General features: G+C 45.5%; 2 protein-coding genes and 1 pseudogene across 3 annotated transcripts; 1 reads left to right on the top strand and 2 right to left on the bottom strand.

Moving 5' to 3' along the window:
* Window positions 1-20691: 20691 nt before the first annotated feature.
* On the bottom strand, window positions 20692-33995 carry LOC147185900 (uncharacterized). The gene is made up of 2 exons (XM_086103861.1): window positions 33351-33995; window positions 20692-20697 (listed from the first exon to the last, which is right to left on the bottom strand). Exons 1-2 carry the CDS (start codon window positions 33993-33995, stop codon window positions 20692-20694), a joined length of 651 nt encoding a protein of 216 aa, XP_085959987.1.
* A 5452-nt stretch (window positions 33996-39447) lies between these two features.
* LOC147185899 (uncharacterized) lies at window positions 39448-48924 on the top strand (annotated as a pseudogene). The gene is made up of 2 exons (XR_015099172.1): window positions 39448-39746; window positions 47357-48924. The product of XR_015099172.1 is annotated as an uncharacterized LOC147185899 (transcript).
* Window positions 48925-63089: 14165 nt separating this feature from the next.
* Window positions 63090-67474, bottom strand: LOC147185898 (uncharacterized). Its single transcript, XM_086103860.1, has 4 exons — window positions 67415-67474; window positions 66716-66868; window positions 63817-64223; window positions 63090-63312 (listed from the first exon to the last, which is right to left on the bottom strand). The coding sequence occupies exons 1-4, from the start codon at window positions 67472-67474 to the stop codon at window positions 63090-63092; spliced, it is 843 nt and encodes a 280-aa protein (XP_085959986.1).
* Window positions 67475-72089: the final 4615 nt, after the last annotated feature.

The following is a 72089-nucleotide window of genomic DNA, read 5'->3' as shown; positions in this document are numbered from 1 at the left end:
AAGGCCCGTGGTTTCGGCATGCGAGGCACAGGAATTGCTTCTTTGTTGAGATTACTCTACTCCGAGGTGTCCTGTGACTTGCTGTCATGTTTTGGCCGATAAGATCCTATTAATTGACTGGTGAAAAGGTCTTAGATAACTCCACAAGAGGCCGAAATAGCTCAGTTGGGAGAACGCTGGACTGAAGGTCCCTCGTTCAATCCTGGGTTTCGGCATGTGAGGCACAGGAAACTATGCATTGATTTAGTTAAATTATATATATATCTATATACAGTACATACACAGTGAAACTCCTCTAGAATAAAACCTACATGGGCGAAAATACCCCCTAATGTGAAAACATCTTCATGCATTAACATCATTCCCATTCTACTGCCCCATACGATGAAAAAAAACCCTGTTGCGTTGTATGAAATCATTTCCTCTGCTCCAGCCTCGCAAAGACTTTCACTACAACGAAGCAGCAATCGCCACACTGGTTTACATCGTGAACGATGTTTATTTCGGTCACAGCTGCAAGTGTCCTGAACACAACATACTCATAGCTGCTCTGCCATTGGCTTCCCGAGCATCATCCTGGCCTCCGATTGGCCAAGAGGGACCTCACTGTCTATGTGTGTAGGTACTGAAGCTAGATCCGTAGAGGATAGAGTGGAATACATCCGATTCACTGCTCAGAGTAAATTGCTTATGGCTCGACGGACATTCAAATAAACGAACGTTTCCTCATATTACAAGTAAAGCATTTTCCTCGAAAGTGCTTTACTTGTTATTCTGCTAAAACCTTACGCTAACTAGAGCGCTAATGAGAGAGAAGCGCTCCAGTTAGCGTAAGCATGGACGTTGCATTGCTAAAATGGCTACAAAACGGACTTTTGGATGTCAAGCAGCTAAGACAAGAAGAGCTCTGATGCTGGAAGAGAGGGGTAAAAGTGATCAAAATGAAAGACGGAGGAAGCAAAATAAAATACATTATCCAAGAAATTGATGGAAGTGAAAGTGAATGCTGATCGTAAATTTCGCAATCTCTTTCCTTTTTTCTTTCTACACTGACAATATGAAGTGTCAAATAAGTGTGTGCTCATACTTATGCACTAATGAAATAAAAATAAAGAGTACACATACGTTTGTGTGGGTGTGTTTGTGTGTGTGTGTGTGTTTACATCTGAGATCAAATTTGCTACAGTGAAGAAACCCCTGTTGTGGAAAATTTCTTGCTGCAAACAGGATTTCGTTGTAGAAGAGTTTCACTGTATATATAATCATATAATCATATAATTTGGTTGTAATAGCTAATTTGGCTGATTATATGTCAGAAAGGTTAAAAGAAAATGCCGGAGGACGATTTTGCTTCTTCACAGCAGGTCATAATGATGGTTCCAGCAGACCAGACGGGGTTCTGATTCGAAGCATGAAAAGGAAACATTGTAACTCTCTGAAGTGTTGCTGACCATACCGATTGCCTTGCATTGTAAAATGGTCATCTCGATAGGAACATCCACAGAAGAAGATAAGCGCAAAAGTCCGGTACGCAATGGGTACAGTATTTTAGTTAGTGGAAACATCAAACGGCTGGCGGAAGAAGTTTCAAGACACCAACCTCATTTAGGATGTGTTTCTGTCGACATGCTAGAATATCGAAGGCTTGCATGTCCCCATTTCCTGTTATATGGCCATACTAACATATGGACAACTGCACTGATCTTCTTTTTCTGGTATTTTTGTTCACTTTTAGCACATGAGAAAGGGAATGTATTTTTGAATGATAGTCTACACTTTGCTCACTGATCTGGGCCAAGGGTGTCAGGCAGATTTTTGTTGCGGGCCGCTTTGGGGCTACATCTTTCCTTCGATGGCCCGGTACAACCGTGAAACTGATTAAATACAATTGTAAACAGCACTGCGATTTATCCATTTTGTATTTATATTGCACTTAATTGAACGGTGTTTGTTTGTTTTTTCTTCTTTCTTCTTTCTTCTTTCTATCCACATTCTTGCTGCTGTAGGCTGTAAATTTCCCCAGTGTGGGACAAATAAAGGACATCTTAAATGTTTATATAATATTACTTGTACACAACTAATTGATGGAATACCAGTTTTGAAACCAGTCAACTATGATAGTTTGTTCAATTGTTGTTTGAGTGATTTTTAATAGGGTAACAAAATTATCACAAAAATCTCAACATTATTTATTATACATAACAATTTGACATTTTGGTGCACGTTTTAGCAAGGATCATGGAAGTTGACACACATGATTTGCTTTCGCGGGCCACATAAAATGATGTGGTCGGCCGGATCTGGGCCCCGGGCCTTGACTTTGACACCAGTGATCTCGACGATCTTGAGTGTAAAAAAAAAAAAAAAAAAAAAGCACAAAATGTTTTATTCATTTTCGTTTTGGAGGGCGAAGTGTTTTATGTATTGTGCTCCTGAGTTAATGTCGCTGAACTGAATTTGAATGCATTATTGTGTATTGATTTATTTATTTTAGTTTTCCAAACGGTGGAAGAGTTCAAAAAATGAGACAAGGATTTATTTATTTATCTATTTATTTTACTTAATTTTTGTTTGGTGTTGTGTTGATGTGTTTCGGTTCTTTTCTGTTGCAGTCAAAAAAACCACTGGTAATATAATTATTCTTCGCGATGAGTTGGAGTGTATTTCTTTCTTTTGGTCTTTAATGTTAGTCAGGTTTCGATGTAATGCGGAAGTGTACTACAATTTTATAGGCAAATGACGATTATCGCGGCAGAGAGTTTTTCTTGTTCTTTTTTTAAAATGTTTTTTAAAGGGGGAGTTATGGAGTTATAGTGTAAGGAAAAATAATTGAGAAGCTCTGCTTTCAGGGATGCCACAGGTGTTTGCTCATTGGTGCCACTGCTTTTTTCCAATGACTATGTTTCCGTTCACAGCAGAGGATACACATGGGGCTACGCTATTGTCGATGACGGAGAAAGGCCTTCTCCTGTACCGACGTGGCGCCTCCGAGAGGGTTTGAGATTCCACTGACATTGGTGCAGTTGGAGTTCCTCGTGGCGTACCAGATGAGTATAAACAATAATAAAAATAATAATACATTTCATTTGCAAGCGCCTTTCACAACACTCAAGGACACTTTACAACCAATAGCAAATAATAAAACCACAGATAAAATTATAAACAAAGAAGAGAAAGATTTAAGATGGCTATGCGAGTCTGAATAGGTGGGTTTTGAGCTGGGTTTTGAATATGGAAAGAGAGTCAATATTACGAATATTGAGTGGAAGTGAGTTGCAGAGTTTGGGGGCAGAGCGGCTGAAGGCTCTGCACCCCATTGTACTGAGACGGGCAGAGGGGAGAGAAAGGTGGAGGGAGGATGAGCACCTGAGTGAGTGAGAGGGAATGGAAATTTGAAGATCTGACAGATAGGGGGGGGGCAAGGATATGGATGGCTTTGAATGTATAGAGAAGTAATTGGAAATAAATTCTAAATTTGACAGGGAGCCAGTGGAGCTGTCGGAGGATGGGGGTGATATGATTGAAGGAGGGGGTTCTTGTGATGATCCGGACTGCTGAATTCTGAACAAGTTGATGTTTATGGAGGAATTTGTGATTGACACAGAAGAGAAGTGAATTGCAGTAGTTGATACGGGAGGTGACGAGACTGTGAACAATGATAGCAGTGGTGTGAGGAGTGAGTGAGGGACGGAGACGGTTGATATTACGAAGGTGGAAACGAGCGGACCGGGTAATGTTATTGATGTAGGAGTGAAAGGATAGTGAGCTGTCAAGGATGACACCCAGGCTCTTCACCTGGGGGGAAGGAGATACAGTGGAATTATCAATTTTGAGGGAAAAACTGTCGGCTTTGTGTAGAGTAGATTTGGTACAGACGAGGAGGAGTTCTGTTTTATTGCTCTTAAGCTTGAGGAAATTATGGGTGAACCAAGATTTGATTTCTGAGAGACAGTGAGAGAGGAATGAGGGTGGGAGGGAGGCGTCGGGTTTGCTGGAGAGGTAGAGCTGGGTGTCATCCGCGAAGCAGTGAAAGTGTATGCCAAAATTGCGAAAAATATTGCCAAGGGGAAGAAGGTAGATGATGAAAAGGAGGGGACCCAGGACAGAACCCTGGGGAAAATTGGTTCACCAGGTTGCTGCACGGTGGGGATCCACGAATAAATGTGTTGACAGGATCAACTACCTCCACTGCAGTGTCCAGAAGCTTGCAAATTATACTGAGGAAGCCTTTTTGGCTATCAGAAGCAAAACAATTGACAGCCACCTCTCTGATGGTGTTACGGGACCGCATAGCGGTCAATGTGCTCTTGGCTGAGGCCAGTGGAGCGTGTGCAATGTTTGGTGAGCAGTGCTGTTCAAATGCACCCTGAGGGTTACGCACGCTGAACCGGATCAATCTGGTGTGAACACGCCCTTGCCATCAGAGTAGTGGGGTAAGACCTTTGTCACGTTAAAGAATTGGTGTGTTATGTCTTAATCTCGCTGACAATTTTTTTTCAGCTATCATGACATTGTGTGGATGTTGCTGTGTTTCCTGTATGGCAGCTCCGCTTATCCAATTTATCACTACGGCTGGTGCGCCCACGACATCTCAAGTGAATGGAGTGTACCCTCTGCTGTTACTTTTGGATGGCAGTGATTCCAATGTAGAAAACGGCTCAGCTAATCGAGACATGATTTCACTTCAATATCAAAATGTCGTAGATGATTTTTAACCATCTTTTCCGATATTCTTTTCCTGAGTAATTTTTAATCTGATGATAACCTCCTTCTTTCCAGCCCCTGAGTATAACAACGTTTACACAAACAACATGACTCCATTTGAATAAAATCTGACAGGAAGGTTCTATGTGACGATTTGAGCAAATGTAGGATAAACAAGCCTCACCATGACATTCCCGCTCAGACTTCTAACACTTTCGTGGATTACTCCATGATCCCGTCCCAGCGGACATCTGACACAACATGGACAGGGACAACCCTTAATGATCAACATGTGGTCATTGTTGCGTGCTTTTGTTTCTTGTTCTATTAATAAGATGATAACGTCCAATCTTTTCACACAACCCTTGCTTGATGTTGCGCCAGCTGCCTGCAACAATGATGCCGCTGATACCTTCATTTAAATCATTTCAGGTGTCGGACTCTTTCGAGTCCGAGAGGGGGAATGAAGTGTGTATTCTGGCCATGTTTAGTCATTCTGTATAACTTTCCCATGCCTGCAGTGTAGCTTGGCATTCGTGAAGCAATCATCACTTAAAATTGGAACATTCCCTTCTGGAGACCTTGTAGAGACGCACAGACATAGTAAGGCACCAGTTGATAAAAGCTAAAAATCGGTTTAAGAGAAATGAAAGTCCTGATGCCTCACCATGAGTTTTGGTACCTCCTTTCTGATGATATAAATATGTTGTGAATCGCTTGCTTCTTTGCACTCGTGACCACCGCACCCGTTGTCTGTAAAAAATTCTATTCAATTTTAAAAATATTTTCATCAGTCGTGAAACATACTTTTATCATAATTTACCCACAAAATGAAGAGATTTGTTCATATCCCCATTTTCCAGCACCCTGCAGCCAGTAACCAAAGAAATATTTTTCCACCAGATGGCAGAAGAATCTAGTGACTTACGTGTCGACCCATTGCCACTCAGAAAAACTAAAAGTTCGATTTTCCTGAGAGTTGACCAAGCTGAGCTTTCTGTTGCAATAAAAAGGGCCAACTTCCACACTGAGTAAGAAAATGTGTGCATTCATGCAGACATCATCATTGTTTCAGCCTCCATACTTTATTATTTTTTTCTTCATTGGCATTCTATGAGGTTTTTCTAATGGAAAATGACTTGGACTCGAGAAAGAATTGAAACACAGAAATAAATGTTTGAACATTTAAAAAGATGGGGAAGGGAAATATATTTTTTGTCGTAGTGTGATTTCTGTAAGAGGACAACTTTGCAACAAACATTCTTAACGTTTTCCAATGCTGTAAAAATGTGTAGAATAAATAAATAAATAAATAAATAACATTTGAACATTTCTGGATTTGCATCATAGCCACACGTTTCCATCAGCAGGACGGGATGTCAGTCAGTTGGCTGTTGTAAAAAACAGTGTTTCGTGTACACAGGGATGAGAGTGGCTCATGATGAAAAAATCTGAAAATCAGCCGGGGGTCTGGGGGCTGCAGACCTCCAGCGGGGTCCAGGGGCAACACCCTGGATGAGGGTCCAGGGGGCGAAGCCCCCAGAGGCTAATGGGTTTTAGAGATTTTAAAGCCTTAAAACCATTCATTTTATCAACAAAATTTTACAATTTTTGTTGAAATACCATTCCCTATTTGCCTACAAAATTGGCACTTTATACTCAAGATTATGCGAAAGATGAAGTGTCTTCAATGTACACACTACTTGAAACTTTCACAGAAAAAAAAAATCCCAAGATTGTTCACTCTTTGGCATTTGACTCAGCATGACTCAGATTTGTTCTTGGTTTTGCTGTTCGGTGCTTTCTACCATCTTTGTTACCGATTTGTTGCTTTACTGTTGAATATGTTAGTTGTTCCATGTACTGCAGTTTGTATGCAGCGATGGCTGTTTGAAAGTGCTCAATAAATACAGTTGAGTTGAGTTGAGACAATTCTTTCAAGTGAAAATTTGACATCGGCCTTTGTGCAATTTTGCTTATGCATTCCTGGTGAACACCAACATGTAACTTCAAATTTGCTGCTCCAAATCAAAACTAAAAAAGGAAACGCCATTCCCTGCCATATTCAAGATTTGTTCATTACTTGTATTCATAAAATGTTGTGTAAGTGTGATAAAAAGCTGTTGATTCTTACTTCATACAGCGATAGTGAAGTCCCAAACTGTTTACTATATATGGGTTATGAATGCATTTTCCGGATAGAATGACATCGTCACACACTGTACACAGAGCTATACCAGCGACATTGAGCTTTTTTCACGAAATCCGAAACAAGCACAGACAATCGTTCCTCTTTACTGGTTCCTATTGGGAACACAGTCAGCTTTCTATCCAACCAGTCCCATCGAAACTTGTTTTTCAGATCCGCATGTATCTGACGCACTTTAGCTTCGTCACGAGTCTCGATAACATTTGGCATGTTGTTTAATACAGATTACATACACAAGTAATTTCAATACATTACATCCCTCGTGCAAAACCATTCCGAGTTCGTGGGAAAGGGGTTTAGGAAGGCGAACATTGGTTGTGATTCTGCATTTGCCGATATAGCGACCAATCACAACAATTAAGACATTGGTTTTAGCCCAAACACGAAGTAACGACAAACTAGAGCGAGAAAAAAACGGTATTCCAAATGTATGCTTGCAAACTTTATTTGTAAATATTACGAGTCCCGAGTCTGCTGAAGACAAGTAAGTCCGGCAGCCCAGAAATAACACCAGGCCCTGCCCCCCACCCCCAAAAAAAATATTCTCGACGGATTTGGAACAAGATAAAAAAGGTCCACTTTGACTGGAAAAAAGTGGAAAAATCTCATCCCTGTGTGATTATTCTTGAAGAAATGATGGTCCGCGCCAAAATTGTTCTCAGGGTCGCATGGCTTGTGGTCAGCATAATCAAAGGTTTGGAAGTCCATATTTTTGGTATGTGGATTTCCTATTTCAGTCGAGTCTGAGAGTTTTTTGTCAGGTGGGGAACTGTTGTGTTGGAGTACTAGTGCGGGGGTAGACTACAAAGTAGGCAATTTCCCCTCTGTCACGTGCAGCTTTTAATTTTGGGAGGAGTTCATTTCTTTTTTTTTGATGCACAGCATCTGTAAAGTCTTTGTTAATGTAGGTTTTGGAGCCTTTTAAGTATTTTGTTCTCTCGGTGTGTAGGGGGGGGGGGCAAAACCAGCCAATCTTGATTGAGTATGAAAAAGGCAAAATCCTAATATGGGAGTATGTTGCATATGAGGCAAACAAACATGGCAAACCAAAACACCTTGATGTATTGTGTGAAAAGTGCAAACAGTGCTTCAAAACGGTGGCGGCCAAGTGAAGCGACACAACGATTTTGGCAAAACACCTCAAGGACCAGCACCCTGGCCTTCATTACGAATTCCAGCAGGCAAGCATCGCTCTCGTTCATCCTTGGCCTTATTGTATTCAACCAATTCATGATGTGAGTCTGACCGATTGGCGATTGGCTTTATGCTGAGTCGATGTTGTTTGTTTTGTTATTAGCTGTGGGCCCGTGATTAGCTTTATGCTCAGTGAATGTTATTAGCCATGAGGCATTGGCCCGTGGCGAGGAGCCTTGAGATTGCTAAGGCGACTCAAACGTATTTTGTCTCAAAGATGCAGGCTGAAGCAGAGAGAAGTCGACCTGACACTAAACCGAAAAAAAAGAAGCCACAACCTGCTTTTCCACTGCTATAATTTTTTTTTTTAAAAAAGACCCAAAGTCAGGTGAAGCTGCCCAACTGTAGAGCTCTTTCATGGCTGTCACCCAACTGTACATCTTGTTATGGAATCCTGGGACATGCACAGTTGGTGGTTGGGCTGCGTTAGTTTGTATTCAGCGCACACAGGGGTACACTGTGAGAGAAGCTGAAACCATTTTAGCAGCATTTCACATGCATCCCAGACTCCTGTGGGGAGTTTGCATATTCTCCCCGTGCTCACGGGGGTTTTCTCCGGGTACTCCGGTTTCCTCCCACATTCCAAAAACATGCATGGGAAGGTGGATAAACACTCAAAATTGGGGGGGGGGGGGGGGGGGGGGAACTACGGCCCGCGGGCTGGATCTGGCCCGTTGGTCTTTTTAATCCGGCCCGCCGAAGATTGGTGCACAATTAAGGTTTGATTGCATTCATTTTGTTTGGACTTGTAATGGCAGGTATTTCAACGCCAGGGGGCGCAGTTACTTCAATTTGCAGAGCACAGGGAGGGAGGGGAAGACGAAGAAAGAGGGAGAGAGTAATGACCATGGAAGGGAAAGTGATATGTATCTGATTAAACGAAGTGGGTAACAAAGTACGAAACATTCAGGAGACGCCTGGAGTCGGAAAGACTCAAATCTACGAGACTTTGAAAAACAAGGAAGCGATTCTTACTCAGTCCGATTCTGGTAATTTCCATGCTCAGAGTGAATTGCTTGTGGCTCGAGTAAATGAACATTTCCTAGAATGGTTTTTAATTGTTATCATGTTAAAAACTTTCTGCAAACTGGACCGCTAATAAGAGTCGGAGAGCACTCAAATGTGTAGAGCGTGAACAACAGGGGGCTTAGTACACATCCTTGAGGAGAACCGGTGCTGAGTGTGATGGTGGAGGAGAATGTTACATTATTACTGGCATACAAAGACATTGTGCTATCTTCTTTATTTTCTATTTCTATTTCTAACTTTTGGCCCGGCCCTCCACAGTATTTTCTGCTTCTCATTTGGCCCCCCCGGGAAAATAATTGCCCACCCCTGCTCTAAATTGTCCCGAGGTGTGAGTGTGACCGCGGACGGTTGTTCGTCTACTGTATGTGTGCCCTGTGATTGGCCGGCGACAAGTTCAGGGTGTACCCCGCCTACTGCCTGAAGACTGCTGGGATACGCTCTAGCACCCTCCTTGACTCTTGTGAGGATAAAGTGGACAAGAAATTGGATGGATATATTTTCTTCAGTCCACCCTGCTTTTTCCACCTCCTTGCTTTTTGGGGTCATCGACTCTCACGTCAAATTTTTCGTTTTGTCATGACAAAACGAAAAATAAAAGCAAGAGTAAATCACAGTGATGAGGAACTACTTGAAACAGTATACAACATTCTTTCTTTTAAGAGTCAGAGCAGACCCAACAACAAAGGAGGGAGTAAATAACAGTAAGGGATAAATTCCTCTACAGATTCTACAGTGAAATAGTTTTGAATCATGGTCCAAACATTTTTGAAAAAATGTTTTATGGATTCCTCTATTCAAAACACAGGTCCATGAAATGTTCTTGTCTTCTACCATTGATAGACAAGGGCTGACATGGCACGAAATAAATATTGTGGTCGAGATGTGAAAACAGTGAATATGAAAGGGAGAAATCAACATACACAGCTTGAAGATCCTCCCCCCCCCCCCCCAAATTAGGTTTCGCCAATAGATGACGCTCTTGGCCGATGAACCTCTCGAAAATCTCGGCATAGTTATTACATATAAAACAACTTTGTCTCAGAACATTCAATTTAATTTTCATAGCGGAATAAATAAGCAGGTCACAACTTTTCCACAACAGGGGTTTGGGTTGTTTTTGGCGAGCTTGTATAACACAATCGCCACTCGCATTTCTTTAGGTAAAGCAGGGCTTTTTTTCGGCTTGGTGGGAGGCCTATACTGAGGCCAAGAGTCTTACGACATGTATTTGGAAATAAATCGAACTATTGACTGAATTTCTGATTATCCCATCACTGAAGTGCATGTAAACGCATCATCTAAACATGGCTGTGGTTATTGTGGTCCTCTCAACATAACAAACAAACAATTATTTCAAACATTGACTAACCTAGAAGTGACGGGTGAGCGTCACTCGCTGTTTTTTTTCTTTTGTCTTTTCCGCCCCCAACTCTTGATGCCTTTTTGACGGCATGTCCAGATATCCAAAAATAAACTTTTGCCAAATTTGCGATTGAAGCATAATGGAACAAAATAATCGTGAATGAAAAAGAGAGGGGTGGCAGGACACTAAAGGTAGACCAACTAAAGCTCCACTCAGGAGATGAATATTTTTTCGTGCAGTCTACATTAATTTTGTATGACATATATTTGTTAACATACTTTACAAGCTTTTCTGATATATATGATATATGATAATTATTATCCTTTTTTACAAGCTTGATTTTTTTTTTTGGTTGTTGGTGCCCGACGCTCAGTGTGTGATGAGCGCCTTGCCTTGTCCATCCATGAGCCATAGCTGCGGTCCACCAGGACTGCTGCACCCTCCGTGGTATGGATGTCCCTTTCCGGCTGGTGCGCCATCTGGCCGCTGATTCTTGTCAGAAAAAGGCAACAAAAGCGATCAGATATCAGTGGAAAGTGGCAGTGACCTCACACGTTGATTTCGGATGACCTTACCAAGGCTTGGTATCAACAACCACCATTTTACATGAATAAATACATTGACACCTCAACTTAACTGTATTTATAGAGCACCTTCAAACAGCCATGGCTGCATGCAAAGTGCTGTACATGGAGCAATTTAACATATACAATAAACAGTAAAACAAATCGATACGTTCCGGTGTGTTGGGGGCATACAAAGCACGTGGAAAAACACAAATGATCTCCCCTCTAAAGAACAGATAACACAGTTCATATAATTTCACAGTCCAAAAAAAAACAGATTTACATCTTGTAACGTTGCGAACACTTACGCTGTACAGCTGTTCACACGACTCACTAGTGGTAGATTTCAAACTCCAAACCATGATATTGTGCTCTACAAATACCATTGAACTAATTAATCATCTGTCCAAAATTAACATCTAACATGCGTCATGGTAAACTAGTTACCAATTACCTGAATATCGCCAGGGTTACAACGACGATCATGGGTGTATCAAGTTGGGACAAGCAGTAGGCACAGTTCAGCGACTACCCTCCTTCACGTGCATGTCACCCTCACTTCACTTCCTGGTCTGATTCTCACGTGCTCTATATGTTCCCGCGTGTTTTGATCGAGCGTGGCTCTTAAAGTGACAGTGCTACATTTGTTAAACAAGACAGCCTTCACGACCAAAGTCAAAGTAAGGTTCACCTGGTTACATTGTCCCCTGCTACAAGTCAACGTCCTCGGTGACTTATCACTCTACCCCCCATCTGGTGAAGTTCGAGGTATCGCGGACCACCCCTGCTAAAATCTGAGAGAATACATCCGGACTTAACGAGATGGCATTGCATGCTGACACGGGGAGACTGCACGGATTCTTGTGTTTCCCTGCAGTTTTCCTCTGACTTTTGCGTAGGGCAGAACTGGGTACACCTACACTAACAGTCACTTCTCTTTCTCCCCTCGGTGCAGGCACAGGTCTTGGGCTCTCCTCGGTGATGCTAACATCTGATGTGGCCTCAAGGTCTTGTCGCGACTCTGTTTCCAAATGTTCTTCCTCCTCGGAACCAGTGTCAGAAACATTATCATCTGCCTCTTGGGAAACTTCCTCTTCAGCAAGTGGTTGATTGAATTCTTCAACCAATACAAACTCAATATCATCTGCCTTGTCTTCTGATGGTGGAGCTGGGATAGGTTCCTTAACAGGCGCTTGGCGAGGACTTCTCTGTTCCGGCGCTGGTCCCACACATGGACGGAGGTTGGACCTATGCACCCTCTTTGTCAGTCCTCCATCTAGGGTCTCTACTGTGTCGGTGGTTCCTTGTACCTCCACAACCTTGTACATGGTCGAGGCCCATGCATCCTGTATCTTATTTCTTCCGAGAGGCCTGAAACGTAGGTACACAAGTTCACCCACATCAAAAGGTGGACAGTAGACGTTCTCCTGTTGCTGGGCCATTCTCTCAGCCGCTTGGCTTTCAGTCACCTCTCTTGCCCTGGCATGTGCATCTCTGAGTCGTTCCTGGTGTACCGCAAGCCAGTCGACTGTATCATCTTTGACTTGTTGCTTGTGGCCAAGCAAGGCATCCACTGGAAGGTGAGGATGGATGCCAAACAACAAGTAATGGGGTGAATGTCCCGTGGTTGAGTGTGGAGTCACATTATATGCATAGACCAACTCGGACAGGTATTCCGGCCTACGGCGTTTCTTTTCAGGGGGAAGCGTACGTAGAAGATGATGTAGGGTTCAGTTGAACCTTTCACACTGCGGATTGCCTTGGGGGTGATGGGATGTGGTTCGGGTCTTCTTAACTCCATAGAGCTTCCACAACTCAGCCACGACAGCACTTTCAAAATTCCAGCCTTGTCAGAGTGTAGGCGTTCTGGCACACCATACTTGAGAAGCCACTCTCTCAGGATGACTTTCGCAGTAGTATCGGCCTTTTGATCTCGATGCCTGCAGCTGCCTGATCATACAGAGTTCAACTCCTGCCAAAGCTAACTCTGGGTCTAAAACCTGGAAGACAACATACTCTTGCTGCCTTAAAGATGCATTTAGAAAAATAAAAACTGATCTGAGATTTACGTACTCAAATGAAGATCCAAATCTTTGCGAGGAAGCATTTCTCTCGTCACTTTTCACTTCACTGTATGACAAATGTTGTCCATCGAGAAGAATAACCAGGAAGTATCAAAGCTTGAACAAGACATGGAGGACACTGTGCATTGAGAATGCATGTAAGAAGGAAAACTTGCCATTCAAACGTTTTGTAAAGAACAAAAGCTGCTGAACCTAATGATGAGAGATTAAAAAAATAACTAGTAAATAGGATCAAGCAAAAGACAACATTAGCATACACTGTAAGAACACCACAGGAGTCAGAACGCACAAGAAATTTGAAATTCTAGACAAAAATGATGCCTTGAAGAAAAATAAAAGATCCAGAATATTTTAGAGAATAAAAAATAATTTTCACTGATAAAATACCTCAAAATCATGAATGAATACAATGAAGTTTTTATTGAAATTCCAGAGTCAAGGATTAACTATGAAAAAGATAAATACATACAGTAGTCCAACTTTTTTTGGTCTGTGACTGGCCAGCAACCACTTCAGGGTGTCCCGAATGTGCTGCCCCAACACAGCTGGGATAAAATCCAGCATGCCTGCGGCCCTTCTGAGGGTAAAATGGATTGTAATTTGAATGGATGGATTATGTTTTTCCGTTCACAGACCTCGCAGCTCAAATGGCAATCAAAAATTCAATTCTGACCATATTTGAGACATGTTATAATTGGTTTGGTTTGGTGTGTTTATTGAACATAAAACATATACAGTAATAATTTGACAGAAAGTAAGGTAGATAAAATAGTAAAAAGAAAGAAATCAGTCTTCATTCAACACAGTTATTATGTTCAAGGGAGTAGGAAGAAGTAAAAAACGTATCTAGTCCTACCCCGTTATGTGTTTATATCTAATAAATCATTTTTATATCAATCAGAAAAGAAAAAAGTAAGAAGAAAGAAGTCTCCATTAAGGCTCATACTTTACCCTTAACCGTGATATTTTTACAATTTTTGGTTTGTATCGGCATTATATACATCCACACCCTGGCACTCTTGTGTCAATTTTCTCTTGTATTCGTAATGGATATTTCAATACCTTTCTCTAATTATCAACTTAGTTCTGATTTATCATTATATTTAATGTTTAGAATTGATCATTTTAACTCTGATTGATGTAGGTTGTTTGTACTATTTTTTTGAATTTGTTTTTGAACTCAGCAAGCGATTTACTCATTTTCAGGTCCGTTTCGAAATTATTCCACAGATTTACACCTTTGATAGATACACTTCTTTGCTTGATGTTTGTTCTTGTTTTGAGTTTTTTGAATAAGTTGGTACCTCTTAAATCATAGCTGCTTTCTCGAATTTCGAAAAACCTCTGAATGTTTTGGCAGAGCAGGTTATTGTGTGCTTTGTACATTAATTGGGCGATTTTAAAGTCAACCAGGTCATAAAATTTCATCGTATTTAATTTGAGAAATAGTGGATTTGTGGGTTCCGTATATTTTGATCTATTAATAATTCGAATTGCTTTTTTTTGTAGGTTGAGAATAGGGAGTGTGTTTGTTTTGCAGGCATTTCCCCATATTTCCACACAGTAGGTCATATATGGTAATAATAATGAAGTGTATAATGTGTACAAAGATCTCTTATTTAGCACTTCCTTGGTTTTGTAGAGGATCCCTACGGTTTTGGCTATTTTTCTTTTTACGTTATCGATATGAGGCTTCCAACATAGTTTTGAGTCTATTACTAATCCGAGAAACTTGGTTTCATACGCTCTTTCTATCTCAATTGAGTTTACCATAATTTTAGCTTGGTGTTTGATTGGTCTTGTGCCAAAAACAATTAACTTCGATTTTTTCAGGTTAAGTGACAATTTATTTCTGTCGAACCAGTTTTTTAATTTGTTTAATTCGTTTTCTACGGTTGTCAGGAGCTGTTTCAGATTTATTCCAGAACAGTAGAAAGTTGTATCATCAGCAAATAGGACACATTTAAATTGTTTTGAGACCTTGCAGATATCATTTATATATAAGATGAATAGTTTTGGACCAAGCACTGACCCCTGAGGAACTCCGTGAGTGATTTTCAGTTGATTCGTTTTTTTATTGTTGAGCTGCACGTACTGATATCTGTTTTCTAAATAACTTTTTATCCATTTATAAGCTACACCTCTAATGCCATATCTTTCTAGTTTTTTCAATAATATACTGTGATCTATTGTGTCAAAAGCTTTTTTTAGATCTAGGAAAACCCCAACAGTAAATTCTTTGTTGTCTATATTAGTGGCTATTGCTTCCACAAACTCCATAACTGCCATTGAGGTGGTCCGTTTTTCCCTGAAGCCATATTGATTCTCACTTAACAGCGCATGCTTTTGTATAAAGCTATCAAGTCTGCGAGAAAATAGTTTTTCTAATATTTTTGAAAATTGTGGTAGTAGTGATATTGGTCTATAATTTGTAAACCGATGTCTTTCTCCACTTTTATAGATTGGAATAACTTTAGCAATTTTCATTTTTGATGGAAAGAGGTTGCATATGTGCGTGAAAGGTCGCACTACATATTCTATAATCTGCTTTATTATTGTCATATTAATATTAAAGCAATCAGTTGACTTTTTATTTTTAAAAGTTTTTATAATATTTGATACTTCTTGTTTTACAGCAGTAAGGAACGTCGTGGAGGAGTTTTTTTCTACGTATCTATCTATTTCAAACAAGTTTGTTGGATCAGGAATTTGTTTTGCTAGGTTACTGCCGATGTTGACAAAATACTCATTAAATTCAGTTGCTATTTCTCCAGTTTTTTCCAAAATAGTATTTTTGCCATTGATAAAATTCTCTGGATAATCCATTTTTTAGGACTATTTCTGATTACTTGGTTAAGTATCTTCCATATTTCTTGTGTGTTACTTTTATTCTGCTCTAATAGTGCATGATAATGATCTCTTTTCCTGGTTCTTATAATATTTAGTAGTTTATTTTTATAGGTCTTATATTTTCTTTCTGCTTCTTCAGTTCTCAATTTTAAAAACAATTTATATAAATTGTTTTTCTTTTTACATGTGTTTTCTATGCCTTTCATTATCCATGGCTTACTTGGGTCTTTATGCTTTTTGGAGACTTTAGTTAATGGAAAATGTTTATCATATAAGGAGATTATGGTAGACTGAAATACTTCAAACGCTGTATTTGGGTCTTCGTTTGAGTAGACCTCGGTCCAGTTTTGTTTTTCTAGGTCTTGCTTAAAGGCATCGATGGAGCGTTGGGTTCTTAGTCTTATTTCTGTTATGTGAGTTGTTGACTTAGCTTTTCTATCAAAATAATTATGAAAAACTGCAAAAACAGGTAGGTGGTCACTTATGTCATTAATGAGAAGTCCACTTTCCATTTTATGATCAATCTTATTTATAAATATGTTATCTATTAATGTGGCCGTGTCAACTGTTATTCTGCTAGGTTTCAGGATTACTGGGAAAAAGCTGTTGCTGTACATAGTATTTATGAAGTCGGTTGTTTTTTTGTGTCCATTTGGGTTTAATAAGTCAATGTTAAAGTCACCACATATTATTCGTGTTTTCTTATCGTCTGCAGGTCTAATTAGACCATCGCGATCACCGTTAGGTGCGGGTTTCTTCTTTGTGGAGAAAAAGGACAAGTCGTTGCGACCGTGTGTAGACTATCGTGGGCTAAATGACATCACCATCAAAAATAAGTATCCGCTGCCTTTGTTGGACTCCGCCTTCGCTCCTTTGCAATCAGCCACCATTTTTACAAAATTAGATTTACGCAGTGCTTACCATTTGGTCCGCATTCATGAAGGAGACGAATGGAAGACTGCTTTTAAGACCCCATTAGGTCATTTTGAATATTTAGTCATGCCTTTCGGGCTGACTAATGCTCCGCCGTGTTCCAAAGCCTGATCAACGACGTGTTAAGGGACATGCTGAATATCTTCTGTTTCGTCTATCTCGATGATATCTTAATTTTCTCCCGGTCGTTGCAAGAGCATAAACAGCACGTCAGACTTGTTTTACAGTGTTTATTGGAGAATAGGCTCTTAGTAAAGGCAGAAAAATGCGAGTTTCATGTTCCAACCATCTCTTTCCTGGGTTTTATCATTGAGCAGGGCAAGCTGAGAGCCGACCCCATCAAGACCAAGGTGGTGGTGGATTGGCCAACACCGTCTAACCGTAAGGAGCTACAGCGCTTCTTGGGGTTTGCAAATTTCTATAGGCGATTCATTCGCGGCTATAGCCAAAAGGCACTCCCATTAACCCGACTGACGTCCATTAATATCCCATTCAGATGGGACTCGGATGCGGACTCGGCATTCTCGAATTTAAAGACAGCATTCACTAATCCCCCCGTGCTGCAACATCCTAACCCTGACCTCCCTTTCATCGTAGAAGTGGACGCATCGGATTCCGGAGTGGGGGCGGTTTTGTCCCAGCATTCCCCGGTCGACCAGAAGTTGCACCCCTGCGCCTTTTTCTCTCGTCGACTCAGTGTCGCCGAATCGAACTACGACGTGGGCAATCGAGAACTGCTAGCTGTGGTCGCAGCTCTACAAGAATGGCGACACTGGCTCGAGGGGGCCAAAGAACCATTCACTGTATACACGGACCATAAGAACCTGGAATATATCCGCTCCGCCAAGAGACTAAACTCCCGTCAGGCCCGGTGGGCCCTACTATTGACCCGGTTCAATTTCACCCTCACATACTGTCCGGGATCCAAGAACACCAAGCCCGATGCCCTTTCCCGTCTCCACGACCCCGCGGAAAGGGACCGGACGCCGGAGACCATTCTCCCGGACCATTGCATCCTGGGGGCGTTGAGGTGGGAGATTGAGCGGAAGATACAGGAAGCTCAAGATGGTGTCCAAGTTCCGGCTGAATGTCCCGCGGGGAAGCTGTTTGTGCCCCCACCGCTGCGTTCGGAGGTGTTGCAGTGGGGGCACGGGTCCAAGGTGGCTTGCCATCCTGGGGTGAACCGGACTGTGCATCTCATCGCCCAGCGGTTCTGGTGGCCGGAGCTTCGGAAGGATGTGGTGGAGTACATCAATGCCTGCTCCTCCTGCGCCTGTGGCAAGGCCTCGCATCGGCCTCCGGCGGGATTGCTCCAGCCTTTACCCATTCCTCCCCGACCTTGGTCCCACATCGCCCTGGACTTTGTCACGGGCCTTCCTCCATCCCGTGGGCAGTCCGTCGTTCTCACTATTGTGGACCGATTCTCGAAAGCTGCCCACTTTATTCCCCTGTCCAAGTTGCCGTCAGCGTTGGAGACCGCCGACCTCCTCATCAAACACGTTTTCCGTCTCCATGGCATACCTTTGGACATAGTGTCGGACCGGGGGCCCCAGTTCGTGTCCCGAGTGTGGAAGCGGTTCTGCCGGTCCCTCGGGGCCACGGCCAGTCTGACCTCGGGATACCTTCCTCAATCCAATGGACAAGCGGAGCGCGCCAACCAGGATCTGGGGGCAGCCCTCCGCTGTGTGTGTCTCCACTGTCCCTCCTCCTGGGCTGACCACTTACCTTGGGTGGAGTATGCACACAACACCCTCGTCTCTTCAGCCACTGGAAGGTCCCCCTTCATGACGGCCTACGGATATCAACCACTGCTGTTCCCGTCCCAGGAGGGTCAAATAGAGGTTCCTTCTGTGCAGTGCCACCTCAAGCTGGCCCATCACGTGTGGAGGGAGGCCAGAGCCGCACTGTCCCGCACGGCGACCCGGAACCGGCAGATCGCGGACCGTCGGCGGCGCCCGGCACCAACCTACGAAGTGGGGCAGGAGGTGTGGCTGGCGACGAGGGACCTGCGCCTGGCCGGCACGTCCGCGAAATTGGGGCCCCGATTCACCGGGCCGTTCGTGGTAGAGTCCGTCGTCAGCCCCGTCGCGTTCAAGCTCCGGCTGCCGGCCACCATGAAGGTTCACCCCGTGTTCCACGTCTCCCTGCTCAAACCGGTGGCGACCAGTCCCTTGGCTCCTTCTCCCACTCCGCCCCCTCCTCCGCGGGTCATCGATGGTGACCCGGTGTACACGGTACGGGCCATCCTGGACTCTCGGCGCAGGGGAAAAGGGTTCCAGTATCTGGTCGACTGGGAGGGCTACAGGCCGGAGGATCGGCAATGGGTCCCCAGCTCCTGGATCCTTGATGCGTCCCTTCTTCGTGACTTCCACGCATCTCACCCGTCCAAACCGGGTAGGCCGCCGGGAGGCGTCCGTTGAGGAGGGGGTACTGTCACGCTCCATATTTGACAGCAGGGGGCAGGCATTCTTGCTTGCCGCCTGCACACCTGCCACCCATTTGTTGACGATTGCACCTGCTATATCTAGGCGCTCCGACAGTCAACTCACTGCCGGAGTATTCCACGCCGTGTCATTTGCTATCGTCTATTCCTTCTCGGTTAAAACTCTGACTTACATGACTATTTACTATTATGGCGTGCCTTGATATTCCTCTCGTGTTTGATTAGTATTTTACTTAAGAACTTTCTCCTTGCCGTTTTTGTTTCGCAAGCGTTTTCTGTTATTTCCTGGTCCTCTTTTTGACCAGCGTTTTCTGTTGCTTCGTTATTATTTCCTGGCCCTCTTTTGACCAGCGTTTTCTGTTGTCCGTTTAGACGGGGATTTTGTGTTATAATAAATTTCATTTTTTATGACAAAATTCCTTTTCTGTGTCTGCTGTTTCTGTTACCCAGCGTTTTCCTTTCTGAATTCTGACTGTAATTTCCCCATTGCGGGACAAATAAAGGGATATCTTATCTTATGAAAACAAGCTATGTTTTGCATGCTTGAGAACAGGTCACAATTCTAAGGAATGTAGAAATAGAGCCACGTGTGGAGTATGTCAAAAGAGTCATCCAACCGCATTACATGAAGATCGTTCTCCAACGGAGACACCCTCAGCACAAAACACCACGGAAGAAAGTACATGCTCACTATCTTGTTGTGTCAATGGAAGTGATGGTAGGAGTACCCGTCTGGATCTCAGCACCTAATGCAACTGATACGGAGGTCCTAGCATATGCGCTCTTGGACACACAAAGCAACCACACGTTTGTCGATCAAGAATAATGTGCAAAGCTTAAGGTAGACATGGACCCAGTTAAACCGAAACTCTCCATGATGATGGAAAAAGACTCAGTGATAAAGAGCGAAAGAGTTTGTGGACTTAAAGTAAGAGGGTTTTCCTCAAAAATTTCCATTGACCTACCTCCAGCCTACACAAGAGACTTCATTCCCTTTGACCGCAAACATATTCCTACCCGCAAAACAGCCACTTCATGGAAACATCTGGTTGATATAACCCAAGAGATACACCCACCAATGGATTGTAGTGTTGGACTATTGATCGGTTATGACTGCTCCAGAGCCTTGATTCCAAGAGAGGTCATTACTGGAGGTGACTATGAGCCTTATGCTGTCAGAACTGATCTCGGCTGGAGTATTGTAGGAAGAGCAGTACAATGTGTAACTGCAGGAGATGTGACAAGTCTTTGTCTTCGAGTATCTGTCAAAGAGTTACCACCCAAAACACCATCAGCCATCATTGAAGTTCTGAAGTCTAATCCTGCAGACACAAAGCAGGGAAAAAGGGATATCTCAAGACGACATTCTCTTTCAGCAAGTCTTAAAAGGAGGCCTCCAACAAAATGAGCGCGGCCATTGTGAAATGCCTGTTCCTTTCAAAGCACAACCTCACCTCCCAGACAACAAAGTGCTGGCTTTGACACGACAGAAACGATTTAAAAGAAAGCTGGACAGAGAGGACAAGTTCAGAAGTGACTGTCTGAAGTTTATGAAGAGTGCTTTGAAAGATGATGATGCAGAGAACGTAGACTCCAACTCGAAATTCGTAGAATACCGGAAGGAGGTGCACTTATTTGGAGTGTCATCTTCCCTTAGCTGTGCCAACGATGCCATGGAATAAGATAAGATATCCTTTATTTGTCCCGCAATGGGGAAATTTACAGTCAGAGTTCAGAAAGGAAAACACTGGGCAGGGAGAGGGAAAAAAACCCACGCTCGAACTATCCTCTTCTGAGGATAATTTAAGTCCAGGATAAAAAAAGACCCAACCACATAAATAAGCATATGACAGTTACAACAAGTCACAAGACATAACATGTAATGAGAGGGCGGATGGATGGGAAGGGGGGGGGGGGGGGGCGACCGCGACGCAGCTTAACTGACCAGCTGCATGGTCACCGAGCGCTCTGCTGATAATACTACGTCACGGGGGGAAAAGAATCGGAGCGATAAAGACGGTGATAATAAGGATGTGTATGCGCGTGTGATTGTCCAGTTGTGTATGTGTATGCGTGTACAGGTCATAGCTGCTTGGTCGAGGTCTGCTCATCATGAAGACAGTCCCGGTTTATCAGTCCATGGCCGAGAAGGAGGGGGGTGATGGTGGGGGGGCACTAGCTTCCATGCAAACTTCCATCCAGGGGAAAGGGTCCAGATAGTGTTGTTTGTTTTGGAGGGACGGCCGCCAACAATTTCAGACAGCCTTGAGTCCGTGGCCTGTATCTCTTCACTGGCACCGATCAGCCAAATCCGCAATCTCTTTCCGCAGCGCGGATTCCAACTTCTCCATGTTGTTGTCGATCGTACGTAGTCTCTCCAAAACCGCATCTATATTGCAGTTGAGCTCAGTCACCGCTTGAGTCTGAGTGTTGGACATTCGCGCCAAACCATACAGAATGACCGGCAGCTTCTTCACTTCCAATAAAGCCGCTCCCGTCGGTTGAATTTTGCGATAAAACAGGAAGCTGCTAACACCAAACAGCAGCATACCTGCTATCAGAAGGCCGATAATGTAGATGTCCTCCACATCCTCAACGGACAGTATTGACAGGCACACCATTCTCCACTTTCTCCATGGATCAAGGGCGTATCCGGCAGCAAATGTCCCCGAGGGGCAAGCAGGCTCCCCACTGCCTGCTCTTTTCGTCGAAAAAATTTTGTCGATTGCATCGAGAGACCAGCCAACTAATTCCATGGTTAGTTCTTCGGATGAAAATACGGTAGGAGGCTAGGAAAAGTTAGACAAAGACAGCACAAAGACTAAGTGGCGAGCAAGGAGAGGGTGGGGGTTGAGGGGCATGAGCTCAGCAAAAAGCGTCCGCCTTCGTCGAGAGCCAAGGATATGTCTTGCCATCCATAATGAGAAACAGTTCCCCAATGCAGCTAGTTTCATGAATAAGAATTTCTGTGTTGATGACAGACTCATAAGCGTGGAGTCAGTTGCGGAGGTGAAAGATCTTATGAAAGAAGCCCAACCTCCGTGTGCAAGAGGAGACATAAACTTCCACAAATTCCTTTCCAACAATCTAGAAATGCTCAATTCAATCGATGTAGTAGAATGTGCTGAGGACGCAAAGAATGATGATTTCAGGCCTGATGAATTAACAGTGCAAAGAGCGCATGAAAAAAGTTGGAAGATCAAAGGTGACAGTTTCTCCTTCAAGAACAAAAGACCCCCGACACAAAGAGAGACTCTTGCCGTTGTAGCTTCTTCGTACGACCCTCTTGGTTTTCTAGCCCCATTCATCTTTGATGGAAAGTGGATACGACAAGAGATGCGTGAGGGTGGTACAGGATGGGACAATCCACTACCTATGGACTTGAAGTTAAGGTGGGAGACTTGGCTAGAGGATTTGGAGAACCTTGATAAAAGTGAGAGTCCAAGATGTTTTATACCAGACACGATTGGCAAAGCGAGGGTGGTTCTGGAGTATATTAAAAATGAAGCCAAGCGATTCCATGTTTTCGTCGCAAGTCGGGCCCAGAGAATCCAAGAAAATAGTGATGCAAATCAGTGGCACTACATTGACACAGAAAACGAAACAAAACAAAATCAACTGAGTCTGCAAGCAAATTTGAAATTCAAGACTCTCCGTTATTGCCCTGCGATTGGCTGGCGACTGATTCAGGGTGTCCCCCGCCTACTGCCCGAAGACGGCTGGGATAGGCTCCAGCACCCCCCGCGACCCTAGTGAGGATCAAGCGGTTCGGAAAATGGATGGATGGATGGACTCTCCGTTATGACTGTCAACATGAAGACGGACAAGTGAGAAAAGTAACTTTACATAGGAGAACGAAAATTAGGAAGAAAGGGAGAAGTTAGGAAGAAGGTAGAGAGCCTCAATAAGCCTTCCGTCGTTCAAAGAGCTGTCCAGAAGTTAGTGGTTCTAGTTAAGGTAACTAGGGAGAAAGCATCAGATGCTGATGAAACATATTTCTAAGTTAAGGTGTCAAATATTCAATCTAGAATAGGCCAATTTTTTTAGAATATGTAAATTCCATTGTTTGTTTGAATGACATTAAATTTGTCTCGTTTATTAAGGACACATCAGAACAAGGGTGAAATTACTGTTGATTATTTTCAAGAGTGTAAAGTAATTTTTCATTTACAAATGTTACACCAACAGTAATTTGGTGGGAGTATAACTGGCGCCATGACTGAGTTGTTGGCGCCATGACAACGAAAATACAATTTATTTTAGGCTTGTTGTTTTGCAAAAGTATTTTATATTTCTATGTGAATTTTTATATTTGTTTTTTCTTTAAATCCTCTGAATATGTTATTTGGAATGTGTTAAGAATCACTTCCGGGTCACGTGCCGTGGCTAGCGAGGAATGAGAGAAAGATCGAGAAGACAACTTGAGAGAGAGACAGAGACAGAGCTTCAATTTTTATTTATTTATTTATTCAATTTAATCTGATCTACTTTCGGTTTACCAAGGTGCACGCGGTATGTCATTTTGTGTTTATTTATTTTAATGTCTTGTTAAAGATATTGTAATTTTGATGTTGTTTGAAATGTGTTTTAGTTTTCACAGTGTTCCACGATTAAACGTTTTTGGACATCAGTACGAGGCGTCATCCTTGACCGGGGTATCTACCCCGGTCAAGGATGCTTTGAATGACAGGTTGCATATGTATGTAAAAGGTCGCACTATGAATTCTATAATCTGTTTTGCTATTGTCATATCAATATTAAAGCAATCAGTTGACGTTTTACTTTTAAATGTTTTTACAATGTTTAATATTTCATTATGATTCACAGCAGTAAGAAACATTGTGGAAGAGTTTTTTTCTATGTATTTATCTATTTCGAAAGAATTTATTGGATCAGGAATTTGTTTTGCTAAGTTACTGCCGATATTAACAAAATACTCTTTAAATTCCTTTGCTATTTCTGCAGTTTCCTCAATAATGGTATTTTTCGCTTTCATAAAGTACTCCGGATAATCTGCTTTTTTAGAGATATTTCTAATTACATGATGTAATATTTTCCATATTTCTTGAGTGTTGCTTTTATTTTGCTCTAATAATGCATGAAAATGGTCTCTCTTCCTAGTTCTTATAATATTTACTCATTTGTTTTTATAGGTCTTATATTTTGTTTCAGCTTCTTTGGTTCTGAATTTTAGAAACAATTTGTATAAATTGTTTTTCTTTTTACATGCATTTTCTATGGCTTTTGTTATCCATGGCTTACTTTGGTCTTTGTACTTTTTGGAGACCTTAATTACTGGGAAAAACCAATTAATTAATTCCTGGGTTAATTGGTTCTGGAAGATTTTTTTTTTTTGTATCTTGAAATGTTTTTTTGCGTACACAAGCAAAGAAAAAAACTGATTGCAGCGACTACAAAAGTAAAGTCCTAAAATACAAATAAATTTGTAATGATTTTTTAAAATAAGAACATTTTAGTTGTTACCAAATACCCATATTAATAAAAATAAATCATAAAAAAATCATAATAATTAATGCCACAACAATGAACAAATAAACATGGTTGATCATCTGAAACTATACACTTGGCCTGAAGTTCCTCATACATATTGAAGCATTGATCCTGTATTCAGAAATACAAGACAAAATATCCAGGGATTCTACAGTGAAATAAAAATTTGAACCAGGGTACAAACATTTTCTAAATTATGTTATTATGTATGCCTGCCTATATTTACAGGTACTGTACATGAAATTTTCATGATTAATATTGCACGAAAATTATTGTATGATCTGAAAATTGTGGTGGAGTTTTTAGCAGTTAGGCAAGGCAATAAAACAGTATGAAAAAGAAATTGTTTTTTGGTCTCTTCTCAGTGAAGGTGGTTTTGCTCTGGTTTCACAGAGAATCTTCAGTGAAAGATTCTTTGCTGAAAAGCAGGTGGCCACAATAAACAACAAAAACATTATGCTGGTGTATGCTAATATATTATTTTCCATTACATGATGTATTGTCTTGAACAAAATATAAAGCTCAGAAAAATATTTTTGTTCAGGTCAGTATCTGTATCTGGACTGTGCTTGGATAGCCCAGGTGGTGGTGTGTGCCCGAGTTCTGGTCTCGCTCCGGGATTGCGTGTGCGTGCGCGTGGGCGCGTGTAAATTGAGGGGTTTGTTGTTTTTCATGGATGGGTCTACTTTATGAACGGCAAAAGGAGAGATGGATTCTGTCGTAATGTGGGTAAATAAGATGCAGTCGGTTTCAAGCAAGCAATAGTTTATTCTCGACTTGGCTCGAGCAGTCGTTGCACACACGTCTTCCTTGGTTTCCTAAGCTAACGACATTTTTCCCCGGCATCCATACTGTTAGGGCTTTCAAAGTAGAGCATAACAGCTATTACCACATCTCCCTTTCAAGAACACTGAACAGACAAACAGTATCTGTGGAAGCAAATATTGTTAACCAAATTCTGGATATTCAACAAACATACTTTTCCACAACTTTGGATATTCAACAATCCGTCTGTTTCACCTTTTTTTTTTCACAACCCCCCCCCCCCCCCCCCACAGTTCACAAGTCCAGTCTGTGAGGTTCTCGCACCACTCTGCCACACCTCGTGGTATGACCCTGTGTGTGTGTAAGGACAGGTGTGTGACGGATGGTTGTGTGGCCCTCGGGCGGTGCTGGACGTGATGTGGGGCGTTCTGGAGAACCCACTGTAGGCTCATTTGGTTGTGGTGCAGTGCTGGGTGTCAGTGTGTTAGGTGTGTGTCGAACAGTCTCTGGAAAAGGGACAAGATGGTGTCTATTCCTCCTGAGGGTGCCTGAAGGGCTCTCCACGACGTATGAACGTGGGGTTGAGTGGGAGGAAACCACTGTGCCTTGAGACTTTGCATCAGTGATCTACACTGGTTGTCCTGGAGTGAGTTGACTCAGACCGCTCACACGGTGTCTGTCGTTGAAACTTGCAGTGTCTTTACCTCTCTTCTCCCTTTCTTTCGCTGCAACGACATTGCCGTCCGGAAGCTCTGGGTCGAGAAGAGAAGGATTACGGGGCATTGGGGTGTGCAGTCTTCTGCCCATGAGGAGTTGTGCAGGACAGGACCTGTTTGCGATCGGTGTAGCTCTATACGCCAAAAGAGCCAGATACGGATCCTGAGCCTTCTTTAGCAGCTTTTTCACAGTCTGCACGTGACGCTCCGCCTCCCCGTTACTCTGAGCAAACCCAGGGCTGCTAGTAGTGTGGGTGAACCTGTAGGCTGCAGCAAAGTCCTTGAACTCTCGACTGGAGTATTGAGGGGCATTGTCTGAAACAAAGATTTCAGGCACTCCGTGACTAGCAAATATCGATTTGAGATGCACAATAATATTCTGAGATCGAGTGGGAGTTAGTTTGGCAATCTCTACAAACCTAGAATAATAGTCCACTACTAGCAGGTAGGTCTCGTGGTCGAGTGAGAATAGAGCAGAACCTACTTTTTGCCAAGGTCTCTGTGGGAGTTCACCGGCTATCAACGGCTCCACAGGGTTGGCACGCTCTTTGATGCATGTGGTGCAATTTCTCACCAGCTCGTTTAGTTGGCTGCTCAATCCTGGCCACCATACCGCCTCTCTGGCCCGCTCCCAGCACTTGGTCACCCCCTGGTGTCCCTCATGTATTGCGTCGAGGACAGAATTGCGCATTGCTGTGGGAATAACTAGTCTGGAGCCTCTGAGCAGTAGCCCATCGTGTACTGTAAGCAAGGCTCTATCAGGCCAGTAAGCCTTAACTGGAGCTGTCAGCTTGCTGCTGTCAGGCCATTTGTGGCCATCAGGCCATGGTCATGAGACCGATGACCGTGGTGTCGTCTGCAAACGTTATGAGTTTGACAGCTGGATCTGTTGAGGTGCAATCGTTTGTGTAGAGAGAGAAGAGCAGTGGAGAGAGGACACATCCCTGTGGGGCTCCAGTGCTGGTGGTGCGTATTGTTGATGTTGTTGCTCCCAGTCTCACCTGTTGTGTCCGTCCCGTCAGGAAGCTGAGGATCCACTGGCAGATCGTAGGGGACACACCGAGGTGGAGAAGTTTGGGGGTGAGGAGTTCCGGGATGATGGTGTTGAACGCAGAGCTGAAATCCACAAACAGAATCCTTGCGTAGGTCCCTGTGCTGTCGAGGTGCTCGAGGATGTAGTGCAGACCTATGTTGACTGCGTCTTCCACAGACCTGTTTGCCCGGTAGGCAAACTGGAGAGGGTCCAGCAGGGGTCCAGTGACGTTCTTTAGGTGGTTCAGCACAAGGCGTTCAAAGGACTTCATGACCACAGACGTCAGGGCGACAGGCCTATAGTCGTTCAGTTCCGATGTTGCCGATTTCTTGGGAACTGGGATGATGGTAGACTGTTTGAAGCAGGATGGGACCTCACACATCTCCAGGGATCTGTTGAAGATTTGTGTGAAGACCGGAGCCAGCTGGTCAGCGCAGACTTTCAGGCAGGAGGGGGACTCTTTGTCGGGCCCCGCAGCTTTCTTGATCTTCTGCTGCTTGAAGAGCCGTCTCACGTCCTGTTCGTGGATCTGTAGTGGAGAAAAAAAGGATGGGGGGGGGGGGGGGGGTAGGTAGAGTGGTTTCTGGGAGAGGTGGGTGTGTGTGGGAAATGGGGGTGTCCTTTTCAAATCGGCAGAAAAACATGTTTAGTTCATTAGCAAGACCCTTATTGTTCACTGTTTGGGGGGGTGGCATTCTATAGTTAGTGATTGCTTTCAGGCCATTCCATACAGATGCAGAGTCGTTAGCAGAGAACTGCTTTTTCAGCCTCTCTGCATAGCTTCTCTTAGCGATGTTAATTTCCTTTGTCAATTGGTTTCGGGCGTGTTTGTACAGTGCCCGATCTCCACTTCTAAATGCAGCCTCTTTCTCTTTCCTGAGTTGCCTGAGTTTGGGAGTAAACCATGGCTTGTTATTGTTGAAGGAGCGGAAGGACTTCGTTGGTACACACATGTCCTCACAGAAACTGATGTATGATGTTACAGTGTCTGTGTATTCATCCAGTGTGCCCGTTGAAGTTTCAAAGACGCCCCAATCAGTGCAGTCTAAGCATTCTTGTAGAGCTAGCTTTGCTTCATCTGTCCATTTTTTTACAGTCTTAACAACTGGTTTAACACATTTGAGTTTCTATCTGTATGTAGGTATTAAGTGGATTAAATTGTGGTCAGAAAGACCCAAAGCTGCACGGGCGACCGATCGGTATGAATTTTTGATTGTTGTATAGCAGTGGTCTAGAATGTTGCCTTCTCTGGTGAAACAGTCGATGTGCTGCTTATATCTGGGAAGTTCACGGTTAAGATGTGCTCGATTAAAATCGCCCAAAATGATCAGGGGTGACTCTGGGTATTTTAGTTCGAGTTTGTTGACTTGTTCGGCTAGCGTTTGTATCGCCGTGTTAGCTTGTGGCGCAATGTAAACACCGACTAGTAAAAAGGAGGTGATCATGGACATGCGTCGCTGAAAATGTTCTGGGGCTGACGCAATGCCGAAGGGCAATCTGATAAAGCGGAAGCGGCCAAAGGGAGTTATGAATGTGGTGTATAATGACAATTCAGAGGACAACGGGATTTGCCAGAATCCTCTATTGGCATCCAATTTGCTGAAGACCTTAGCTCCTGCCAGGGAGCCGATAGTCTGCTCCACAGACGGCAGTATGTATCTCTCTCTGCTTCGTTGAGGCGTGTGAGGTCGACGCAGATGCACACTGAGCCGTTCTTTGTGGGCACAGGAACTATGTCGGAACACCAGTCCGTTGGCTCTTCCACTCTGGATATGACACCAATATCTTCCATTCGCTTGAGCTCCTCTTTCACTTTTCCAAGTAAAGGGATAGGGACTCGTCTTGGTGTGGTCAAGGAGTAGGGAATGGCGTCTGGCCTGAGCTTGATAGTGTATGGCTGCTGCATCATTCCTAAACCCTGACACACTTTTGGGTAGGCGTCTTCCATTTCAGACTTGTCTATGGTGTCTGATCTGTAGACTAGTTTAAGCTTAACGCTTGCTGGTCTGCTTAACAAGGCTACACTTAAGTAATTGACAACATAAATCTCTTCTTGTATCACTCGCTCCCCCTTGCATAGTTGCTCACTGTATCTGCCTAACACAGATAGGGGCATTCGACCTGGGCCAAATAGTGGTCTGTCGGTTCCGACTAACTGAGAGGCGCCCTCTGTAATGGCATGGTCGATATGGGCCGGAATAACTGAGACGTCAGCTCCTGTGGTAATCTTAAATTTTACTTTGTGGTTTCTAATAGTCCTCTCCGTGAGCCGTCACCTTACCGTGGTAGAGGGGTTTGTGTGTCCCAATGATCCTAGGAGCTAAGTTGTCTGGGGCTTTATGCCCCTGGCAGGGTCACCCATGGCAAACAGGTTCTAGGTGAGGGACCAGACAAAGCACGGCTCCAAGACCCCTTATGATAAAAAAAATTAAAGGATCTCAGTTTCCCTTGCCCGGACGCGGGTCACCGGGGCCCCCCTCTGGAGCCAGGCCTGGAGGTGGGGCTCGTTGGCGAGCGCCTGGTGGCCGGGCCTACACCCATGGGGCCCGGCCGGGCTCAGCCCGAAGAGGCAACGTGGGTCCCCCTTCTCATGGTCTCACCACCCGTGGGAGGGGTCAAAGGGGTCGGGTGCAATGCGAGCTGGGCGGCAGCCAAAGGCGGGGACCCTGGCGGTCCGATCCTCGGCTGCAGAAGCTAGCTCTTGGGACATGGAATGTCATCTCTCTGGCAGGGAAGGAGCCCGAGCTGGTGTGTGAGGTAGAGAAGTTCCGACTGGATATAGTCGGACTTGCCTCCACACACAGCCTGGGTTCTGGTACTAGTTCTCTCGAGAGGGGTTGGACTCTCTTCCACTCTGGAGTTACTCATGGTGAGAGGCGCAGAGCAGGTGTGGGCATACTCATTGCCCCCCGGCTCAGTGCCTGTACATTGGGGTTCACACCGGTAGACGAGAGGGTTGCTTCCCTCCGCCTTCGGGTGGGGGGACGGGTCCTGACTGTTGTTTGTGCATATGCACCAAACGGCAGCTCAGCATACCCACCCTTTTTGGAGTCCTTGGAGGGTGTGCTGGAGAGTACTCCTGCTGGGGACTCCCTTGTTCTGCTGGGGGACTTCAATGCTCACGTGGGCAATGGCAGTGAGACCTGGAGGGGCGTGATTGGGAGGAACGGCCCCCCCGATCAGAACTCGAGTGGTGTTTTGTTATTGGACTTCTGTGCTCGCCACGGATTGTCCATAACGAACACCTTGTTCAAACATAAGGGTGTCCATATGTGCACTTGGCACCAGGACACCCTAGGCCGTAGTTCGATGATCGACCTTGTGGTTGTATCATCGGATTTGCGGCCGCATGTTTTGGACACTCGGGTGAAGAGAGGGGCGGAGCTGTCAACTGATCACCACCTGGTGGTGAGTAGGCTCCGATGGTGGGGGAAGATGCCGGTCCGTCCTGGCAGACCCAAACGTATTGTGAGGGTTTGTTGGGAGCGTCTGGCAGAATCCCCTGTCAGAAGGAGTTTCAACTCCCACCTCCGACAGAGCTTTTCCCATGTTCCGGGGGAGACGGGGGACATTGAGTCCGAGTGGACCATGTTCCGTGCCTCTATTGTTGAGGCGGCCAATCTGAGTTGTGGCCGTAAGGTGGTTGGTGCCTGTCGTGGCGGCAACCCTCGTACTCGCTGGTGGACACCAGCAGTAAGGGATGATGCCGTCAAGCTGAAGAAGGAGTCCTATCGAGCCTTTATGGCCTGTGGGACCCCAGAGGCAGCTGACGGGTATCGACTGGCCAAGCGGAACGCAGCTTCGGTGGTCGCCGAGGCAAAAACCCGAGCGTGGGAAGAGTTCGGTGAGGCCATGGAAGCCGACTTCCGGACGGCTTCGAGGAAATTCTGGTCCACCATCCGACGTCTCAGGAGGGGGAAGCAGTGCACCACTAACACTGTGTACAGTGGGGATGGGGCACTGCTGACTTCGACTCGGGACGTTGTGAACCGGTGGGCAGAGTACTTCGAAGACCTCCTCAACTCCACCAACACGTCTTCCTTGGAGGAAGCAGAGTCTGAGGACCCTGAGGTGGGCTCTCCTATCTCTGTGGTTGAAGTCACCGATGTGGTTAAAAAGCTCCTCGGTGGCAGGGCCCCAGGGGTGGATGAGATCCGCCCGGAGTTCCTCAAGGCTCTGGATGTTGTGGGGCTGTCCTGGTTGACACGCCTCTGCAACATCGCGTGGTCAACGGGGAGAGTGCCTCTGGATTGGCAGACCGGGGTGGTAGTCCCTCTTTTTAAAAGGGGGGACCGGAGGGTGTGTTCCAACTACAGAGGGATCACACTCCTCAGCCTCCCTGGTAAGGTCTATTCAGGGGTGCTGGAGAGGAGGGTCCGTCAGGAAGTCGAGCCTCAGATTGAGGAGGAGCAGTGTGGTTTTCGTCCCGGCCGTGGAACAGTGGACCAGCTCTACACCCTTAGCAGGGTCCTCGAGGGTATGTGGGAATTCGCCCAACCAGTCTACATGTGTTTTGTGGACTTGGAGAAGGCGTTTGACCGTGTCCCTCGGGGAGTTCTGTGGGGGGTGCTTCGTGGGTATGGGGTACCGAACCCCCTGATACGGGCTATTCGGTCACTATACCACCGATGTCAGAGTTTGGTTCGCATTGCCGGCAGTAAGTCGGAATCGTTTCCAGTGAGGGTAGGACTCCGCCAAGGCTGCCCTTTGTCGCCGATTCTGTTCATAATCTTTATGGACAGAATTTCTAGGCGCAGCCGAAGCGTTGAGGGCGTCCGTTTTGGTGGCCTCAGTATTGCATCCCTGCTTTTTGCAGATGATGTGGTGCTGTTGGCTCCTTCAAACGGGGCTCTCCAACTCTCACTGGAGCGTTTCGCAGCTGAGTGTGAAGCGGTTGGGATGAAAATCAGCACCTCCAAATCTGAAACCATGGTCCTCAGTCGGAAAAGGGTGGAGTGCCCCCTCCGGGTCGGGGGAGAGATCTTGCCCCAAGTGGAGGAGTTTAAGTATCTTGGGGTCTTGTTCACGAGTGAGGGCAGGAGGGAGCGAGAGATCGACAGGCGGATCGGTGCAGCGTCTGCTGTGATGCGGACGTTGTATCGGTCTGTCGTGGTGAAGAAGGAGCTGAGCCAAAGGGCGAAGCTCTCAATTTACCGGTCGATCTACGTTCCAACCCTCATCTATGGTCACGAGCTATGGGTCGTGACCGAAAGAACGAGATCCCGGATACAAGCGGCCGAAATGAGTTTTCTCCGCAGGGTGTCCGGGCTCTCCCTTAGAGATAAGGTGAGAAGCTCGGTCATCCGGGAGGGGCTCAGAGTCGAGCCGCTTCTCCTCCACATCGAGAGGAGCCAGATGAGGTGGCTTGGGCATCTGATTCGGATGCCTCCTGAACGCCTCCCTGGTGAGGTGTTCCGGGCATGTCCCACCGGGAGGAGACCCCGAGGAAGACCCAGGACACGCTGGAGTGACTATGTCACCCAGCTGGCCTGGGAACGCCTCGGGATCCCCCGGGGAGAGCTGGAAGAAGTAGCTAGGGAGAGGGAAGATTGGGCTTCCCTGCTAAAGCTGTTGCCCCCGCGACCCGGCCCCGGATAAGCGGTAGAAGATGGATGGATGGATGGATGGATGGTTTCTAATAGTCAAATCTGCAAACCATGGGTCTAATCCTGCATCTACCGAGGAATAAGGGAGTGTCCTCATTGCAGTCTGTCTCTACAACATGTACTGTTTTGGTAGACTAACAAACTTTGCTGTAATGGCCTCGCTTTCCACATGCGTGACATGTGACATCTCTAGCTGGGCATTGTGCTTTGGCATGACCGGATGACTCTCCACATCTGTAGCATGCCTGACCATCCGATGATGATGGCTGTGGCTTTGCTGATGAGTGCTTTGGGTGTTCAGGGGTCTTGTGTATTCATGGTTTTTGTTTTCTTCCTTTTGTTACTGCATCAATGTCCATCATGCCTCCTCCTCTGAGGTCGTTTTGCTGCTTTTTAATTATTTCTGACTGTCTTGCCATGTTGACTGCTTTTTCCAGCGTCAAATCTGCGTCTAGTTGCATCCTCTCAGATAAACTGGTGTCTTTCAGCCCCACCACGATGCGGTCCCTTATCAACTCGTCGCGGAGTGCTCCGTATTTGCAGTTTTCTGCCAGAGTATACAGTGTAGTAATGAATACGTCAACAGCCTCGCCTGGTTGCTGCACTCTCTGATTGAATTTAGCTCTCTCATATATCACATTCCTTCTGGGTACAAAGTACGTTTCGAGGTTCTTTACCGAGGTGTATTGCTGTCTCTGTGCGTCGGTTAAATCTTGCCCTCGCAGGATGTCGTCTGCTTCATCCCCCATGCAGTAAATTAGCGTGTTCACCTGGTTAGCATCTGTGCTAAGATGAAGGTTGCTGGCCAGTCTGAATCTCTCGAACCTGCGTATCCACCATTCCCAATTTTGAGGCTTTGAGAAGTCAAATGCTTCCGGTGGTTGTATGGAGAACGTAGCGCTCGGAGGAAAGTTGGCATTCGTCCGGATCTGAGGAGTTTGTTGCTGCCGCGGCGCTGCTGCGGCCTCGTTGTTGCCGTCTTCGGACATCGTTTTTATTTAATTTTTTTTCAGCTCCAAAAGTTGCTCTTCGTGCTCTTCTTACCGCTGTCCGACTTCTGACACCATGTCGTAATGTGGGTAAATAAAATGCAGTCGGTTTCAAGCAAACAATAGTTTATTCTCGACTTGGCTCTAGCAGTCGTCGCACACACGTCTTCCTAGGCTTCCTAAGCTAACAACATTTTTCCCGGGCATCCATACTGTTGGGCTTTCAAAGTAAAAGCATAACAGCTATTACCACAGATTCCATTTGAACGCAGTTTTATTGAAGGGAGAAAAACAACAACAACGTCTGCACTGCAGCACGATCGAAACACGCACAACTAAAACACTTCCTGCTTTTCTTTTCTCCAGCCAATCAGACGCTATCAACAAAAAACATGTCGAAGCAATTATTAAACAACAGAATATAATTTAGGTATGCTTGACATGAAATAATATGATGCTCCAACATAAAATGATAGTAATTAATATTATAACATATCATAACTTACATTACATATGTTCACGCTTTGCAATACGTGTGTTAAAAAACAAACAAAAAATGAATTTAATGCTCAGGCTATTACCGATAGTTTCCTGTGCAACTGCAGAACTTTACCTTTTATCGACATCTCGTGGTGTTTTGTGTTGAACTACTGTGCTTAAACTCACCTCTCCTGCTTCCGATGTACAGTCAAACTTAGGTTTTTGAACGTCTCTGTTCTCGACCAAATCGGCTTTCGACGAAAAATAACGAATTTTTGAATAACCTTATAAATGGAGATCTCATACTAGCAGACAGAGGATTTGACATTCAGGAAGTGGTAGCACTTGTGGGAGCAGAAGTTAAATATCCAGCTTTCGTGAAAGGGAAAACACAGCTGAGTGCGACTGAAGTTGAATCGACAAGGAAAATAGCCAATGTCAGGATTCATGTGGAGCGTCTAATAGGAACTGTGCGACAGAAATTCACGATCCTTGGTGCTACTTGTCCAATAGATTACCTGACTTCAAAACCTGGTGATGAGTGTACAATTCTGGACAGGATTGTCTTTGTGTGTTGTGCCTTGACTAACGTGTCCATCTGTTGTACCTTTTGATTGAAGCAGGCATAAACATGATTCTATTTGATATGTAATATGTAACTATCAGTGGTATTGTGATACATGTACTGTGGCAAAGGACTTCTTGCTTGGCTCTCGACAAAGGCGGACGCTTTTGCTTTCTGCGCTGTCCCCCACCCTTCCCTGCTCGCCACTCAGTCCTTGTGCTGTCTTTTGTCTGACTTTTCCTAGCCTCCTGTCGTATTTTCATCCTAAAAACAAACATGGAATTGGTTGGCTGGTCTCTCAATGCCATCGACAACATTTTCTCGATGAGAAGAGCAGGCAGTGGGGAGCCTACTTGCCCCTCTGGGACTTTTGCTGCTGGGTACACCCTAGATCCTTGGAGGAAGCAGAGAATGGTGTGCCTGTCAACACTGTCCGTTGAGGATTTGGACGACATCTACATTTTCGGCCTTCCGATAACAGGTATGCTGCTGTTTGGTGTGAGCAGTTTCTCGATCTATCGAAAATTCAACCGACGGGAGCGGCTCTATTGGACGAGGCTGCCGGTCTAAGGATGGCATAACGCGGATGTCCAACACTCAGACTCAGACTGTGCTCAACCACAAACTGTTGCGGGTTTGGAGCGTCACAGCAGGATGGACAACAACTTGGAGAAAACTGGAATCCGTGTTCAATTCCTGACTGAAATCATGGATTTGGCTGATCGACGCCACTAAAGAGACATAAGCCACGGACTCAAGGCTGTCTTAAATTCTTGGGCAGCCTGCTACCAAAACAACATCTGCTATCTCGACCTTCCCCTGATGAAAATATGCACGGAAGCTAGTACCCCACCATCACCCACTCCCTCATACATTCCCTTGTTTCACCGTCTTCATTGTTTATGTCTTGTGACCTGTTGTAACTGTCATATGCTTGTGCAGGATTTTTTTTTGCCTCACTCAAATTATCCTCAAAATGAGGGTAGTTCGAGCGTGTTTTTTTTCTCCCTCTCTCCCTCCCCTGTGGTTTCTTTCTGACCTTCGGGTTGAGTGAACGCTGACGCGTTTTGGCTGCCGCTGCTCAACCCGTATTGTTTTGTGTTTTTTGTTATTGTAAAGTGTCCTTGGGTGTCTGAAAGGCGCTTATAAATAAAATGTATTATTATTATTATTATTATTATTATAAAGTATATTTTACAAATAACATTACAGATATGTTTTTGCTATTTATTCTGGAAGAAATAATTTTGTACGAATGGAAATAAAACTAAATCTCATATTCAAGTTATTACTTTTTACGTGTGCATTCACAAATCACCAAATTAGTCAGGAAACAACTCTTTCGTGTCGAAGTCTGCCTCGTAAAAAATGCTTGCGCGATCAGCGCGAGCCCTCCGACAGGGCGCGCCGCACGGAATTGTGGGATACTGTTACGATTTTTAGCAAAAAGGACAGAACCCTCTGGGAATGCCTATTGCTTGCAACTGACCGATTTGGTGTTTGGAGCCACACTGGATTGTTTTACCAAGGCAGCAAGGAAACATCAGAGCACGGCTGGGCACATGCAAGCTACGGTGCGTTTAAAAACGTTTGGGGACACTCGATCTGCAGCTCAGTGAACCGGCACTACATTGGTGAGGAAATGAATTAGATTTTACATTTCTTCTTGTCATTTTATTTCGTTAGGATTAAATTAATGGTAATGAAATAAAATGACAAAGATGCAAAAATGTATCAAATAAATCTGCTCACCTGCAATTTATAATGGCGCATTGTAGTCAGCTTCGTGCACGAAAGTTCATTCTGTGATAATAGCTGTTATGCTTTTTATTTCATGTCAAGCATACCTAAATTATATTCTGTTGTTTAATAATTGATGGGCGGCCCGGTAGTCCAGTGGTTAGCACGTCGGCTTCACAGTGCAGAGGTACCGGGTTCGATTCCAGCTCCGGCCTCCCTGTGTGGAGTGTGCATGTTCTCCCCGGGCCTGCGTGGGTTTTCTCCGGGTGCTCCGGTTTCCTCCCACATTCCAAAAACATGCATGGCAGGCTGATTGGATGCTCTAAATTGTCCCTAGGTGTGAGTGTGGGCGTGGATGGATGTTCGTCTCTGTGTGCCCTGCGATTGGCTGGCAACTGATTCAGGGTGTCCCCCGCCTACTGCCCGTAGACGGCTGGGATAGGCTCCAGCACCCCCCGCGACCCTAGTGAGGATCAAGCGGTTCGGAAAATGGATGGATGGATGGATGTTTAATAATTGCTTCGACATGTTTTTTGTTGATAGCGTCTGATTGGCTGGAGAAAAGAAAAGCAGGAAGTGTTTTAGTTGTGCGTGTTTCGACCGTGCTGCAGTGCAGACGTTGTTGTTGTTTTTCTCCCTTCAATAAAACTGCGTTCAAATGGAATCTGTGGTAATAGCTGTTATGCTTTTACTTTGAAAGCCCGAACAGTATGGATGCCGTGGGAAATGTCGTTAGCTTAGGAAGCCTCGGAGAACGTGTATGCGACGACTGCTCGAGCCAAGTCGAGAATAAACTATTGCTTGCTTGAAACCGACTGCATCTTATTTACCCACATGACGACAGTTCAATCTCAGCTGCTCAACATTTTCAGTTATTTGCTGTTGTAACGCCGATTTTTAAAATGCAAATGATCTGTTTACTTTATTTTTAAAGAATAGTTTGTTTTGTTATTGTTTGGTTGGTGTCTTATATGAAACTGCGACATTGTGCAATTTATTGGACAGACTTGTTTGAGATCACACAGCGTAATTTGGGTGACATTTTATTTAGTATTTTTAAATCATCTTTTTATTTTTGACAATATCTGTAAATTTAGTTTCCTGCTCTTAATTGTGAATGCATACTTGATGGTTTAAATGCTCCTGAAATTACGGTAAGTGCTGCTTGACGAGCCTATACTGTCTTGCAGTCTTCCTCAACTGGCGGACCGCGATCCACGACCGGACCGCCGACCTCCTCTGTCCGGACCTCCTCTGTCCGGACCCTCCGCAAATTGTATAAAATAATAAATTATAAAGTGATTTTTACGTTATACATTTTATATTTCTAGACTATCATCTGCGCATTACCGCGATCGCTTGTTAAAATTATCCGTTGTATTCTTTGCGTGCACTTACAGATATAATGCAGAGGACCGCAGCAGCGCGACTTTGTGTGTATAATGTTTCACTAACTGGAGACCCTGGCTGAGCAGGGCATGTCGGCGATAACGATGCGCTGATTGGCTCCTCTGAACTTAAGGTGTGCCCATACATAAGCGTCAGCACGCGTCTATCCCAACACACACGCATTCAAAATGGATGATTGTGTCAGGAAACAGACGCATGCGCGACGCCACAGTGTGCTCACAGCTTCAGCTCAGGAGAGCCGCACACAGACAATTAGACAAGACGAATCGCGGGAGGTTTCGATTGTGTGCAGTTTTGCTCCCGTCTACCCGGGGATCTTTGCAGCTGTTTAACAGCAGAACACCGCAACATGGTAAATGAACATCACAATGGCGTCCTCAAATAATATTTGCATGCCTCAGACATTGCATTCACCTTCAGTGGAAGAACCGCACTGCACATTCCTGTGCTCCCTTGTGTCAGTATTTAAAATGGTTCTTAACTCCTCTTCTGATATATTTTTCAGTGATTTCAGAGGGGATGTGAAAAGGGGAATTGTACAAATGAAAAGGATATTTTTGTTTTCATGTTTAGTATTTATTTTGGTAAAATGAGTATTTTGTTTTGTTTTGTTTTTGTTAAATTAAGGGAAAAAAGACAACTACTGTTTAACAAAGTTAAAGTAAAAATGACTTATTTCCCTAAAATGGCTATTGCTATTATTAAGCAGGCACAACTTAACAAAATTTCAACAGGAGTTCCTGTGCCTCAACACAATACCTCTCATTATTTGCTGTGTACTGGCAAAGTGAATAATTGTTATTTTCATGCACCCCATTATTGGTTGGTTGTGAGGAGTGTTGAATTCTATAAGTTTGGCTTGACCATACTAAATGGGCATATAGCCCTGCTCCCCGTGACCGCCGTGCATGGGACTGGACCTTGGTCTTATTAAAAAAAAAAAAGTGGACCGACAGCATTTCTAGTTGAGGACAACTGCTGTATTGTGTATGTATGTGACGTCACTGAAGGCCTTCGGTTGAAATGTACGGCCCGCCACTGTTTAAAATCCAAACCAGGAACAGGCGTGCATTATTTGGAGAGCTTTTATTTTGAAGGTGGCCATCGCCGTTACCGGAATGCAGAGTATTCACAATCGCTGACTTGATGGCTGTAAAGTCTGGCCACGAGGCGGTTAAAAGACACCTTTTACAAAATTCTCCTGAATTTTGCAGTCAACGTGGTCAAACCTCCACTCGGGGCGTCCACCATCACTTCTGTGGACTAAAACATATTTCGTTGAAATTTTGTGTTCGATTAAAGTCGTCTCGGTGTACGTTGGTGTTTCTCGGCCTAGCTTAGCTTCGCTTGCTCGCCGCTAACAGGGAGGCGCTCGTGCTCAACACATTCGAGAGAGATCGTAAGTGTAAAGTGTTGTAATTTTCGTGTGAAAATGTGCGCAAGAAGGACCGAAGAATACAAGGAGGAACTTTGTGGAGAAAAAGAGGACCACAAGGGACAACGTCAACTATTGGACGCCATTGGCAGGATGCAGCCAAGAATTGTTCACAGAGCAGGTTGGATCACACTGTTACTCTCACGTGTTTAGTACTCTTGTGATCAGCTTTCATTTACTGTCTCTCTTGTAAACACACGCAAACAACCGCAAGTGTTTGGGTGTGCGTGTGTGTACAAGGTGTGTGTGTGTGGCCGGCGCTCGCCATTTTGTTGCCCAAGCATAAATCAGGGGTCCCCAAACTTTTTCCAGTGAGGGCCACATAACTTTTCGCTTCTCTGGTCAGTTTGTAACAGAAAAAGTGTGACTGTAATTTGAATTGAATACAACTTTATTGTCAAATGTGCGTACCATACAGCACAGATGAAAGAGGATCTAAACGTAAAACATTATTTTTTCCAGAAACACCCACAAAATCTAAAAACCTTTTCTGGATTTTTCACAGAACAAAAGTCAGGAAATAAATAAATAACACTATTAATGAAATAAATACCGTATTTTTCGCACTAACAGGCGCACTGGATTATCAGGTGCACCTTCAAATAATGGCCTATTTCTCCATTGCGACACAAATAAAGGTTTTCTTATCTTATATTTTAATTCTTTTCATATATTGCACGCACTGCACTATAAGTAACAATCTACAATGCATCCACTAGATGGAGCTACAGGTACGTCTTTGTCCATCTCCGTGCCTTCTCTTCTTCCGTTTGACTCGAGAGGCGTTCATGACTGCCTCCAAAAAACATAAATTGACGATTACTTCAATGAAACTACGAAAATTGAAAATGCAGTAATGCATCAAAACAGAAAATCACAAAATAAATTCGAGAGCCTCATAGCTAAAACAGAACGTTCAGATGTCAGTAAATTTGATCTTAGTTTTACTGTTTGGTGCCGACTACAGTCTTTGTTACTGATTAGTGCCTGATTGTTAAATATATGTTAGTTGCTCCATGTAGAGCACTTTGTATGCAGAAATGGCTGTTTGAAAGTGCTCTATAAATACAGTTGAGTTGAGTTAAATTGGAGGAGACTGGACTGTCTCAAAAGTGTTTTTTTTAATTCTTTTGTTGTGTACTGTATTCACAAACGCGGACATCACAAAAAAAATTCTGTAGTGGGGCGATAGAATTTATTTTGTGATTTCCTCGCTTGATTTTCTGTTTCAATGCATTACTTTCAATTTTCGTAGTTTCATTGAAAGGAATAGTTAATTTACGTTTTTCCAAGGCGGTCATGAACGCCTCTCGAGTGGAATGGAAGAAGAGAAGGCACGGAGACAGACAGAGACGTACCTGTATTTGTTGAGACTGTGAAAACCATTAATAAAGTGTGTGTTTAAAAAAAAACACCACCGCTCTCCTTTTTTCGGAGCTGCAACAAAAACTTATTTGATAAAGCAGCAACACAGTTCACTGAACCAACAGCAAGTTATAAAATTGTAAGCATGTCTCCAGCAAGGAGCCATCTTGGGTTCGACGTATTACCGTAATGACCATACACAAAGCGCACCGGATTTTAAGGCGCTCTGTAAGATTTTAAGAAAATGGAAGACTTTTTGTTTTTTTTAAATAACCCTCCCTGGGTTCTTCACTGAAAAAAAGCCAGGAAATTAAACTACACCATTTATGAAATAATCAACTTTGCTCTCATGAAGTTTATGCATGACACCACAACCTTCATGACAGAATGCCGAGGCAATACTTTGCAGCACAGTGATTGCTGTTGAATTAGGTAGTGAATTTGAAACCCCGTTCTTCCATCTCCTGGTTCATACATCGGATTAAACCCCCCGAGATACGCCCACCGTACTCGGAGCCCCGTCAGTTGTGTTGCTGGCCAGCTTTGACCAGTCCAGGTCTAACTCTTCTATAGTTTGGTGTGCTTTGCCCAAAATATCCTGCCCCGTCGTAGTCCCTTTGAGACTTTAGAGGGCTGCCAGCTCCTCGCACATCTTAAAGTTTGTGTTAACTGCACAAATAAAAATTAGCAGTTGCGCTGTGTCCTGCACATCTGTGATCTCATCCACTGCTCATGAACATCATTAAAATACTTTCATCTTCTGTTGCAGCTGGGCTCATACATTACCCGCGATTTCTTGGATACGTCTGGTGATTATAAAGGCGTTTTTCTTCTCGGGACACACCTCCACCGCGACAGCATTCATGCATTTCTTGACAAACTCTCCATCAGTAAAAGCTTTACCGCTGCTTGCTATCAGTTGAGCAACCCGAAAGCTCGCCAAAACAGATGACTGGTTCAGCTGATCTTGGTGAACAAATATATTTTGTCTAGCTGACATTCCACTTTTTAGCTTTGACAGTTTATCTGCTCCCTTTTGGCCATGCAAGCTATCGTACTTGACTTTGTGACGGGATTCATAGTGTCTGCGCAGATTGGATTCTTTGAATACCGCCACCGGAATAAATGCTTTGTGGTGCCCCCTCATCCCAAAACAGAACTTTACATTATCCATGCATTATTCAGTTTTGCTTTATTTTAGAAAATAACTTGTCAACTTTCATTTTTCAAAAACTGTCACAAAAATAAGAGATAAATAATAATTTTAAAATCTGACATAAAACACAGAAAATGGCACCAAATACGCAAATAAATCAAAATAAATACTTAAAAAATGGCACTACTGTTAAGAAATAAATGTCACCCTACATTTAAAATTTGGGTACATGAAAATTTCAATATGCTACCTTTATAGACAAGGACTGATAGGGCACTCTATCAATATTCTGGACATAATGTGACGGCATTGCATTGGGGACCGGGGGGTAGAATAGGTCCCCTCGGGTGGTGTCCGTCCCTCATTCAGCTCGGGTCCTCTACCAGAGGCCAGGAAGCTTGAGGGTTCTGTTCAATATCCTTGCTGTTCCCAGCACTGCACATTTCTGGACTGAGATGTCCGATGTTGTTCCCGGGATCTGTTGCAACCACTCATCTAGTTTGGGGGTCACTGCCCCGAGTGCTGCGACCACCACAGGCACGACTGTCACCTTTACCTTCCAGGCTCTCTCCAGCTCCTCTCTGAGCCCTTGGTATTTCTCGAGTTTCTCGTGTTCCTTCTTTCTGATGTTTCCATCACTTGGGACCGCTACATCCACTACAACGGCTTTCCTCTGCCCTTTATCTATGATCAACCTGTGGGGGCCCGGGGGGTAGAATAGGTCCCTAGCACCCCCTTGCTGTTCGTAAGAGGCGACAAATCGGGCGAGTCGTTTGCCGCGTTTGCTGCGTGTTGCGACCCGTGGGGTGGGAGGAGCTCCTTAGCCTTGTTCGGCAATCTTCCTTCGGGAGTAAACCCAGAGGCCAAATCCGGAGTTGGAGTCCCTAAGGCGGTGCGTTGTGAAACTCTCTCAGCGTCCCGGCAACTCCTGCGACGACGTCGATGCCAAGCTGCTTGGGCCCCGCCCTTCCCTTGGACAACATCAATGGCGTGGAGAGGGGGTATCTAGCGCATGGGCAACGCCAGGTCCTCCATACACACCTGCCCAGGCTTGTGCCCTGGAGAGGACACTCGAGCGTCATCGTGTGACGACACAACACGAGGAGTGGCAGATACCAGTGATAAGTCAGTGCTTAATTGGCGTAGAGCTAGGCGCTAGGGGTCACTCCTGACAGTGGGAGGGGGCCTCGTACCCCCATTGGGTAGCTACCGCCCGCTTCAAGCCGGGCAGCCCCCGGGCAGTAAGGTGCTACCCCGCCACAGTTCACTTTCCTTACTGGGTGCGTAGGGATTAGGACCAGGAATAGTTAGAAAGGTGGCCTGTAAATCCGATGCACCAGGAAACAACAAAAGAAACACAACAAGGAGCAAGCCCATGTTAAAACTTGCAACGTGGAATGTCAGGACAATGACAAACGGTCTGACGTCAGACCTAATGGACATCAGCGATGCCCGCAAGACAGCAGTGATCAACAACGAGCTGCTGAGACTCAGCAATGACATTGCTGCACTGCAAGAAACCCGCCTCGCCGAAACTGGATCCTTCTACTGGTGTGGGAAAGCTGCAGACGAGACCAGAGAGCACGGCGTTGGTTTCGCCGTCAAGAACTCCCTGCTGAGCATGATAGAGCCTGGTGGAGAAGGGACTGAGAGGATTCTCACCTTGCGACGTCACACTACAGTCGGCACTGTCACCCTGTTCAGCATCTACGCCCCTACTCTATACTCCACGCAGGAGGCGAAAAACAAGTTTTATGACCAGCTGTTGGCAGCCATCCAGAAAGTTCCAACCACTGACCAACTTGTTCTTCTTGGGGACTTCAACGCCCGCGTTGGATCCGACCACATATCATGGCCCAGTTGCCTCGGCCCTTGGGGAGTGGGTTGCATGAACAACAATGGACAACGTCTCCTGGAACTGTGCACACTTAAAGACCTGTGCATCACCAACAGCTTCTTCCAGAGCAAACTGCAGCACAAGGTGTCGTGGCGCCACCCCCGCTCCAAGCGGTGGCACCAACTGGATCTCATCTTGACCCGCCGCAAGCAGTTAAGCAGCATTCTCACCACACGCTCCTACCACAGCGCTGACTGCGACACAGACCACTCCTTGGCCTGCTGCAAGATCCGACTCCAGCCCAAGAAGCTGCACCGAGCCAAGCCACCAAGCACGCCCCGCATCGACACAGCCAAGGCAAACCATGTGGGCATGGTGGAGGCACTCGCCCGGCACCTGAAAGATGCCCTGGAGAAGAAACCACCAGAAGGAAACACGGAACAGAGGTGGGACCTCCTCCGCAACAACATCCACGACATTGCCTATTCCATCTTCGGCAGGAGAACAAGGAAAAGCCACGACTGGTTTGAGGCAAACATGACGGAACTCAGTGCCGTAATGGAAGCGAAGCGCACAGCACTGCTGAAACATCACCAGCATCCCTCCCAGTCCACACTGCAGGCTCTCCGAGCTACCAGATGTCAAGTCCAGGCTACAGCGAACCGCTGCGCCAACAAGTACTGGATGGATCTCTGTGATGGCATCCAACGAGCCGCAAACACCGGCAACATCAGAGGCGTCTGTGACGGGATCAAGAAAGCCATAGGTCCTTCACACAGCAAGACAGCCCCCTGCAAGATGAAGACAGGCGAGACTATCACAGACAAGAGCAAGCAGATGGAGCGATGGGTAGAGCACTACTCAGACCTCTACAGCAAAGAAACCACCATCTCCGATGTCACCCTAGAGTCTGTTGAGCGCCTGCCCGTCATGGAGGAGCTAGACGAGTTACCAAGCCTTGAGGAGCTCAGCAAAGCCATCGACAGCCTGCCCGCCGGGAAAGCTCCTGGCCTTGACGGTATCCCAGCAGAGGTGATCAAGACCGGCAAAGAACCTCTGCTGCACCACCTACACAACCTACTCTGCCAGTGCTGGGAAGACGGTGAGGTACCTCAAGACATGCGTGACTGTAACATCATCACCCTCTACAAGAACAAAGGTGACCGCAGTGACTGCAACAACTACAGAGGCATCTCCTTACTGAGCATCGTGGGGAAACTCTTCGCCCAAGTCGTCCTGAACAGACTCCAGAAGCTCGCTGACAGGGTGTACCCCGAATCACAGTGTGGCTTCAGGTCGGAACGATCCACCATCGACATGATTTTCTCGCTCCGTCAGCTCCAGGAGAAATGCAGAGAGCAGAACCAGTCATTGTATGTTGCCTTCATTGACCTGACCAACTTGTGAGCCGCGACGGCCTCTTCAAAGTCCTTGACAGGATTGGTTGCCCTGGTGAGGCTGCTGAGCATCATTCGTTCCTTCCACTCCGGAATGAAGGGTGTCGTCCAGTTTGACAGCGTAACATCTTCCTCTTTCGAAGTGAAAAGCCGTGTTAAGCAGGGATGTGTACTTGCTCCGACCCTCTTCGGCATCTACTTCGCTGTCATGCTCAAGCACGCTTTCGGGAACTCCACTGACGGTGTCTACCTCCATACTCGCTCTGACGGCGGCCTCTACAACATGGCGAGGCTGAGGGCCAAGACCAAGATCCGCAAAGTCCTGATCAGAGACATGCTGTTTGCGGACGATGCTGCTGTCACTGCCCACAAGGAAGAACATCTTCATCATCTCATGGATCGTTTCTCGAGGGCATGCAGCGACTTTCAGCTAACCATCAGTCTCAAGAAGACCAACATATTGAGTCAGGACACGGAGAGCCAACCCACCACCTCCATTAACAACTACCAGCTGGATGTGGTCAAGGAGTTTACTTACCTTGGCTCCACGGTGACAGACTCGCTTGACTTGGACTCTGAACTGAACAGAAGTATCGGCCGAGCCACCACAACTCTTGCCCGGCTCACCAAACGCGTGTGGGAGAACAGCAAGCTGACGACCAAGACCAGGATGGCAGTCTACAGGGCCTGTGTTCTCAGCACCCTACTGTATGGCAGCGAGTCCTGGACCCTGTATGCACGCCAAGAAAAGAGGCTCAACACCTTCCACATGTGAAACCTCAGGCGAATCCTTGGTATCAAGTGGTCCGACTTCACCACCAACAAAAACGCCTTGGAACGTGCCAACATCCCCAGCATGTACACCCTCCTCCGTCAGCGTCGCCTTCGGTGGCTCGGCCACGTCCGCAGGATGGAGGACGGTAGGATCCCCAAAGATCTGCTCTATGGAGAACTCGCAGTTGGAAAGAGAACACAGGGCCGCCCACAGCTTCGTTTCAAAGACGTTTGCAAGAGGGACTTGAAGGCTGTTGAGTTAGATGTGAAGGGATGGGAGTCACTGGCCCAGAACCGCCCAAACTGGAAACAAGAACTGGCACGTGGTCTGTGCCGAGGGGAGGAGAAGATGAGAGCATCGGCAGAAGACAAGAGAGCCAGGAGAAAGAACAGCCAGGACAAACAAGCGCCCCCCTCCAACTATGTGTTCAGGTGCATACACTACAAGAGGGACTGTCACTCCCGGATCGGCCTCTTTAGCCATACCAGACGGTGCTCCGAGTCAGGCACAAACAGATAATCACACTGTGATTGAAATGCCAATGAATGATGAATGAATGTGACGGCAGTGAATTGGAACTGTAACGGATTTACATGGAACAGGAGAGGTGACCCGATCTCTTTTTTTCATCAATGGACCGCTACGGCTTCTTGTTTGACGTCTGATCCATTGGTGAAAGGACACTTTGTTACCTTGACAGCAGCTCTTATAATTTTTGTTCTTCTACTTTCTTCCTTTCATAACTTTGCAGCTATAAATTGGGAATTTCTCCATTGTGAGACAAATAAAGGTTATATTATCGTATGAAAGGGAAGAAATCTACTCAGCTTTAAGATCTTTTTTTTTCCCCAAATTACATTTTCACCAATAGATGTTGCTCTTGGTCTATGAACCTCTCGAAAATGTCGGCATAGTCGTTGCATATAAAACAACGTTGTCTCTGAACATTTTGCATTGCTTTTGGCGAGCTTGTATATAAAAAGTCAAACTGTCTTCTCACAAATAACCAAGGATAAATAAAATAATTAAAAGATAACCACGGTTAAAAATAATCTAAGAAAGAAAAATCCACCACAAATATGTGATGCTGGTCATGTCACATATTGAGTTGTAATCTGAACTCATCGAGCTCTCCAAGTAACCTTCATTGTAATTATAAACCATAATTCCATGGATGTTTTTGTCTTCTTGTGCCTTGCAGACATCAGTGAAGATGTTTGTCCTGAGCGGCTGGTTGCAGAGCCCTCTCACTTTAAAGAGGAAGAGGAGAGCAGAGAGGTCTTCCACTTTAGGGAGGAAGAGGATGAGCAGGCCCATTACATTAAAAAAGAGGAGGAGCCAGAGCACCCTTGCACGAAAGATGGTGTCAACACATCATCAAATGTTGATGATGATGAGGATGTAGAGTCTGATGGTGATCTGACATGTCACACTGACAACAAACCCTGGAAATGTTTGGCAAGACATGTTTGGCAAGAAGAGTGTGGCAAGACGTTTACTTGTCCGAGTCATTTGAAAAGACACACGAGAACTCACAGTGGTGAGAAACCTTTTGCCTGCTCAGTTTGTTACCAAAGATTCTCTCGGAAGGGACACTTAAATGATCACAAAAGAACACACACTGGTGAGAAACCTTTTGCCTGCTTAGTTTGTGACCAAAGATTCTCTCGGCAGGGACACTTAAATGTTCACAAAAGAATACACACTGGTGAGAAACCTTTTTCCTGCTCAGTTTGTGGCCAAAGATTCTCTCAGAAGGGACACTTAATTGATCACAAAAGAACACACACTGGTGAGAAACCTTTTTCCTGCTCAGTTTGTGGCCAAAGATTCTCTCAGAGGGGACACTTACATGATCACAAAAGAACACACACTGGTGAGAAACCTTTTGCCTGCTTAGTTTGTGACCAAAGATTCTCTCGGGAGGGACACTTAAATGAGCACAAAAGAACACACACTGGTGAGAAACCTTTTGCCTGCTCAGTTTGTTACCAAAGATTCTCTCGGAAGGGACACTTAAATGTTCACAAAAGAACACACACTGGTGAGAAACCTTTTGCTTGTTCAGATTGTGGCCAAAGATTCTCTCAGAAGAAAACCTTAAAAACACACACCGGAACACACTCTGGTGAGAAACCTCTTGCCTGCTTCGGTTGTGATAACAAATTCTCTTGTAACACTAACTTAAAAAGGCACATTCGAGCCCACACTGGTGAAAAAACATTTGCCTCTTCAGATTGTGGCCAAAGATTCTCTCAGCAGGGAAGCCTAAAAAAAGCACACGAAAATACACACTGCTGAGAAACCGTTTGCCTGTTCAGATTGTGGCCAAAGATTCTCTCGGGACGGAAGTGTAAATAATCATGAAAAAACGCACACTGGTAAGAAATATTTTTCCTGCTCAATTTGTGTCCAAAGATTCTCTCAGAAAGGACACTTAATTCAGTGCGTAAGAACGCACACTCGTGAGAAACCTTTTTCCTGTTCAGTTTGTGGCCAAAGATTCTCGTGGATGTCTCAGATTAAGAATCACAAATTTGATGATGAGATTAACAGTGATCAATGAAATTTTCACATCTTGACTGAGCAGGATTCATCAGGCTGATTGTATTTTATTTACCTTCTTACTGGGATGCTGACATTTCTTTTCCTTCAGTGCAGTGAAAAGTTTTTTTGACATTTTTGGTTGTAGTAATAAATAAGAAAATCTAGCATTGTTATCAGTGTTATAATACTTTTGAATTCTTTATTACAGTTAGTTTTTTATTTGTAACGTTTGAATGTAGTTTGTTCTCATTAGTTCTCATAGAGGTTTGGTCATTTGAATTCATTCTTATCGTTTTTGTTTTGTTTAGTTTTTTTTCAAGTTTTATCCTTTTCTGGATAGCACACCACGCATCAAGTGATGTGTTGCATTGCCTTTTATTGGATGCGATCCTGAATAAAATGGACATCTTCCATTTTGTCATGAAATGTGTGATGGAGCTATATGAATTGTTGTTTGATACTGTGTGTTGCTCGCTGGCCAATAAAGTTCTCTTTGCTTCAAAATCTTGGATCAGCAGATTCTTCTTCAAATCCCTACCTCAACATCGGTGAGATTCATGATTGGTTTCCCAGCAGTGAGATATAAAACTAGGAACCCTAAAACAGAAGGTTTTCCTGTATTTCAATGTTTACCTTCATTAGAACCCACCACCAGAGACCAACCAGCCAAACGCCAGCGAGCGTGAGGGAGCCGACAAACCCACTTGCCACGTTAGAAACACCCAAAAGCAAGCCCACTGTACACGTCACAAAATAGCATACAACTGGCTAGCAACGAGACCCGGCAAAATGCCACCCAAACAGAAGCAAGACACAAAGCAGGATGAGGACTTCCTGACCGTCACTCAAGTAAACAAATTACTCCAGCAACAAAAAGAGCTTTTTACGGCGCTCTTGTAACAACAACAGGCAAATTTCAAAGGATTTGTCAATATGATACTAGACTCAACAAACTCACGACTTGACACTTTTACCAGGCAAGTCCAAGAAATAAAAACCAGCATCAACTTTAGCCAAAAAGAGGTAGACGACATAAAAAAAAAAAATCTAATCTGTCAAACTGGCCATTCCAAAGACATGCAAACAGAATTCTACAAAATATGTGCCGGCATGCTCGTATTAACAGACAAGATGGACTACTTGGAAGGACAGTCAAGAAGAAACAACTTGGTAATTGATGGAATTGAGGAAAACCCGGGAGAAATGTGGACTGAAACAGAGGAAAAAGTTCAAAAAATCCTCAAGGAGAAGCTGCTGATACAGGGGCAAATTGAGGTGGAGAGAGCTCACCGCACAGGAAGACAAGAACCTGGAAGACCTCAATCGACCGAGGCCAGTTGTGGTGAAATTTCTAAAATACAAGGACAGATCAAGGATCCTACAAAAAGCCAAATACTTAAAAGGCTCCAACATCTACAGTACATCAACGAAGACTTTACAGATGCCGTACAACAAAAAAGAAAAGAGTTCCTCCCAAAATTAAAAGCTGCACGTGACAAAGGGGAAACTGCCTACTTAAGACATGACAAACTTATCGTCCACCCCCGCACCAGTACTCCAACACAACAGGCTCGAGTTCAACACCATCAAGCAGCATATTGAGAATTGTTCACCACCCGACGACAAAAACTCTGACCCTACTGAAGCAGGATATTCACATACCAAAAAACATGGACGTCGAACCCTTTGATGACCCTTCCAACCCTTTGATGACTTCCAACCCTACTGACCACAAGACATTTGACCCCGAGAACAACTTGGACCCGGACAATAACTTTTTCTTGACCGACCGACCGCGTGGGAGCCAGCGACGACCGACCGTGAGGGAGCCAGTGACGACCGCGAGGAAGCCAGCGACGACTGCAGGATAGCCAGCGACCGCGAGGAAGCCGGGAGACAACCAGCCAGTGACCACCGCGAGGGAGCCAGCGACGACCGAGAGGAAACCAGTGACGACTGCAGGGGAGCCAGCGACCGCGAGAGAACTGGGAGACAGCCAGCGAGCCTGAGGGGGCCGGGAGACAACCAGTCAGCGCGCGTGAGGGAGTCGGCGATGACCGCAAGGGAGGCAGCGACCACGAGGGACCCAGGAGACGTCCAGCCAGCAACCGCGAGGGAGCCAGCGGCAACAGCGAGGGAGCCAGCGATGACGGCGAGAGAGCGAGCGACGACAGCGAGGGAACCAACGACGACCGCAAGGGAGCCAGCGACGACCGCGTGGGAGCGGGAAATTCACATGCCAAGAACATGGACTTCCAACCCTTTGAAGATATTGACTATAAGTCATTCGATCCCGAGAACAATTTGGACCCAGACAATAACTTCTTCAAGAACAAATAAAGGGTAACAAACTCTGACTATTACCCGGATGAACAATTCAACACTAATATTAAATTGGAAAATGCACTTTCAGTAATACACTTAAACAGTAGAAGTCTCTATAAAAACTTCACAAAAATCAAAGAATACCTGACTAAATTCAATAAATTTAAAATAATTGCCATATCAGAAACTTGGCTTGATGAAGATAAAACAAGTGAAATGGAAAAAGAAGGTTATGAAATGTTTGCAACTAATAGGGAAAACAAAAAAGGAGGGGCGGGGTTGATATATATGTAGACAAAGCATTTAAATGCAGTAAAATCGAGAGATTGACAAACACAATAGAAAACCTAATGGAATGTCTTACCATTGAAATACATAATAAAAAGGCATCAAATATCATAAGTTGCATCTATAGGACACCAGGATCATGTATTGACACATTCAATAAAAAACTAACAGATATGCTCAGTTACTACAACGATAAGAAAACACGAATAATATGTGGTGACTTTAACATTGACTTATTAAACCTCAATGGACACAAAAAAACAACGGACTTCATAAATACTATGTACAGCAACAGCCTTTTCCCAGTAATCCTGAAACCTAGCAGAATAACTGTTGACACGGCCACATTAATAGATAACATATTTATAAATAAGATTGATCAATTAAATGGAAAGTGGACTTCTCATTAATGACATGAGTGACCACCTACCCGTCTTTGCAGTTTTTTATAATTATTTTGATAGAAAAGCTAAGTCAACAACTCACATAACAGAAATAAGACTAAGAACCCAACGCTCCATCGATGCTTTTAAGCAAGACCTAGAAAAACAAAACTGGCCCGAGGTCTACTCAAACGAAGACCCAAATACAGCGTTTGAAGTATTTCAGTCTACCATAATCTCCTTATATGATAAACATTTTCCATTAACTAAAGTCTCCAAAAAGCATAAAGACCCAAGTAAGCCATGGATAACAAAAGGCATAGAAAACGCATGTAAAAAGAAAAACAATTTATCTAAATTGTTTTTAAAATTGAGAACTGAAGAAGCAGAAAGAAAATATAAGACCTATAAAAATAAACTAGTAAATATTATAAGAACCAGGAAAAGAGATCATTATAAGATATCCTTTTATTTGTCCCGCAATGGGGAAATTACAATTACAATCAGAATTCAGAAAGGAAAAACGCTGGGTAGGGAGAGGGGAAAAAAACCCACGCTCGAACTATCCTCTTCCGAGGATAATTTAAATCCAGGATAAAAAAAGACCCTAGCACAGAAATAAGCATATGACAGTTACAACAAGTCACAAGACATAACATGTAATAAGGGGGAGGATGAATGGGAAGGGTTGAGAGGGGTAACCGTGACGCGGCCGAAAAATGACCAGCTGCATGGATTCACACGAGCGCTCTGCATGTCGAACCACGTCACGGGGGGAAAAGAATCGGAGCGATGAAGACGGTGATAACAAGAATGTGTATGCGCGTGTTGTTGTCCAGTTATGTATGTGTATGCGTGTGCAGGTCATAGCTGCATCGTCGAGGTCTGCTCATCGTGAAGACAGTCCTGGCTTATCGGTCCATGGCCGAGAAGGAGGGGGTGGTTGGGGGCCCTAGACTCCGTGCGTATTTCCATCCAGGGGAAAGGCCAGATAGCGTTGTTTGTTTTGGAGAGACGGCCGCCAACAATTCCAGACAGCCTTGAGTCCTTGGTCTGTATCTCCTCAGTGGCGCCGATCAGTCTGATCCAGAAATTCTTTCCGCAGCGTGGATTCCAACGTCTCCGGTATTATCGATCGCGCGGAGTCGCTCCAAATCACAACAATATTGCGATTGAGCTCAGTCACCGCTTGAGTCTGAGTGTTGGACATTCGCGCCAAGCCATCCAGAGTGACCGGCAGCTTCTTCACTTCCAATAGAGCTGCTCCCATCGGTTGAATTTTGCGATAGAAAACTATAATAAAATATAATATAATATAATACAACTATAATAAAAGTAACACACAAGAAATATGGAAAATACTTAACCAAGTAATCAGAAATAGTCCTAAAAAATTGATTATCCAGAGTATTTTATCAAAGGCCAAAATACTATTCTGGAAAAAACTGCAGAAATAGCAACTGAATTTAATGAGTATTTTGTCAACATCGGCAGTAACCTAGCAAAACAAATTCCTGATCCAACAAACTTGTTTGAAATAGATAGATACGTAGAAAAAACTCCTCCACGACGTTCCTCACTGCTGTAAAACAAGAAGAAGTATCAAATATTATAAAAACTTTTAAAAATAAAAAGTCAACTGATTGCTTTAATATTGACATGACAATAATAAAGCAGATTATAGAATATGTAGTGCGACCTTTCACGCACATATGCAACCTGTCATTTAAAGCTGGTATCTTTCCATCAAAAATGAAAATTGCTCAAGTTATTTCAATCTATAAAAGTGGAGAAAGACATCGGTTTACAAATTATAGACCAATATCACTACTACCACAATTTTCAAAAATATTAGAAAAACTATTTTCTCGCAGACTTGATAGCTTTATACAAAAGCATGCGCTGTTAAGTGAGAATCAATATGGCTTCAGGGAAAAACGGACCACCTCAATGGCAGTTATGGAGTTTGTGGAAGCAATAGCCACTAATATAGACAACAAAGAATTTACTGTTGGTGTTTTCCTAGATCTAAAAAAAGCTTTTGACACAATAGATCACAGTATATTATTGAAAAAACTAGAAAGATATGGCATTAGAGGTGTAGCTTATAAATGGATAAAAAGTTATTTAGAAAACAGATATCAGTACGTGCAACTCAACAATAAAAAAACGAATCAACTGAAAATCACTCACGGAGTTCCTCAGGGATCAGTGCTTGGTCCAAAACTATTCATCTTATATATAAATGATATCTGCAAGGTCTCAAAACAATTTAAATGTGTCCTATTTGCTGATGATACAACTTTCTACTGTTCTGGAATAAATCTGAAACAGCTCCTGACAACCGTAGAAAACAAATTAAACAAATTAAAAAACTGGTTCGACAGAAATAAATTGTCACTTAACCTGAAAAAATCGAAGTTAATTGTTTTTGGCACAAGACCAATCAAACACCAAGCTAAAATTATGGTAAACTCAATTGAGATAGAAAGAGGGTATGAAACCAAGTTTCTCGGATTAGTAATAGACTCAAAACTATGTTGGAAGCCACATATCGATAACGTAAAAAGAAAAATAGCCAAAACCGTAGGGATCCTCTACAAAACCAAGGAAGTGCTAAATAAGAGATCTTTGTACACATTATACACTTCATTATTATTACCATATATGACCTACTGTGTGGAAATATGGGGAAATGCCTGCAAAACAAACACACTCCCTATTCTCAACCTACAAAAAAAAGCAATTCGAATTATTAATAGATCAAAATATACGGAACCCACAAATCCACTATTTATCAAATTAAATACGATGACATTTTATGACCTGGTTGACTTTAAAATTGCCCAATTAATGTACAAAGCACACAATAACCTGCTCTGCCAAAACATTCAGAAGTTTTTCGAAATTCAAGAAAGCAGCTATGATTTAAGAGGTACCAACTTATTCAAAAAACTCAAAACAAGAACAAACATCAAGCAAAGAAGTGTATCTATCAAAGGTGTTAATCTGTGGAATAATCTCGAAACGGACCTGAAAATGAGTAAATCGCTTGCTGAGTTCAAAAACAAATGAAAAAAAATAGTACAAACAACCTACATCAATCAGAGTTAAAATGATAAATTCAAAACATTAAATGTAATAATAAATCAGAACTAAGTTGATAAATAGAGAAAGGTACCGGTATATAAATATCCATGATGAATACAAGAGAAAACTGACACAAGAGTGCCAGGGTGTGGATGTATATAATCCCGATACAAACCAAAAGTTGTAAAAATATCACGGTTAAGGGTAAAGTATGAGCCTTAATGGAGACTTCTTTCTTCTTACGTTTTCTTTTCTGATTGATATAAAAATGATTTATTAGATATAAACACATAACGGGGTAGGACTAGATACGTTTTTTACTTCTTCCTACTCCCTTGAACATAATAACTGTGTTGAATGAAGACTGATTTCTTTCTTTTTACTTTTTTTTATCTACCTTATTTTCTGTCAAATTATTACTGTATATATGTTTTATGTTCAATAAACAAACAAACAAACAAACAAGCAGTGAGCGAGCTATTTATATACTCCGTTAATGCCTCTTGTTCCGGTTGAGACACCTGATATAGCCGTGAACTCGGCAGCAGAGCGCCCACTTGCAGGTCTATGGCGCAATCGTATGGACAGTGCGGGGGCAAAGAGCGAGCGCGATCCTTACTGAATACCTGTCGTAAGTCATAATAGCAATTAGGCACTCCGTCAAGGCAGATGGTTTCAGGGGAGTCGTCACCGGCACGTTCGCGTCCCCCTACGGCTGATTGTAAACAACGCTCATAACAGTACTGGCTCCAAATCTCTATTGCCGGGTGCTCCCAGGAGATAACGGGGTTGTGAGTCTTGAGCCAGGGCAAGCCGAGAATAACCGGAACGGCTCGAGACCGCATTAAATAAAACCGTCTGCGTTCGACATGGTTCCCGGATACTTTGAGCTTTAGTGGTTCTGTTCTTTGTGTTACAACTGCCAGGAGGCGCCCATCGAGATCATGAACGCGCTTCTTCTCGGCCAACTCCTCGATAAAACAGCCCAACTCTGAGGCAAGGTCGGTGTCGATAAAACAATCATCAGCCCCTGAGTCTATCAGGGCCCTGATCCGCCGCGCCCGGGACGCCCCATAGATCTCCCCTTCGAGTTCCAGTCTCTTGGGGTGCCCCGGCCGGGAAGCGACTCGCCGAGGCTCGGGAGGCTCTGCGCGGGGTCATGACTCACAGTACTCGGTGAATGGAGACGGCTGAGGTTCCGGAGGACCGGGAGTGGCGTGAGGTCCTTGTAGACCGCTGTCAGACCCGGCCCGATCGTTGAACCGGCGCCGTCTCTCCTTCGATCTGGAACTTCCGCCACCCAGCTGCATCGGCTCCTCCCCGGTGGCAGCATTCCGGGATCGGGGGTGGTCACCGGACCCAGCTGCCCGAAGCGTCTCGTGGGATCCCCCACGGTACGTAGCATGCCGGAACGGGAACCAACCACCTCCACGCTCCCGGCTTCTCTCTCTCATGCGGTTGTCCAACAGTAGGGAGAGATCTATCAACTCCTCCAGGTCGGAACTGTTGTCGCGGGTCGCTAGTTCGTCCTTGAACTGGGTGTTCAATCCGCGACGAAACAATCCACAAAGCGCCCTGTCGTCATAGCCACTCTGGGCGGCCAAAATCCGGAACTCAATCGAGTAGTCCGCTACGGATCGCCTCCCCTGGTGGAGTTCGAGTAGCCGGCCCTCAGCCTCTCTGCCCCGGACGGGATGGTGGAACACCCGGCGAAACGCTGCTACGAAGCCGGGGAAAGAAGACCGGAGGTTCAGCTTTGCGTCGCTCATCGCTATAGCCCATGACGCCGCCTGACCTGTCAATAAGCTCATTACATAAGCAACCTTCGCGTCATCAGTAGCATAGACGGAAGGTTGCTGGTCGAAGACGAGCGAGCACTGGTGGAGAAAGTGCCCACACTGACCGTGCTCACCCCCGTAACGTGGGGGGTGTGGAAGCGACGGTTCCCTACTCATTGTGGGGAAGGAGACGGGTGCCTCAGTGGTGGTATGATGAACCACCGGGGGAGGTGCTCTCCGTTCCTCCAATTGTACAATACGGGGTTCGTAATCATCGAACCTATGAGCCAGCATGGAAACCGCACCGCGGAGCTCCGTAATGGCTTGGCCCTGCTGACTCATCTGTTGCTCTTGACGGGACAGAGCGGACAAAATCTTTTCTGTCTGCGGGATCCATGGTGGCCGGAGTATTCTGTCACGTTGAGCCCGAAGCGACAGAATAATCGCTTCGTACACAACTACTAAAGGTAAGTGGATCCCCGAAACAGCAGACACAGAAAAGGAATTTTGTCATAAAAAATGAAATTTATTATAACACAAAATCCCAGTCTAAACGGACAACAGAAAACGCTGGTCAAAAAGAGGACCAGGAAATAACAGAAAACGCTTGCGAAACAAAAACGGCAAGGAGAAAGTTATTAAGTAAAATACTAATCAAACACGAGAGGAATATCAAGGTACGCAATAATAGTAAATAGTCATGTAAGTCAGAGTTTTAACCGAGAAGGAATAGACGATAGCAAATGGCACGGCGTGGAATACTCCGGCAGTGAGTTGACTGTCGGAGCGCCTAGATATAGCAGGTGCAATCGTCAACAAATGGGTGGCAGGTGTGCAGGCGGCAAGCAAGAACGCCTGCCCCCTGCTGTCAAATATGGAACGTGACAATCCTCTTCTGAGGATAATTTAAGTCCAGTATAAAAAAAGACCGTAGCACATAAATAAGCATATGACAGTTACAACAAGTCACAAGACGTAACATGTAATAAGGGGGAGGATGAATGGGAAGGGGGAGGGGTGGCCGCGACGCGGCCGTCCTGACCGGCTGCACGGACAACACGAGTGCTCTGCAGATCGAACCACGTCACGGGGGAAAAAGAATCGGAGCGATGAAGACGGTGATAATAAGGATGTGTATGCGCGTGTGGTTGTCCAGTTGTGTATGTGTATGCGTGTACAGGTCATAGCTGCTTCGTCGAGGTCTGCTCATGAAGACAGTCCCGGCTTATCAGTCCATGGCCGAGAAGGAGGGGGGTGATGGTGGGGGCCCTAGATTCCATGCATATTTCCATCCAGGGGAAAGGGCCAGATAGCGTTGTTTGTTTTGGCGGGACGGCCGCCAACAATTTTAGACAGCCTTGAGTCCGTGGCCTGTATCTCTTCACTGGCGCCGATCAGCCAAATCCGCAATCTCTTTCCGCAGCGCGGATTCCAACCTCTCCATGTTGTTGTCGATCGTACGGAGTCGCTCCAAAACCACATTTATATTGCGGTTGAGCTCAGTCACCGTTTGAGTCTGAGTGTTGGACATTCGTGCCAAACCATCCAGAATGACCGGCAGCTTCTTCACTTCCAATGAAGCCGCTCCCGTCGGTTGAATTTTGCGATAGAACAGAAAGCTGCCAACACCAAACAGCAGGATACATGTTATCAAAAGGCACGCCATTCTCCACTTTCTCCATGGATCAAGGGCGTATCCGGCAGCAAATGTCCCTGGGGGGCAAGCAGGCTCCCCACTGCCCTCTCTTTTCGTCGAAAAAATTTTGTCGATTGCATCGAGAGACCAGCCAACTAATTCCCAGTGTTGTGTCCAAGGACCGGCAACCCGAGGCCAAGGCCAAGGCCAAGGCCAAGGCCAAGGACTTGACTCCGAGGCCAAGGCCAAGGCCAAGGACTTGAAAAATTTTCCGAGGCCAAGGCCAAGGACCAAGGACTGATTTTGAAACTAAGCCTAGCCGAGGACATGTATAAAACAATGCTATCATACCACTTGGCAGGTCTTCATGATTTACAACACCCCTCCATCATAACCCTTTGCACTCCCTAACGCTCAAAGCCCCTTATGATAAATAAAATCGATGGCACTCAGTTTCCCTTGCCCGGACGCGGGTCACCGGGGCCCCCCTCTGGAGCCAGGCCTGGAGGTGGGGCTCGTTGGCGAGCGCCTGGTGGCCGGGCCTACACCCGTGGCGCCCGGCCGGGCTCAGCCCGAAGAGGCAACGTGGGTCCCCCTTCTCATGGTCTCACCACCCGTGGGAGGGGTTAAAGGGGTCGGGTGCAATGCGAGCTGGGCAGCAGCCAAAGGCGGGGACCCTGGCGGTCCGATCCTCGGCTGCAGAAGCTAGCTCTTGGGACATGGAATGTCATCTCTCTGGCAGGGAAGGAGCCCGAGCTGGTGTGTGAGGCAGAGAAGTTTCGACTGGATATAGTCGGACTTGCCTCCACACACAGCCTGGGTTCTGGTACCAGTTCTCTCGAGAGGGGTTGGACTCTCTTCCACTCTGGAGTTGCTCACGGTGAGAGGCGCAGAGCAGGTGTGGGCATGCTCATTGCCCCCCGGCTCAGGGCCTGTACATTGGGGTTCACACCGGTAGACGAGAGGGTTGCTTCCCTCCGCCTTCGGGTGGGGGGACGGGTCCTGACTGTTGTTTGTGCATATGAACCAAACAGCAGCTCAGCATACCGACCCTTTTTGGAGTCCTTGGAGGGTGTGCTGGAGAGTACTCCTGCTGGGGACTCCCTTTTTCTACTGGGGGACTTCAATGCTCACGTGGCCAATAACAGTGAGACCTGGAGGGGCATGATTGGGAGGAACGGTCCACCCGATCAGAACTCGAGTGGTGTTTTGTTATTGGACTTCTGTGCTCGTCACGGACTGTCCATAACGAACACCTTGTTCAAACATAAGGGTGTCCATATGTGCACTTGGCACCAGGACACCCTAGGCCGTAGTTCGATGATCGACCTTGTGGTTGTATCATCGGATTTGCGGCCGCATGTTTTGGACACTCGGGTGAAGAGAGGGGTGGAGCTGTCAACTGATCACCACCTGGTGGTGAGTAGGCTTCGATGGTGGGGGAAGATGCCGGTCCGTCCTGGCAGACCCAAACGTATTGTGAGGGTTTGTTGGGAGCGTCTGGCGGAATCCCCTGTCAGAAGGAGTTTCAACTCCCACCTCCGACAGAGCTTTTCCCATGTTCCGGGGGAGACGGGGACATTGAGTCCGAGTGGACCATGTTCCGTGCCTCTATTGTTGAGGCGGCCAATCTGAGTTGTGGCCGTAAGGTGGTTGGTGCCTGTCGTGGCGGCAACCCTCGTACTCTCTGGTGGACACCAGCAGTAAGGGATGCCGTCAAGCTGAAGGAGGAGTCCTATCGAGCCTTTATGGCCTGTGGGACCCCAGAGGCAGCTGACGGGTATCGACTGGCCAAGCGGAACGCAGCTTCGGTGGTCGCCGAGGCAAAAACCCGAGCGTGGGAAGAGTTCGTGAGGCCATGGAAGCCGACTTCCGGACGGCTTCGAGGAAATTCTGGTCCACCATCCGACGTCTCAGGAGGGGGAAGCAGTGCACCACTAACACTGTGTACAGTGGGGATGGGGCGCTGCTGACTTCGACTCGGGACGTTGTGAACCGGTGGGCAGAGTACTTCGAAGACCTCCTCAACTCCACCAACACGTCTTCCTTGGAGGAAGCAGAGTCTGAGGACCCTGAGGTGGGCTCTCCTATCTCTGTGGTTGAAGTCACCGATGTGGTTAAAAAGCTCCTCTGTGGCAAGGCCCCGAGTGGATGAGATCCGCCCGGAGTTCCTCAAGGCTCTGGATGTTGTGGGGCTGTCCTGGTTGACACGCCTCTGCAACATCGCGTGGTCAACGGGGAGAGTGCCTCTGGATTGGCAGACCGGGGTGGTAGTCCCTCTTTTAAAAAAGGGGGACCGGAGGGTGTGTTCCAACTACAGAGGGATCACACTCCTCAGGTAAGGTCTATTCAGGGGTGCTGGAGAGGAGGGTCCGTCAGGAAGTCGAGCCTCAGATTGAGGAGGAGCAGTGTGGTTTTCGTCCCGGCCGTGGAACAGTGGACCAGCTCTACACCCTTAGCAGGGTCCTCGAGGGTATGTGGGAATTTGCCCAACCAGTCTACATGTGTTTTGTGGACTTGGAGAAGGCGTTTCACCGTGTCCCTCTGGGAGTTCTGTAGGGGGTGCTTCGTGGATATGGAGTACCGAACCCCCTGATACGGGCTGTTCGGTCACTATACCACAGATGTCAGAGTTTGGTTTGCATTGCCGGCAGTAAGTCGGAATCGTTTCCAGTGAGGGTAGGACTCCGCCAAGGTTGCCCTTTCTCGCCGATTCTGTTCATAACCTTTATGGAACGGATTTCTAGGCGCAGCCGAAGCATTGAGGGGGTCCGTTTTGGTGGCCTCAGTACTATTGCATCCCTGCTTTTTGCAGATAATGTGGTGCTGTTGGCTCCTTCAAACAGGGCTCTTCAACTCTCACTGGAGCATTTCGCAGCCGAGCGTGAAGCGGTTGGGATGAAAATCAGCACCTCCAAATCTGAAACCATGGTCCTCAGTCGGAAAAGGGTGGAGTGTCCCGTCCGGGTCGGGGAGGAGATCTTGCCCCAAGTGGAGGAGTTCAAGTATCTTGGGGTCTTGTTCACAAGTGGGGGCAGGAGGGAGCGAGAGATCGACAGGCGGATCGGTGCAGCGTCTGCTGTGATGCGGACGTTGTATCGGTCTGTCGTGGTGAAGAAGGAGCTGAGCCAAAGGGCGAAGCTCTCAATTTACCGGTCGATCTACGTTCCAACCCTCATCTATGGTCACAAGCTATGGGTCGTGACTGAAAGAACGAGATCCCGGATACAAGCGGCCGAAATGGGTTTTCTCCGCAGGGTGTCCGGGCTCTCCCTTAAGAGATAAGGTGAGAAGCTCGGTCATCCGGGAGGGGCTCAGAGTCGAGCCGCTTCTCCTCCACATTGAGAAGAGCCAGATGAGGTGGCTTGGGCATCTGATTCGGATGCCTCCTGAACGCCTCCCTGGTGAGGTGTTCCGGGCATTTCCCACCGGGAGGAGACCCCGAGGAAGACCCAGGACACGCTGGAGAGACTATGTCACCCAGCTGGCCTGGGAACGCCTCGGGATCCCCCGGGGAGAGCTGGAAGAAGTAGCTAGGGAGAGGGAAGTCTGGGCTTCCCTGCTAAAGCTGTTGCCCCCGCGACCCGGCCCCGGATAAGCGGTAGAAGATGGATGGATGGATTTTAAATTATAATTTTTTTAATCATTTGAGTATTTGATGTCATTCTTGTTGTTTTATAAAGACTTAATTATTATTATACACCTTTGTGAAAGTTTTTGAAACATTCATATTACAGGTTATTTTGTGTCTGCGATTGGATGGCAACCAGTTCAAGGTGTCCACCGCCTACTGCACGAGAGTCCAGGTTTTCAGGTGCGTCTATTCAATGTGGGTACCAAAATGCCTGGCGCCTGCCCTGGCTGAAAGGAACACTGAAGGACAATGGAACAGATAAAAACAGACTTTGTCGATTTGTTTCCCAGGAGACGGTTGTCTGGCTGGAGAAAACAAAATCCAAGTGGATGAAAGTGTGAAACTTGTGGCAATGACGAGAGCGACGTGTTCCGGGCGCCATGACGAGGCCGCTGAAAGAGGAGCTTCCAGACCTTGAGCACAGAGGTATTTTCATTCCTGTGGACTGTGGCACAGACTGGATCAGAAGAAGTCCAGGGGTGTTCCAGGAAGCGGTGCAGACAAATGACAACTATACTGAAACCAGAAAAGTTCAAACTGAGACAAAGTGAGTAATTTTTCAGTTATATTTTATTTAAAAAAAAAAAAAAAAAGCATAACATGTAAAAAATAACTACACGGACATTTGTAGTACTTTATTCATTGCCCAAATGACACAGGATTGAAACATTCACATTTATATAAAATGCACACAAATTAACATTTTGTGCACGGATTAAATTGTTTTTTCGTCGCTCATTAAAAAAAAAACCTCCACATCCCAACTGCCCTTTCAACTTTGAGCACCTCCAAAGGTGATTGACAGCAAGTGGGTGGGGAGAAATGAAGACATGTAACAAAATTGAAGACAGAATAAATTTTATACGATTTAAAAATGGTTCAAATTTGAGGAGGGAAAAAAACAAGAACTAATACAAATGACCAAACCTTTGTAAACACGATAAAACAAACTATATTTAAAAACCTCATATCACAACCAAATGAAAACAAACACCCACAAAGAATCCAAAAGTATTATAGCCCTGAGAAAAATGCTAGATTTTCTAATTAGATAAAACACAATTTGTTTTCAATGCAGCCAAGGGAAAGAAATGTTCCGCATCCCGATAAAAAGGAACTTAAATCAGCCTTGGTGCATGAAATCATGAAGCCTGCACAGATGAAAGCTGAAAACTTTATTGATAACTGTTCATCTTATCAACATACTTGTGATTCTTAATCTGATGCTCCCACAAGAATCTTTGGTCACAAACTCAGCAGGCAAAATGTTTCTCACAAGCGTGGGTTCTTGTGTGTATTTTTAAGGTTCCTTTTCGAGAGAATCTTTGGCCACAAATTGAGCAAGAAAAAGGTTTCTCACCACTGTGAGTTCTTGTGTGCTTTGGTAAGTCTCCCTTCTGAGAGAATCTTTTGCCACAAACTGAGCAAGCAAAAGGTTTCTCACCAGTGTGGGTTTTTGTGTGATTTATTAAGGTTCCCTTCTGAGAGAATGTTTTGCCACAAACTGAGCAAGCAAAAGGCTTCTCAGCAGTGTGTGTACTTGTGTGATGCATCAAGTGATCTTTCTGAGAGAATCCTTGACCACAAACTGTGCACGAAAGAAGTTTCTCACCAGTGTGGCTTCTTAGGTGCATTTTGAAGCTTGCCCTACAAGAGAATTTTTGGCCGCAAATTAAGCAGGCATAAGGTTTCTCACCAGTGTGTGCTCTGGTGTGCTTTTTTAAGGTTCCCTTCTCAGAGAATCTTTGGCCACAATCTGAGCAGGCAAAAGGTTTCTCACCAGTGTGGGTTCTTGTGTGCCTTTTTAAGCTTTCCCTCCAACGGAATACTTGGCCAAAAACTAAGCAGGAAAAGGGTTTCTCACCAGTGTGGGTTCTAATGTGATCTGTTAAGGTTCCCTTACAAGAGAATTTCCGGCCACAGTCTGAGCAAGTGAATGGTTTCTCACCAGTGTGGGTATTTGTGTGAATTTTTAAGATTTCCTTCCAAGAGAATGTTTGGCCACAAACTAAGCAGGTAAAAGGTTTCTCACCAGTGTGGGTTCTTACGTGCTTCTTTAAGTTTGCCTTCACAGAGAATATTTTGCCACAATATGAGCAGGCAAAACGTTTCTCACAAGTGTGAGTTCTTATGTGCTTTTTTAAGCATCCCCTCCAACGGAATCTTTGGCCACAAACTAAGCAGGAAAAGGGTTTCTCACCAGTGTGTGTTCTTATGTGAGCTGTTAAGGTTTGCTTAAAAGAGAATTTCTGGCCACAGTCTGAACAGGTGAACGGTTTCTCACCAGTGTGTGTTCTGGTGTGTAATTCCAAAAGACTTTTATAAGCATACATTTTCCCACAGTGAGAACATTTCCAGGGTTTGTTGTCTGTGTTACATGTCCGATCCTGGGCAATCGGCCCCCGTCAGGGACTTGCCCCCCCTCCCGGGTCCCACACCCGGCACGAATCCCGTTGGTGTCTTGCAAGGTTCCCCGCCAACATTTCCTTCCCACACCTCCCGCAAGCCACCCTTCTCCCTCCGCGACCCCTATTCGCCCTTCGTTTCTTGCATACTTTTCCGCACCCCTCATACCTACATACCAACCCATCATTCACTCTCCTAACATTCCTTCCCAGTCTCTCCTCGTTCCTACCCACCTCATATCTGTGACGCTTCTGATTTTCCCATTTATACAGGTGATCCATTCGCTCGCTCACTCTCCGCTTCCATCCTTCCCTATCACTCGTCAATCTTTCCACCTCCATCCAGTCCATTCCTGCATTCCTCATCACTCTCTTCCAATACAACACCGTCTTCCTTTTGTGCCCCATCTTCTTCCCTCTTCCTTCCAATTCCTCCCACCATCCCAATACCATAGCTTTTGTTAGTCTTTCATTCCCCATACGCATCACATGTCCGATTCTCTGCAACACTCTCCTCTCAATTTTCCATTCAACGGATTTTACTCCCAACATTTTCCTCACGTCATACATATTCACTCCCCTTTCTTGCATTTGCCTCAGTGGTTCTCCATTTCTATCACTCCACACATACCTATAGCACCTATCCATCCACTTCTGTAGTTTCCCCACATCCCTCTTCAACCACGTTCTTACCTGACAGTCATACAACAAGCTGCTCTCCACACACGCCTCCACTACTCTCCCTTGCCACCGCTTTGATAGTCGTGTCCCTTTCAGCCACCCTTTCACACTCCCCCATAGCTGTCCCGCCCTTTTGATCCTGTTCTTCACGTCTATCTGAGTCTCAATCCAGCTTCCTAACACTCTAATCTCCTCCCCCTCTTGCGTTCCAAACTCCAGCACCTCCTCCTTCTCCTCATTGTTCCTCTCTTCCCACTGCGTCATCACACTTTTCACCCTCCTTACACTCTCGTGTATCTCTCCTTTCGTTCCCACTATAGTAGTGTCATCTGCAAACAAGGCGCTCGATACCCGCACTTCTTTTGTTTCCGAGCTCCCTCTCTCCCAGCCATGTTCCCCTGCGAACGACCCTCCTGGTATCCACCTCCACACCACCATTTTCTCCTCCCTGCCATCTCGGTTCCTCGCCGCCAGTGTCGCCTCATCACCGCCTGATGGTAGATATTAAAGAGGATCGGCGATGTAGAGCATCCTTCTCGCAGCCCTCTTGCTGGCATCCATCCTCCACTCACTCCCTCCCTTCCCCTCACCTTGTACTCTGTCGTCTCATGCAGGTCCATAATGGTATCCAGACATTTGCCCTTTAGCCCATACCGTTCCAGCAACAACCACAATGCTGGTTTACTCACTCTCGGATACGCCTTTTTCAGATCTAACAGTCTTGCACATGGCCAGTCGTCATCCTTCACATCCTTCACCCCTTCCTGAGTCACTCTTCTCTTACAATCTCTTACATCCTCCTGTATGCGTACCATCATCTGCGTCACATCTGCTGTGGACCTCCCTTTCCTAAAGCCCGCTTGGTTTTCATCAAGGAGCCTCAGGTGTTCGGCCCACCAACTCAGTCTCTTCGCTAACACTCTTCCTAACACCCTGCTGCACATACTCAGCAGGCACACTCCCCTGTAGTTGTTTCTGTCATTCCTGTCCCCCTTCTTATGTAACGGTACCATCAGTCCCACTTTTACACTTCTATCCCACTGGTCCGCCCTCTGCTCAAACATCCTCCTCACTATCTTAATCCCCCTTCCTAACACTTCCTCACACGCATTCCGTAAATATCCTATTCTCACCCCATCCTCTCCCGGTGCCGACTCTCGTATCTCCCACATAGCCTCCATGATTTCCTCCCTATCTGGCACCTCATTCATGATCTTATTTGCTTCGCTCGCCCTACAATCGTCCCTGAGATCTACGGCTCCTCGAACCGCCTCCTCAATCACTCTTGGTTCTTCCTCGTACCTCTCTCTCGACACACTTTCAAAATGCTCCCTAAACTCATTTGCCGTCACAGTCGTGCTCCGAGCGGCCGGTTTATCCCTCTTTCCTATCTTCCTCAAACATTTGTACATTTCGCCAATCCTCCCTCTAGAACATGCTTCCTGACAGTCCTCAATCACTCCTTCCCACCAGTCTCTTTCCAGCCTCCTCATCAACTTCTTCAATTCCTTTCGCGCTTCCTTCACTTCCGCTTTTAGTCTGGTGAGCTCTTCTTCCATCTCCCCCACTCCTCTCCCTCCTCCCCTCACTCTTAGCCTTCTCCTCGCATTCAGTGTCTCCATTATCTTATTCCTTCTGTCTACCCTCTCCCATACCCTCTTCTTTATCTCTTCTATCTCTTCCTCTCTCCCTACCGTCCAAGGGTTGGATATTTCTCTTCTCTCCCTTCCACATACCTCCACTGCTGTTTCCACCATTATTTTCGCCAGCTCCGTCCACCCGCCCTCCTTTACCAGTCCTTCCTTATTCAACTCCCCCAATTTCTCTCTTGTCCTCTTCTCATATTCTCTTTTCTTCTCCTCCACTTTCAACCCCTCCCACTTCGCCTGCACCACTCTCCTCTGGATCCTCTCTTCTGTCCTCCATCTCTTCCACTTCCCATTCACCTGCATACACACCGGCCTGTGATCTGACAGTTCATACTCACTCATAGTCCACATCCTTTTCACCATGCGGTGTCTCTCATTCCCTTTCACCAGAAATCCATCCAACTCATACCATTTTCCACTCGCCATGTGTTGCCACATCCCCCTCCTTCTAAACCTCATATAGCTATTAACATATGCCAGATCGTGCTCCTGACACCATTCTATTAGGTCCCTTCCGGCTTCATTCATCCTCCCCAACCCATGCCCCCCACACACTCCTCCTATCTTCACATTCGTTCCCACACTTGCATTGAAGTCTCCTCCCATCACCAGTCTTTCACTCCCTCCCATCGCCACCTGACTCCCCATATCTCGTCGGCATCTCTCCATTTCTCGTTCATCCGTTCCCCAGCTCGGTTGGTAGACTGATACCAGCCTGAGCCCTCCCAGCACCACCGCCACCACTCTCTCTCCCAGCCACTTCTGTTGTCCTTCCTCTATCCACATCCTCAATGCCGTTCCCCTCAACATCACTCCGGCTATCCTCCCATGAACAAGCGCTACCTGTTCCTCCTCCTCACCCAACCACACCACCCCGGCTTCTTCTGCCTTTAGTTCCGTCATCAGTACCACTTCCCATTTTTCCTTGTTGACTCTTTCTGCCACTCTCCTCAACCTCTTTCTAAATGTCTCTCTCACACTCAGTCGCCTCACATTCCATGTGACTATCACTCGTTCTTCATTCTTACCCCGAACTTCCAGTCTGTCGCCCCTTTCCCGTCCCACCCTTCCCTTCCTCCTGTCTCCCCTCCTTTCATTCCTCTCCCTTCTTTTATCGTCCCTGCTCCTCGCTCCCCTCTTCCTGCCAGGGCCTGGATGGGGGTGAATCCCCACCAGTCTGTCTTTCACCCATCCTCCCACATGTCTTTCGTCCATCCCGCCCTGCTTACGCTTCCTTCTCACCATCCCCATCTCACCCCCTGGGGAACCTTTATCCCCCCTCGTCGCGCCACGTGCGGGTCCTGCAAGGGCCCTTGCCTGACTTTTGTTTAAGGAGGGTTGTGGGGCGGCTACTCCCACTTCCCTCCGTTCCGGCGGGGCGAGCATCGGGTGTCTCTCCTTCCGGTGAGGTCCCTTCTCCTTCCCCGTCAGCTGGTAGGTCTTTAGCCGCAGCAGGGGCTCGAGACCCCCGGCGTTCCCCCTCGCGCCACGTGGAGGCATCCCACCAAGCGAGGAAAATGAAATGGCCCCTTGCTGATAATCTCCTCCTCCTCCTCCTCTTCTTTGATGTCAGGGGGCTCATCCACCTCCACCTTCGTGCAAGGGTGCTGTAGCTCCTCTTCTTTAATATACTGGGCCTGCTGCTCCTCTTCCTCTTTCAAGTGGGAGACCTCTTTTTTCTCCTCTTCCTCTTTAATGTGAGAAGGCTCTGCATCCTGCTGCTCAGGACAAACATCTTCGGTGATGTCTGAAAGACACAAGAAGACAAACGTGTGGAATTATGGGTAGGTTATTTGTGTCAAACATACGGACCGCGGGCCGGAACCGGCCCCCAAGGAGGTTCGATCAGGCCCGCGGGATCATTTAAAATGGAATAAATGCATAAAAGACACGGAATGGATATTTTTAATAAGGTGCAAATTGTGGAGTATCTTCTAGGCGACAGACTGTTTTGATCAGAGTAGAACACAACATTGTCTTGATCAAAGAAAGACGACAGCAGAGAAGACAGAGAGCTGAGACCGACCCAACACAGCAGACACCTTCAAGGACGTGTGAATACTTTTTTACACATTTAATAGCACTCTCCTTAGTTAGTAAGGTGTAGGCAGGGAGATTTTATATGCACATGTGGAAATATTTCAAAAAAATCATTTCTTTATAACTCTTGTTTTATCTTAAAATGCGTGACTATATTTTTCACAACCAATTGTTAGTTTTGTGCCTTTGCACAGTCAGTGGGATCAGTTGCAATGCATATATGTGAATGATGAAAGTAAATTGCACATTTGTCTAATGCAGGAGTGTCAAAATCAAATGGACGGAGGGCCAAATAAAAATTTTTGCTGCAAGCTGAGGGCCGGACTGATCGAATGTTCATTGAAAAGTTTTACAATTACGACATATAGTTTATTGAACCAAATTTAATCGACTGAAAACCTAACAAATAAATTCCAATATGACAGTGTTGTGTCCAAGGACCGGCAACCCGAGGCCAAGGCCAAGGCCAAGGACTTGACTCCGAGGCCAAGGCCAAGACCAAGGACTTGGAAAATTTTCTGAGGCAAGGCCAAGGCCAAGGACTTGAGAAATTTTCCGAGGCCAAGGCCAAGGACCAAGGACTGAGTTTTAAGATGAGGCCTAGCCGAGGACATGTATAAAACAATGCTATCATACCACTTGGCAGGTCTTCATGATTTGCAACACCCCTCCATCATAACCCCTTGCACTCCCGAACGCTTGAATGAAGTGTTTTTATTCAAAGAGTAGAACAGTCAGGGTACGTGTTATTTATACTGAGAAAAACAAAAATAAAAGCATATGATATACATTTATTAATTAATGTTTTAGTGCAGTATTTTCCTAATATGAAGTAAATCAACACTCAACAGGCATAACATAGCACGGAAGACAAGTTGAGAAATGACTTTGCATAGAAGTCAATCACTGAGTGTTGAAAAAGCGGTAATCTCTCAGTAATAATTTTAAAGTTTACCGGCAGCGAGTCCCAGGGACTCGCTGATCAGAAAAGTATGAGTGCCATTATGGATTGAGAGTCCCAAATTTCGAATTCTGAAATGGTCTACTTATTCAATTGCATATGATAAAAACACAAACAACAACATATACAGTACATACAATGATAAACAAATGCTGCAAAAATTTAAATAATTCAGTAGCAGGCCTGAGGATTTTGGAAATTCATGGTAACTGTTTTTCGGTTCTGTCGGATTACCCAATGGGAAACCACGGTAACTAATGTTGGGTTCCGTAAACGTTCATCATGGGAACCCATTTTTCTATTTTGATATTCATAATCAAGAATTCTGACACTCAAAAGGATAATGTTTCAAGGCTCAATGTTTGAAAACTATGCATTAGCAAAGAACATTACATCAGCAGCTGTGTACTCCAGATTTATTCCAAAAAAATAAAAAGGATCAAAAACTGGTGTACTCATGTGGCATCATCAGAGTATTTTTCCAATCTCACACTGCAAAGATTAATTGACTGGTAATCACTAATACAGGTAAGTATTGACGTGGCTTGACATCCTCTTCCCAAGACGATGCATGTGTAATCTACGATCAATTTGACGAAAGAATTTAACACACGTCATCATTCGTTCTACCAACAGTTAACATTAGCATTACTACACCTTGTGACGAGTGTTTTATTCATAAAGTTACCATGCTACAACCAGTAAATTAGAGAATAACCAATACCGTTTCATAATATTTTTCATAACGATTAGCCTACAAATCTAATGACCAACTTGCCTCGTAATCGTGCCTCTCGTCGTATCTTGGTCTCGTGTTCTGTGCATACATTCCAGGTGAGTTTAGTGATACGCCCTTTGGACGATTCAAACGAAAAATCAGACTGGCATTCCCATTTCTTAAATATCGTAATACATTTGTGAGTTTTTTTTCGCCGCCATCTCAAACTTTCATCCGCGCGATTCCTCAGTTTGCGGACTAAAATAGCAACCCGCATGCGCACATAACGTCATCTGTTGTGTTCCCCCCCCCCCCCCCCCCCCAACACTGAAAACAAAACAAAACAAAAGTAAATTAGAAGAAAGACACTCACACACCACACCACACCACAAACACACATACAGGCGCAGTGAAATCGCATGGATCACACAGTCAATTCAAGTGCGGTGACTTTTATAATTAAACAATTTTCCGGTACCGTTAAAATGACGCCACGGAAACGACACGCTACCGGTAACGATTGTTACCATGAAATCCTCAGGCTTGCCGTAGTTTTTTTTTTGTTTGTTTATTTGTTTTTACTGAGAAATTTCCTTGCACCCCAAAAACGCACATTATTTGGAATTGTGCGTCCCGTGGGAAAATTATGCGTCTAGGACGCGGGACGCAGAGGTAACGAGATGGCTGAATCTCTAACCATTCTCTGAGTAATACTATTATTACCACTAATACTACATTAATTAATACCTTCAACTTCACAATAATAATAATAAATAATTAAATCAACCATGATTTTAAACTATGTATTATCATTATTCATTATTCCAAACAGGGCGGCCCAGTCCAGTCCAGTGGTTGGCACGTCGGCTTCACAGTGCAGAGGTACCGGGTTCGATTCCAGCTCCGGCCTCCCTGTGTGGAGTTTGCATGTTCTCCCCGGGCCTGCGTGGGTTTTCTCCGGGTGCTCAGGTTTCCTCCCACATTCCAAAAACATGCGTGGCAGGCTGATTGGACGCTCTAAATTGTCCCTAGGTGTGAGTGTGAGCGTGGATGGTTGTTCGTCTCTGTGTGCCCTGCGATTGGCTGGCAACCGATTCCGCCTACTGCCCGGAGACAGCTGGGATAGGCTCTAGCACCCCCCGCGACCCTAGTGAGAATCAAGCGGTTCGGAGGATGAATGACTGAATGAATGAATAAATCAACCATGATTTTAAACTATGTACTATCAATATTCATTATTCTAAACATGAGAAAGCATTCACAGCAAGCATAACTGGAATCGAGCAAAAGGACTTCAAATCCCGACGGCCAAACCCGGAAGTGAAGTGCCGACATTATTGACTCGAGCTGTAACGCAAATTACTTGGTTCAAATAAACATTACAGTGCGACTGCACAAACGTGACGACTGTGCAAAAATAACTCAATAAAAGACACCACTGTTACAGAAAGGCTTTCCACGCTATTCAAACTGCCGATCGCGAACGGAACGGACCGTGATTGAAACTAACTTTGATGCCGCTCTTTACACGTTGTACTGACTGTCAGTGGCAGCCCCGCCCCTCTTAAAGCGCCAGATGAAGTCATCAACGTGGGTTTCCTGGACGGATTTGTTTGATTTCTTTATGATTTTTGTGGTCCTCTGGCCCACTTTATATCTGTGGACAAAGGATTAGAGGCTCTAATCCCTCGTTGTGTCTGAGGACCGGCAACCCGAGGCCAAGGCTAAGGCTAAGGCCAAGGACCAAGGACTTGACTCCAAGGCCAAGGACCAAGGACCGCCCTTCGGTCCTCGAGCGG

This window comes from Hippocampus guttulatus, chromosome 22 (genome assembly GCF_054856545.1).
Source record: "Hippocampus guttulatus isolate MCC_2025c chromosome 22, RoL_Hgut_1.0, whole genome shotgun sequence".
NCBI classification, from domain to species: domain Eukaryota; kingdom Metazoa; phylum Chordata; class Actinopteri; order Syngnathiformes; family Syngnathidae; genus Hippocampus; species Hippocampus guttulatus.
The sequence above is the reverse complement of the archived record's forward strand: the minus strand, read 5'-3'. Positions and strand labels throughout refer to the sequence as shown.

Excerpts from the sequence above, each read along its gene's own strand:
- LOC147185900 (XM_086103861.1), bottom strand. The coding sequence starts at position 33,995 with ATGTCCGAAGACGGCAACAACGAGGCCGCAGCAGCGCCGCGGCAGCAA.
- LOC147185898 (XM_086103860.1), bottom strand. The coding sequence starts at position 67,474 with ATGACGGAACTAAAGGCAGAAGAAGCCGGGGTGGTGTGGTTGGGTGAG. Across the intron at positions 66,869-67,414 it reads TGGGTGAGGAGGAGGAACAG|GTGAATGGGAAGTGGAAGAG; the intron begins GTAGCGCTTGTT and ends GTGTGTATGCAG. Across the intron at positions 64,224-66,715 it reads AGTTGAATAAGGAAGGACTG|GATCGGACATGTAACACAGA; the intron begins GTAAAGGAGGGC and ends CCGATTGCCCAG.